The sequence below is a fragment of the Nicotiana tabacum genome, chromosome 17 (genome assembly GCF_000715075.1).
Source record: "Nicotiana tabacum cultivar K326 chromosome 17, ASM71507v2, whole genome shotgun sequence".
NCBI lineage: Eukaryota > Viridiplantae > Streptophyta > Magnoliopsida > Solanales > Solanaceae > Nicotiana > Nicotiana tabacum.
The window spans coordinates 2,086,331-2,158,419 of NC_134096.1; the positions used below are offsets into that span (position 1 = coordinate 2,086,331).

Consider the following 72,089-nt stretch of genomic DNA (forward strand, 5'->3'; position numbering starts at 1 on the left):
TCCCCGAACATGATCCCGGCCTAATTCCTTGGTATTTTACTCATACTTCAAAGCTCCAAATCACTTGAATTCATTCCATAACATCTACATAGCTCGGAATTACTCCTACAAGGTATAAAACACACAGTTAGTGCAAAACACAAGCGATTAAAGCTCAAACTCAACTAAAGTGCAGTAAATCGGAATGTAATAATTGACTAAAACATGAGATTATAGCCAACCATCATTCGTCATCTTCGACCGATGAACCTAAGTCTGCAAGAGCATCGGCCTCGATGTTCTGTTCTCGAGGTATATTTTGCAAGGTCCATTCCCTAAATTGATGTATAGTTATCTGTAGTTTATCCAAGTACCTCTGCATTCGGTCTTCTCGGACTTCAAAAGTCTCGTTAACTTGGTTTACCACGAGGAGGGAATCACACTTAGCCTCTATGACCTATGCTCCCAAGCTTCTAGCTAGTTCGAGACCTGCAATCATGGCCTCATACTCGGCCTCATTGTTAGTCAATTTTGTAGGTCTGATAGACTGTCTAACTACATTATTTGTGGGTGATTTTAGTACGATTCCTAATACGGACCCCTTCCGTTCTAAGCATCGTCCATAAAGAGGGTCCAGACTCCCGAAGATGTACCCGATTTAATCAATAGTTCTTTTTCAACCTCGGGTACGAGGGCCGATGTAAAGTCAGCCACGAAGTCCGCCAAGATTTAAGACTTGATGGCAGTTCGGGGTCGATACTCAATATCGTACCCACTGATTTTTACGGCCCATTTGGCCAATCGAACCGAAAGCTCGGGTTTGTGCAAAATATTTCGAAGAGGATAAGTTGTTACAACACATATTGGATGACATTGGAAATATGGTTCTAGTTTCCTAAAGGCGCTTATTAAAGCAAGCGCTAATTTTTCTGAGTGTGGATATCTAGTTTCGGCCTCACCTAAGGTCCGACTAACATAATAGACAGGGAATTGCGTACCTTGTTCTTCTCGAACCAGGACCCCACTTAACATTATCTCTAAGACTTCCAAGTACAGTAAAGTTGTTCATCCACTTTCGGGGTGTGAAGCAGCGGCGGGCTCGATAAATACCGCTTTAGTTCCTCCAAGGCCTGTTGGCATTCCGGAGTCCATGCAAAATTGCTCTTCTTCATAAGCAGCGAAAAGAATCGGTGACTCCTATCTGAGGATCTCGAAATGAATCGTCCTAGGGCAGCTATCCGGCCCGCCAGCCTCTACACAGCCTTTACATTATAGCTTTGATTTTATCGGGTTTGATCTCGATTCCCCAATTGGACACCATAAAACCAAGAAACTTGCCCGAGCCAACCCCAAATGCACACTTTTCGGGGTTGAGCTTCATATTGTACTTCCTCAGTATATCGAAAGTCTCATGCAAATGCTTTAAATAGTCCTCTGCTCGTAGGGACTTAATTAATATGTCATCAATATAAACTTCCATTAATTTTCCTATTTGTTCTTCGAATATTCGGTTTACTAGGTGTTGATAAGTTGCATCAGCATTTTTTAGACCGAATGGCATTATATTATAACAGTAGGTACCGTACTTAGTGATAAACGAGGTCTTTTGCTGAGCCTCCGATTTCATCTGTATCTGGTTGTACCCGGAGTAGGGATCGAGAAAACTGAGAGTCTCGTGGCCGGTCGTGGCATCGATCATACGTTCGATATTAGGCAAAGGAAAAGAATTCTTGGGGCATGCTTTATTCAGGTCTTTATAATCTACACATATTCTAAGTTTTTTTCCCTTCTTAGGGACTACCACTACGTTTGCTAACCATTAGGGATACTTTAATTCCCGAATGGATCCTATTTTGAGAAGTTTGGTTACCTCGTCCTTGATGAAGGCATGTTTGACCTCGGACTGGGGCTTTTGTTTTGCTTCACCGGGCGGAATTTAGGGTCCAGGCTCAGTTTGTGAGTGGTAATTTCTGGTGGAATCCCTGTCATATCGAGGTGGGACCAAGAAAATCAATCCATGTTAGCTTTAAGGAAATGAATAAGTTTTTTCCTGAGCTCGGGGGTTAGCCCCGTGCCCAGGTATACCTTTCGTTCGGGATGATGCTTGAACAGTGTGACTTTCTCCAGCTCTTCGACCGTTGATTTGGTGGCGTCGGAGTCATCGAGAATTATGAAGGATCGAGGGATCCAGTAGTCGTCATCCCCGTCGATCCCTTGTTTCTGCAATTGGGTCGAGGCTGGTGTCTGTGGTTGCTATTTGGCCTCCTGCTTTCCCTTCGAATCTGATCCCTTCGTTGATGAGAGTGTCGATACCGGTATCACTTCATCGACTGCAAACATATCCTTGGCGGCGAGTTGTTCCCCGTACACTGTTTTGACTCCCTCCGATGTCGGGAACTTCAGAACTTGGTGAAGGGTCGAGGGTATTGCCCTCATGTTATGGATCCAAGGCCTTCCGAGTAGGGTGTTGTACCTCATGTCACCCTCGATCATATGGAACTTTCTTTCTTGGATGGTCCCGGCCAAGTTTACTGGCAAAGTAATTTCATATTTGGTGGTTTTGCTTGCCATGTTGAAGCCGTTAAGTACTCGGGTTGCGAGCACAATTTGATCTTGTAGGCCGAGTTGTTCTACGACCCTCGATCGAATAATGTTGGTCGAGCTACCTCGATCAATCAAAACACGTTTAACTTGAATTTTATTCATAAGGACAGATATTACCAGTGCGTCGTTGTGGGGTTGTAAGATCCCCTCTGCGTCCTCGTCATTGAAATACAAGGTCCCTTCCGGTACGTAGTCTCGAGTCCGCCTTTCCTTCGTGATCAACACCTTGGTGCGTTTGAATGCGGGCCCCTGAGGAATATCGACTCCTCCAACAATCATGTGGATCACGTGCTGCGGCTCTTCTTGCTCATTCTGTCTATTTGAATCTCTGTTCTTGAAGTGGTTTTTAGCCTGATCGCTTAAGAATTCTTGAATATGCCCTTCGGTGAACAAACGGGCTACCTCTTCCCTCAGCTACCTGCAATCCTCTGCTCTATGACCACGGGTGTCATGATATTTGCACATTTGACTAAGATTTCTCTGGGCCGGATCAGTCTGTAGAGGTCGGGGCCACCTGGTGTCTTTGATGAGCCCAATGGCCGATACAATAGCTGATGCACCAACATTGAAGTTGTATTCCGATAGTCGTGGTGCTTCTTTGGGTTTGACATTTCTGTCGAAACCACTCTTACTCATGAGCCCTCAAGAGCTCTGTCCTCGATCATTTATTCTATCAATTCGAACGGGGTTGCGTCCAGGCTCATTGTTTCTCCAATCTCCACCATATGGCTGATATCGATCTTTGTTTGACCGTGGTTCCCGGTCAATATCCCTTTTAACTCTGTCGATGGTCATGTTTGGATAAACGGATCCGGAAGGAGCCCCCAACTAGACATTCTCAACCCTAATCTTTTACTGGTACCGATTATGCACATCGGCCTAGGTTACAGCTGGATATTCGATCAAGTTCTGCTTTAACTATTGTGAGGCTACCGAACTTCGTATGTTTAGGCCTAGAGTGAAAGCCTGAATAGCTCAATCGTCGGCGACCGAGGGCAGATCCATACGCTCCATTTGGAACCGAGATACGAACTCTCTGAGCATCTCGTTGTCTTTCTGTTTTACTTTGAAGAGGTCCGACTTTCTAGTCTCGACCTTTATCGCTCCAGCGTGTGCTTTAACGAAGGAATCTGCGAGCATGGCAAAAGAATCAATAGAGTTAGGTGGCAAATTATGGTACCATATCATCGCCCCCTTTGATAAAGTTTCTCCGAATTTCTTCAGTAGTACGAACTCAATCTCATCGTCCTATAGATCGTTCTCCTTTATTGCACATGTGTAAGAAGTGACATGCTCGTTGGGGTCGGTAGTTCCATTATACTTGGGAATTTTTGGCATGTGGAATTTCTTCGGAATGGGCTTAGGATCCGCGCTCGGGGGGGAGGGCTTTTGTACAAACTTCTTTGAATCCAAACCCTTCAAAATCGGTGGTGCCACCGGAATTTGATCAACTCGGGAGTTATATGTTTTCACTTTTTTGTCATTCGCTTCAATCTTCTTCTCCTCAGATTCAATTCTCTTTGTCAGCTCCTCGAACATTTTCAAGATAGCGCAGTCGGTCCCTGACTCATTCACATTTGACCTCCCCGGCACTGGTTTGGCCCTGTGAACAACTTTCTGTGATGGCTCGGGTTCGACCCTACTTGGTGCGTGATTCTGATTTTGAAGTTGTGCTATTGCAGCTTGTTGAGCCTGCAGCATTTCAAATATTATTCGAAGGTTGATTCCGCCCTCTTCGCCGCCCTATGCATTCTGACCGTCTGATCGAACGTCTCTACGGATGCTATTTTCGGGGTCGACGCCCAGATTTGCATTCAGGGCAACATGGGAACTGACGTCGATGGGGTCTGCATCTGGTATTCCCTCAAGGTCAATTGGAAGCACTTTGTTTCCTGGGGTGGCTATGTTGTCGTTTTCTCCATGAAAACCAAGGCCATTGTCGATGTCTGTGGGTATTGCTCGAGAGTTTGACATGCGGATCCTGGAATCAAAAACGCTTACAAGAACAAGTGTAAAGCAGTGTGTGTGTTATGAAAATTAGCACTAGGAAATCACTATTATCCTTAGCCACGGTGGGCGCCAAACTGTTTACCCTTAAAATCGGATAACAATTAAATTTGTAAGTGGTTTTAAGGATATGTGATTTCACTTGGCACAAACTGAGAAATATGAAAATTGAAGTTAGAAATTAACTGTAAAATAAAGCAAACCGATATATCATACAGCTTTGTTCCTTGAGCTAGGTTGCCCTCGCACCAACTAAGTGTATTATTGAAGAGTAAGAACTGAACTGTTGAATAAGAGAGCTTAAGAGAGAAAACGTAATATATTACTTTGTTATGCGTGAATCTGTGCTTACAAAATGATTGGAACCCCCTTTATATAGTAGAGGAGTTCTACATATGGTACAATTCTAAATACAGAAGAAAATCTCCTGATTGGCTAATCAACCGGTCTTGACTTGATACATGCCGAGATCTCCGCCATAATCCTCGCTCGGTCACGGATTCCTCGGCTTTCTGTTATTCGACTTAGCAGGCTTCCTTCGATCTCGCTAGATCTCTATCTTTCTCGGTCTCGACCTTAGCTGGTCTCGATCTCGATCGATCCCTGAATCACGAGCTAGGCAATATTTATTCATGTAACGATCCAATATAACTTGGGATTGAACCTCGGTCTGTCACCCCGGTCTCGATTAACCATACAAAATCGGGCAAGGCCGATTTTGACCATATACATTTATATATTGAAGTTAAAATTTCCAAAAACTTTAAGAACTAGGGTCAACCATAAAGGAATAGATGTGAATGTTGATATAAGGGGCAAAGGTACACTATCCGAAGAGGGGTATCTTTTATCTAAAAATTATACTGTGTATATAAATAAAAATATTAGGTTTTAAAAGTATATAACATATACTAAACACCCTTTGTTAGAAAAAAAATTCACTTTTTTTCTAATTTGAACACCTTGCAAAAATTTCTATCATCGCCACTGGTTGATATACATTATTTTTCAGCTGACATTTTCAAACTATGCTTCGCAATTAAGGGCATACACCTTTTTATTTGTCTTGGAGCCGTTTGTTTGGGCGAGGTGTAGTAAACCTATTGAATGCCGAGTCTTTCTCTGCAAGAACAGCCACATCTAGGGACCTATTACAGCACACACGCATGCATGATTTGAGTGAAAACACCCTGGTTTATTCCTTGCACTTTCCAAATTCAATGCATGCGTAATGTGAATGGGGACTCTATTGTTCTCATTCCAGCTCACTAATGGATGACGTGGCACCACACACGTAGTTTACCTTTTTGAGGCTGCTGTCATCGTGTTAGCTTCATGTTTCCTAATCAGGTCCTTAATTTAATCAATCTTGTCATCCTATTTCGGCTTGCTAATGTTTGTCTATAAAAAGTGAGAGCTTATAATCTTCGTTGTTGGGGCATTGAGATAAATTAAGGTAATAAGATCACATTCTGACCATTGCCTAATGAGTAATGAACGTTTCTTTTTCTCATATAATTGAACGAAACTTATCAAATTAATGATTCTCTGAAAATCTGGTTCAGGGAATGCCACGGATGCATAGACTTCTTTGTTTAATAATTAAAATTGGAATGGTGCCAATTTGCTGGTATGGAGTAAATTGGAAGAAATTTATGAAACGCGATGCTTTGTTATTGCCTCATCCAACAATGAATTTGAGTTTAATTGCCTCTGACCTAGTTCTTGTCATCATACGAAATTAGCATTCGCCTTCTATGAGTAAAACTTTATTCTCTTGTTAGAGGCGGACTCAGAATTTTAACGTGCGATAAAAGTATCATTTTTTTTATCAGTATCCCCTAAAGACTTTCAGTGTTCAGTATGCCTTTTTAGTCTTAGTCAAAATAGGTCATGGGCGCGTCGGAACGGTCGGTAGCTGCCTAATCTCATCCGAGAGTTTAATCTCTTTACTCCTTATTGTTTTTTTCAAAGAAAAAAAGCATGGTTCGGTTTCATAAGCAGTGACAATTGCCCTATGAAGACTCGCTTTTACTACGTCTCTGGTGGGTTCCCTTAACCAAACCACTACCTATCAGTCGTTGGCTCGTTCTTCAACAGGCACGTGGTCAGAACTCTGGCTGCTCCCACTGCTTGAGAGCTTATATTTTATCATAATTATTTTTAAGATATAGACACATACATATACAAAATTTTTATCGAAACTTACAGGTCAGTTATCCCTCATTGTTACAAACAGGTCTGCCTTTGCTCTAGTAGATTCTCATATGCTGAGATAGTCCAATTAATCTAGATGATAAGTGAATGATTTATGAGACTATCGATACCTTTTATTGAGTCAGTCAATTCTGTGGCTTTTATCTAGACTGTCAGATATATCATACTGATAATGTCGTCTTAACCGGTATACTATAATTGATTTTATATTGTGAAATTTTTTGTGTTTTAATTCAGAATGAAATAATGAGTTGTTAATTATGACATCCTCTATCAAGAACATGCATGCACGTGAAAAATGTTTTTAAGATGAGATGGTGGGCGCAAAGAAGACAAATACGACTAGTCTGGTTTATGCATATGCAAGTGCCCTAAATAGAACGAACGGTGTCGGAAGAGGTTATCGTGGCACAATATAGAGTCATAGAATTGAGGATAAGATAGTAAGGTATTGTCATCTCACTGTCTTTGGTTTGGGATCACAGGTGGTATCGAATATGAACGGGTCGAAAATAAATAATATAAAAATAGATAAATTATCTGACAACGAAAATACTTATATGTAATCTACAAAAATAATTTTGTATTAAAAGTTTTCAAAATTTCCGACCGATTTCAGTCGGAATATTTGAAATTATGATTTCTCGCCCAAGGCAATTGGGTTTTAATATAATAAAAATTATATATATTTAATTTACCAACTGAAATAAGTTATAATTAAATATTTCCGACCGAGTTCGGTCGGAAAAAATAATTAAAATATAAATTTAATAATATACCCGACCGAAGTCGGTCGGTTTTTGTCAACCTTTATATAAATAGCTTTTAAATAAATAATATTTAATACTTAATTGATATATATATATATATATACATATATGTACATAATATTTAATTGATTTAAGATCCTAAATTTTAATATTCAATATTTAATATCGAATATAGCTTATATATATATATATATACACTATACTGTATATACATATTATATCGAATGTAATATAGTATAGTATAGTATATATATATACTGCGTGTATAGTATATAAGTTATATTCGATATATATAATAAAGTGTAGTATAATATAATCTACAAAAATAATTTTTTATTATAATTTTTTAAAATTTCCGACCGATTTCGGTCGGAAATACAATTTTAAAATAATTAAAATATAAATTTAATGAAATTACCGACCGAAGTCGGCCGATTTTTGTCAACCTTTATATAAATAACTTTTAAATAAATAATATATATGTCATGACCCCAAATTCCCTCCGTAGGAGGTCGTGATGGCTCCTAGTCTCTAAGACTAGATAAGCCTATCAATGATCCCTATTTTCAACTATAAATACCCCATCATTCTTTCATTTTTTCTTACAAAATCATCAATCTATCACAATCTCTCTCTAATTTTCTTCTATAATTGCTACTATTGTTTACTTTATTGTTACTAAGTGTATAATATATAAGCTATATTCGATATATTTATATATAGCTTATATATTATAGATTTACAAAAAATATATTTTTATTAAAATGTCATCATAATTTTATTCACTTGAAATGATCTTTTATTGATTTATGGAATCCTTATTTAATACACTCTTTTTTCATAAATAAAAAAAACAAATAATAAAATGGCTAGATTAGTAAATAAATATTCATGGGAAGAGAAGTAGTGGGTTTTTCCATGGGAAAATAATTTTTTATTAAAAGTTTTCAAAAATTCTGACTGATTTCAGTCGGAAAATTTGAAATTATGCTCTTGTCCCACACCGGCTGAAAGATGTGAGCTTTTCCATCTTATAAGTTGAGTTTTGATGCCATAGAATCCAACAGCTATGGATTAACAAAAAATAAGCAAATATAGAAAGGGTTGTAATTAGTGCTTAGTAATAAGATTTAATATTCTATATTTAGAATTAGAATTCAATAAAATGATAATGATAGTAATATATAATAGTACTAATTAGTAATATAGTAATAAGATATAATATTGTGGGGCTATGATATCTCGAGCTGGGGCATATATATGCGATACAAAAAATATATATATAGAAGATTTTCTAAAATGAAAAATATATTTAAAATTCCGACCGAATTCGGTCGGTATTTGAAAAATAAAAAATAAAAAATTAATTAATACCGACCAACTTAGGTCGGTATTTGAAAAATAAATAAATAAAAAATTTAATTAATACCGACCGAAATACCGACCGATTTCGGTCTGTATTTGAAAAAAAATTAATTAATACCGACCGATTTCGATCAATATATGTAGTTTGGTTGTCAGTTAACGCGTTGAAAAAACCGACCGTTTTCGGTCGAAAAATTTTAGCGACCATCATTTTTTCGACTAATTAAAAGCGGTCGGAAATCGGTTGCTTTTTCTCAAATTCCGATCGATTTCGGTCGGTTTTCCTGGACGAAATTAGCCAGTTTTTTAGTAGTGTATGGATATTCATATTATCCATGGCTTCTTGAATATGATCGCTTTTGGGAGAATTCCTAGTCTCCCAAACATGAGGAATCCCTAATTTGAGGTTTTACAAATGTAAAAGTTAAACTCATTAGTTATCCATTGGTTATCTATTTTCTAAGTGGATAATATGGTTCTTATTCATATTTGACTCATTTTGATAACTATCCAATTCATTTTTTAATGGATGATATAGGTGGATAATTATTTTCTTGTAACCATTTTGCCACCCCTAGTCCTAATAATCCTTCTGTTTTCTTTTACCATTTGTATTTTTGCGCTTCCCTTGAAAAAGTATTAATTAATTGTTTATGTTATTAAATTATTCTTATTTAATGATACTCTGAAAATCTAAATTTAACTAAGAATGCTCCAACTATTTTGAAAAATGATTACTTAATAATAAGTGTAAAATTAAAGAGAAGTAATAAGGCATGACATGGTATATCTGCAGCTTGGCGAGGACATGACCCTAGATAGGAGGGTATAAAGATTAAGAATTAGAGTAGAGAATTAGTAGATAGTCGAGCGTATTTCTTTTCCTTATCAGTAGCATTAATATTATTCTCGTATTTGCTTGTAATTAGATTTCTATTACTACCAATTGTTTCTTTTGTTTCGATTATCTTATTATCTTGTTGTTGTTTTTGCATATTGTACTGCTTCTTTTCCATGGCTTCTCCATTATTGTATTTTTTTTCAACAATGTTGGGGGACTATGCTTTTCCTGAGCTGAGCTGTGAGTCTATCGAAAACAGTCTCTCTATCTATACAAGGTGGATGTAAAGTCTGCGTACACATTATCCTCCTCGAATCTCATTTATGAAATTTCATTGATTTTTTTTTGTTGTTGTTGTTTTTGTTGTTATTGTGAGGATAAAATTTAAGGGGTTTGATTTGCTAAAATAAACAAGTAAAGAAAAAATCTATTGTTAGTATATTGTACAAGTAATGAATGGATAAGAGGAAGCATATTGTCATGACCCGCCACATCATCATACCACGTAGGTGCCATTTGGCATATATTAATGTCATGTGGAAGCTTACATATGAAATAGGCTAAAACATGTGGGAAGGTTCTAGAGAAATATGGAGATTTCTCATGCAAGACCTTAGAACCCTATGGAATTACTAAGAAAGTCCTTAGAAGATTCTAGCTATGTAGAATATTCTAGAGAAGGGACTTACTTGTAAATAATAAGGGCCTTATGTAATAATTATTATTTACTCACTAGCCCCTATAAAACTAGTATATAAAGGGGGTTATCCATTAGTAACTTATCAAGGAAAATAATCAAGTTCTCTACGATAAAAAGCTTCCTTAAGAAAATTTCTCTTGTCTTTCTTATCTAACATTCCCTTAGCGATCTTGAGTGTAGTATGTTAGGCTGACTTGGCACAGCAAGATCGTGACCGAGTTGTGTAAGATCGTAAGCAAGTTGTCAAGTGTCGCACGTGCGCTTAGTTCAAGACTAAGGACGTGACAATGTGGTATCAGAGCAAAGGTTATGACTAAAGGAATGTTAGAAAGAATACAAGAGATTGCTAGAAGGAAGTTTTGTATGGAACCATGGTCGGAATTACCAAGGGCATAGTACTTGCAAAAGGGACCAATGTGAAGGTCCTAAGAGAAAGCAGTATGGCGGTGCACGGGATGCACGCGAGGTGGCAGACTTACTTTGGAGGTGGACAAGTACTTTGAGGTAGTCAAGGAGGATGACGAAGTTGCTAAGGTACGCAACGCCTCAATGTACTTGACCGAGGTTGCCGCGATATGGTGGCGTCGAAAGTGTACTGACATGGAGAAGGGTCTATGCAAGATTGAGACATAGGGAGAAGTTCAAGAAGGAGTTGAAGAAGCAATTCTACCCGGTGAATGTGGTGTATGAAGCTAGGCGGAAGCTAAGGGAGCTCCGACACATGGCCACAATTCGGGAGTATGTGCGCGAGTTCACTACCTTAATGTTGCAAATCCCGTCGTTGTCCAAGGATGATTCCCTCTTCTACTTCATGGATGGGTTGCAAAATTGGGTAAAGCAAGATCTAAGAAGACATCAAGTAGCCAACATGGACGAGGCCATAGGGGTAGCCAAGTCGCTCGTTGACTTCAAGATGGAGCTTGCCAAGTCCAAAGAAGGCAATGCCGAGAGAGGTAAGGCAGATCATGACAAAGACAACGGGAAAGGCATAGCCGAGGTATATAAGGGAAATGGCAAGGGGTCATCCCATAATGGAATGGGGTCCAAGCGAAACGGCAAGGGGCCGAAAAACGGTAGCGAGTACGTGCCTAAGGGAGGGTGCTACTTTTGTAAAGGATCACATCGGGCAAATGAATACTCATATTTGGGGAGGCTTGCAGCAATGATCGGGAACTTTGCTCAAGCACACAAGGGTGAGACAAGAGGGATCGCCTGTATTGGGAGGATGCGCTTGGAATCTAAGCCGAAAGTAGGGGATTCCAAAGCCTATATTGGCGCCAAGCAAATGGAGCATGGTGGTAGCAAAAAATGTTGGGCGGGCATAGTTGAAGAGGATGGCGCGTTATAAAGTGATGGCACGCTATCGGACTTAGACGAAGCACCAAGCGGAGGGGTCAAGTTTGCCAGTAAAGCTATGACCACGGAGGGCAGCCAAATAGGGAATGGAAGCATGTACCCGATGCTTGAGAAGCTGCTAGACTTGGTCAAGTCATGAGATTTAGGCCAAGAGCAAGGAGAGGCATCCGATGGGCGGAGGATCGAGGCCATCATTGCTAGCCGTCCAAAGTACAAACAGGGCAAGAAGAAAGGTGACAAGTACCTTGTGACATGGGAAGGCGAACCGCTCCATAGAGCATCAAGGCTAATGGACAAAGATCTCCGACGACACCAAGGCGAGGTGCGTGCGTACGTGTCGATGCTTTGTGCCGAGGGCGGCACAAAATTGAGTGGGGGATAGTGTCATGACCCGCCACATCATCATGCCTCGTAGGTGTCATTTGACATATATTAATGTCATGTGGAAGCTTATATATGAAATAGACTAGCACATGTGGGAAGGTTCTAAAGAAATATGGAGATTTCTCACAGAAGACCTTAGAACTCTATGGAATTGCTAGGAAAGTCCTTAGAAGATTCTAGCTATGTAGAATATTCTAGAGAAGGGACTTACTTGTAAATAATAAGGGCCTTGTGTAATAATTATTATTTACTCACTAACGCCTATGAAACTAGTATATAAAGGGGGTTATCCATTTGTAACTCATCAAAGAAAATAATCAAGTTCTCTACAATAAAAAGCTTCCTTTGGTAAATTTCTCTTGTCTTTCTTATCTAACATTCCCTTAGCGATCTTGAGTGTAGTATTTTAGGTTGACTTAGCACAGCAAGATCGTTACCGAGTTGTGCAAGATCGTAAGCAAGTTGTCAAGTGCCGCACGTGCGCTTAATTCAAGGACGTGACGGTATGCTATATGGGACAACACACGTTAATCCAATAGATAAGTGTATTATTGAAGTCCAAGAAAGTGATCGGAGACACAATTAATTTGTTAAGGTCAAAATACCTGATTAATTGTCCATACCATGCTCTCAGGCTCGACAATTAGAGGATTTAATGGATCATCAAATGACGTTTCAATATCCACATGTGCATGTGATTTATGAGGTATTAATTCACATGCAACAAATGGTTGTCCTCCTATATATATGCCACTGATTTAGCCACCTTACTTGACATTCCTATGAATATGCATGTGTTTCCAACTCAGATCATCGGACAAGAGAGGATTACTCAACTAGTAAACACCCTTCACCTCTAACCCTGAAATTGCACCATACAAATATGAAAGCAATGAATATGATACATATACTCAAATTTATCACGTAAGCATATCTGGTGTCACTTTAATAATTAGCGACTAAGGTTAAATTGCTTTGCTCGGTGTACCTCAGAGCTCAGACAACATTGGTCATTTTAGATGCAAACACTTTTGAATTGGTTCTCCCTTTTACCTTTCAGCTCTCCTGTCTTACTGAAAATTGGCAAACCCTTCTGTTTTTGGCTCCCCATGGACCAGAAATGCTGCACTTGTGCTTCATTCCAATCCAAACCCATACCATTCTTTTATTTGCTCTTTTTCTGTGATTCAGTGAGAGGCCAAGAGATGAAAAGAGAATAGTGGAAATTTTCTTTTCTACTGGAAAGATCGCACGCCATTCCCGAGTATTATTTTCAAAAGAGATCGTTCTAGCTCCAGTTGGAAGTTGGAATTTGAAAGTAGAATCGGACATTTCTCACCCAACAGAAGGAATATATATAATTTACACTGGAATTGAGATGTCAAATTCCCGGTCAAATGATACAGAAATAACTACAATGGCAACGGCTGTAAATTAGAAATTTGACCAAACCTTGTCGCGCCCAAGTGACTTCTATCATTGTGAAGAACAAGTACTTCCAGTGTGCCTGATTCTCTCAACCAGGCAGCTACCACCGCTCCCGTGGATATAAACCTTCCGATATTACACTTGGCTATCTGGAACGGTGCACCTATGCTTGTGAGCAGGCCCTCAATCGCTCGTTTCAGGGCGCCATCACCTGTAATCTTGCTATGCTTGCCCCAGCCAGTCAAAATGCTGCAAAGGACAGTTGAATATTTCATGTATATCACTCTTATAGTTTGTCCAACTCTGGAAAAATCTAAGAGCGTAAGAGGAAATACCTCAATATCTTTGGTAGCTCATGGCCTCCATACACAATAGACCTTATACTAAGCAACCATGCGTGGACCATTGCACATGCAGCCCCTGAAGACATCAAATGCAGATCCAAGCAAGAAGTGGACCATGTGTTTTCCCACACTTCCCGGCGTTTTCCTTCAAGCACAACCAGTTGAGCACCTTGTTTCTGTGAAAAAATTAAATTAGATCGGACACCAAATACCCAGAGTCAGTGGTAACTATTTCACGGTTAGAGAAAAAGATGATTCTATACAGTCATGACACAAGCTAGATATGATATCATTTCTGTGTGTGCTTGCTATATTATTTCAACTCCTTTTTCTTAAGGAAACTATATCTTTGGATGTGGAAAGAACCAGTTCGCACATAACCAGTTCGCACATAACCAGTTTCAATTAGGATTCACTTTTTTCCTTGTTCTTGCTCCTTGAAGAATTTCACAGTTAAATTCAAGAAGTGCAGGGGGACGCAGCAATTTACATGTGGTTCAGTAGTTCGAAGCATGAGTTTTGGAATGATGCGTTCTTTCGCAGCCATTTTCACTATTAGGCAAGGAAGGCCGTGCTGTTAAAGAAAACCACATAAGCCACAATCTCGTCATCTACAAAGAGAAATTTCACTCTCCCTTTTCTTCTCTTTATGGTCGTGATACTTTTCAGGGAGATCACTACCCTTTGTCTGACTGGGTTACTTTAAATCAATCTTTAGAGCACAGTTCCGAAAGTATAGTTCAAGGTGCCGATAATTCATCTTCAAAAATCATTCTATCTCTGTTTGCCGCCTCAAGCGAGCACTTTATGGCCTTAAACAAGCACCCAACCTATACAAAGGGCTATAGCTGTCCACTATAGGAGCTTTCTTCTAACAATCCCTTATTTGGTATGTCACGAAATCATGAAGCGAACTCGTTCTATTCAATATCTATATGGGGGAAAGAAGATCGAAAGCCATTGAGTAGTGAGACTTTCTTTTCCAGAGTAGTCATAGAAAGAGAATCGAGGGGTCTGCAGGCATGAGTGCTCAGGTACGCCGTCAGTCTAAATTCCTAGTAGTCTTTTTCAGTTGTATTTGAGAAATTTTACTCAATGTTTTCTGCTCTTTAACACTCCAGTTGTTATGTAGCTGCAGTTTTACCTGACCAAAATGCCACAACATGTCAGTCAAAGCATTGTAAAAGGCAGATGCAGTTGAAGAGTCCATCTGCTTCACTTCATTGAAAAGAGATAGAGCTTGTGTCCATACACCTTCCTGCTGACCCATGAGAAGTCCATGTGCCACCCCATAAACTTGATTATCAAATAGGCGAAGTTCTTCGAGTAAGAGCGAAGCTTCATCAAATGAACTGCACCGGCTGCAATTATATTTAAGTCACACATCATATCTACAAATCCATTCAGCTTTATGATAAACATTTGAATCAATCAACTACATTGGTATTCCACAAAGATGCTAAAGGTTTTTAAGTAGCAATTTGTTTTAGCACTCCTTGTGATTTTGGAGAGAATAAACTTTGTTTGAAAAAAAAAAACTTTGGCAACAATAAAAGAGCCTATCCATGTTCACACCCGCTGCATAATAACCTAGTTCGAAGCTAGCAACCAGAAGGAAAGGCTCATTAAAACAAAATAAAATGTTAACAAAAAATCATTGAAACGTCAAATAGTGCCAGATGAAGCCAGAGTTTTTCCACCCAATGAGCTGCCTTCTAAAGTTGAATTAGATAAACATTTATGTGATTAAGCGCAATTAAAATGTGGGCTTTAGCGATGAAACGTGCAATGAAGAAAAAACAAAAATAGAAATGTAATGGATGAAAATGTAAGTATGTAACTATAAACACAATCAACAATTATTTGGATCAAAGAATGAAAAAACTGTGATTAAGCTATATATATGTTGTTGTGCCTTAAAGACAAAACCCATTGGTGAAAGTGTGCACGCCTTAGCACCTTGACGCCCTCATTGAAGCGCCAATTAAGCGTAGGCGAAGCACAATCTGGGTTTCACACAATCTAGGTTTCACGGAGCTTCAGCGCTTAAGCGCCCTTTAAGCGAGTCTTTAACAGCACTGGATCATACTAGCACTCACATAATGAAAAGACAGTGCATTAAGGAAAGCACAATTCAATGTAAAGCATGGAACTAGTAAGAAAGAAAATTATACCTGCAAGCATTCAGGATTGCTGAAAATGTGACTACATTAGGCTTTATTTGTAATTCATGCATCTTATGGAAAACACCCAAAATACAGAGCAAGTCCTGTTTTTCACCATTAGTTTTCTTCCCGTTAGCTGTCTTTTGAGCAGTTAATTGCTCAAAAATCTTAATGATATTATCCTCTGCAGTGCATACCACCTTACTCTCAGGAACAATGGATACAATCTGTGTGACATTATCTGATCCACAATCATTGCTTGTTGATTCACCAAAAGCATTGATTATAGAATTGTATGTAACAACATTTGGTTGTATCCCTTCCTTGGTCATTTCATTGAGCAACAATGAAGAATACTCCACGAGGCCTTTCTTACACAAGGCATCAATAAGTTTGCTATAAAAAACGACATCTGCCTTCAGACCTTGGCGCTTAAACTCCTTATAGACCTCCACCGCGTCCTGATACAAACCTCCTTTCAAATACACACTGATCAACGTAGAGTACGTCAATAAGTTAGGTGAAAGATTTTCAGCTTTCATCTCCGCAAACAACTGCTTAACCTTAGCATACCTTCCCTGTTTGCCAAACCCATCCAGAAGAGCATTGTAAGTGACAACATCTTTCTTAATTCCCATACTCTCCATCTCCCTGCTAACACTAAGAGCCTCGTCAAACTTTCCCAAGCTAGCATATATAGCAAGTAAAGTATTGTAAGAAACCCTGTCCAACGTTATGCCTGCACACTTCATCTCATTAAACAAACTCAACGCTTTGTCTAATCTCCCCGCCTTTGCACACCCACGAATCACAGTACTGTAAGTAACTTGGTTGGGCAAGATATTCTTCGCGTGCATCTCAGACATAATATCAAAAGCAACATCTACCTGCCCCCCATTGCAAGCTACGTCCAAGAATGTATTATACGTGTATATATCCTGATCAATTCCTCTATAAACCATCTCATTAAACAAACCCCTCGCGGTCTCCCATAACCCCGCACCACTACAAACAGCCAGCAGCGAATTAAAGGTAATCCTATCAGGTTGCACCCCATTTCTCAGCATTTCATCAAAAATCTCCGACGCCCTCTTAAAATCAGCACCCCCTTTTCCACAAGCATCGATCAACGCATTATAAGTCACTAAATTAGGCTTCAAGCCGGAATCTTTCATGGTCTCAAAGACTCTAATCGCCTCGTTACAATACCCACTCTTTGCATAAGCGCCAATCAAGGCAGAATAAGCGTAAACAGTATTACCATAACCCTCATTCACAGCAGTTTCAAACACTTTTTCAGCTAACTCAACTTTACCTGATCTACCAAGTATACTAATCATTGAACTAGCTAATTTACCTTGCTCATTTCGCCTCCTTTCGCGACGAACAGCAAATTCGAAGCAACGCATAGCAGCTAACCACTCCCCTTTATTCCCCAGCTCCCTAAACAAAAACGTATAATCATCAGAACCCAATAGCTTTGACTCAAAAGTCAACAAAACCTGGTCCAAAACGGCGCCATTTTTGCTAGCTTCTGTAAGAGCCTGCTCAGCAAATGAGGAGTGGCGGCTGGTACCAGAAACCCTGGGCCGGTTAAAATGCATCTTGGAAACGAATCGGGTCGAACGGCGACCCGAAAAATCTGCTGAAAAATCTGATCTTGAGGAAGAAAGGGATAAAAAGGAAGAGTTTTGGGAAGGTGGGGGGTGGGTGGTGGCATGGCGAGGGTGCGTGGGTCGGTTTAAGGAGACTTTGTGGGGGTGGTTGCGGGGGTGAGGACTAGTAGGTTGGGGTGGGGGTGGTTGAAGAGGGGGGGTGGGGAAAGACATGGATCTTTGCTGATGAGCAAACTGGGTGGTATCATGTTGAGGTAGTGGGGTGGTGTATTGGGGGGCTAGGTGGGGGTGATTGAATTGAGGAGATTCTAGAGAGAGAAAATATATATATATATATATAGAGAGAGAGAGAGAGAGGGAGAGAGCTGAGGGATGAGTGTTGCTGTCGGATTTTCGGACAGTGTAATCTTACCACCTCGTTTCTCTCTCCTCTTACTCTGTTTTGTCCGCCGCTGCCGGCTGACCGTACGGCTTCTTTTCTAGCTGTAAGCTTACATGGCATCAACTCACCACATATATATATATGAATATAATAAAATAAGGAAATATTTGCGCTTTTAGTCCCTAAAATGTCAAATAAAGTGTAATATTTACCATTATAATTTCTGATTAAGCACATCTAATCTAACCTTCAATGAATTGATATATGCAGTTATGCACTTCTTATCCTTTCTGTATGCTTATCTTTAATAATTTAACGAATGATTAAATGTTGAACATTTAATTATCAATGTTTTATATCAAATTCATATAATTTCTCTATATTCAAGCTCAATATAAGTCTAGAAATAGTCTAAATATCACATATTTTTATGTAAAGGGATCAAAATTGCATTGTTCAATTAATAGAAGGTTAAAAGTTCATAGACAATTATTACGAGAATCAAAATCAAAATTTATTAATGAGCAACGGACCAAATATACAATTATCCTCGGATAAAAAAGATAATACAAGCAAAACAGGCTCGTTCTCCTTGTAAATTAGTAGGAGTACTTGTTAGGAAACCACCTGATGGCAAACTCAGTTAATTATTTTATTAATTAATATTTTAAAATTTTAGAAAGAAAAGTCAAACATTAATATGCTCCTTGGTCCTTTTCAAGTTACTGGTTCACACTTAAGAAAATGAGTTAACACATTTACATTTTAGTGTAAATTTACGCTTTCTTATTTTTTAAATTAAGTTTATTAACTACATATTGTACTATATAAAAATAAAATTCTTATAAATAGAAATTATTTTTAAAATCTAAGTAAAAAAAAGTTGTTTAACTACCCCGATCACAATAATACTAAAATAGTACTCAAAAGTCAAAAGTTCACATATACTCTTGTTCGACCATAAGAGAGTACAACAACAATAGTGGATTTTTGGGAAGTTAGTGTGTACGCAGATCATATTCCTACCCTGGGTTAGAGGTTATTTTCGGTATAATCTTACTAGTGGGGTCTGGGAGAGTAGTGTGTACGTAGATCGTACCCCTACCCTGGGGTAGAGAGACTGTTTTCGATAGACCTTTGACTCCCTCCCTCCAAGAACTTCCCACCTTGCTCTTGGGGTGACTCAAACTCACAACTTCTTGATTGGAAGTGGAAGGTGTTCACCACATAGCAGAGGAAAGCAAACTTTACAAGACTCGTGACGGGAGGGCTAACACAAGCATTAGAATAATTAGGAGATTTTCTCTTTTTAAACATTATTCTCATAAATGATAGCAATCTTTGTTTTACTTTTTTAGCACCTTCACTTTGGTAAGTACATTAACTAAGTAATTCTCTGGTACATCAATATACTTCTACTACATTTTCTTTTCCCTCTCTCTTCCATAGTTTTTTTTTCTGTTCCATAAATAATACTTACCCAAATATATCAAAGATTCTGAAAGAAGAATATCTCAAAAATAGGTCCCTCTTTAATGAGGTTGCACAATGGAAATTTTAGTATTTTATTATCTTTAAGTTTTAAACTTTTTTGTTGTATAATTTTATTTTTACTCAAAATATACCTTTAATATATTTCAAGTATGCTATATGTGTGATAACTTATAATGTAAATATTCCATCAATATGCCATATATATTTTTTCTGTTCCACAATAATACTTACCCAAATATATCAAAGATTCTGAGAGAAGAATATCTCAAAAATAAGTCCCGCTTTAATGAGGTTGCACAATGGGAATTTTAGTATTTTATTTTCTTTAACTTTTAAACTTTTTTGTTGTATAATTTTATTTTTACTTAAAATATATCTTTAATATAATTTAATAAATTTCAAGTATACTATATGTGTGATAATTTATAATGTAAATATTCCATCAATATGCCATATATATTTTTTATATGTATTTTATACCACATATATAAATTATATATATACACCATAATACATGTAAACAAACAAAATATACCATACATAATCTTTAAAGTTGTGTATTTTATACTTTATATGTACCACTATTATATAATTTATCACATATACCATTGTAATAGAAAATATATAAGAACCACTAGTCAAAGTTATAACATGTTAAAATAATATGTTATTATCCAAATTTAAACTCCAAAGAAGGAAACGAAAAGAAGAATTTTGCATATACAAAAAGAAAATAAGAAGAAAGGCATTAGAAAAGGGAAGACAAAAAATCTGAGGGAAAAAATAGGAACAATTGCTATAGTTTTGCAATGGGGTTGATTCTTGTCCGGCTGAATTATTTTAAATGTAATTAACTAATGTTGCTATCGTTTTGCAAATTTTCTTTAAATATTGCCTACTTATGTTTTTTCCCCTAGAATTAGACCCGTTAAATAGGTTGACCCAACCCGAACTCGTTGACTCTTGGCCCATGGGTCATTAATCGGGCTGGGCCGATTCAATTTCTTATAGTGGTTAATCCGGATTTGACCTATTAATCAAAATATGTTGACCTTGGACCATAACCCCGGCCCTAATGGGCCGAATCCAATTTAGTTAAAAACTAATAAATGGTAAAAATTTCAAACTTTGTACATATATACGAGCTTGAAATTACTACATGTCCCTTAAGCCAATTAGAATAAAAATAAAACAAAAATCATACTTTATTAACATTAAAACTTGAGAACTTTCTATAACTAATAGTCTTTAACACATGGAATTCAACTATTTCGACAAGACACATCATAGTGTATGGTACTATATTCGTCCGAGCCAATTGACCCATGGGTCAGCTACCGGTTCAGCCCTAGTTTATCAAAAAAAAATTACGTCACCAAAATTATTCAGACTAAAGAACCGAAAGAACATAAATTTGCCCTTTTTCTTTTGGTTTCATTTTTCCTCTCCTTCAATACACTTGCAATACACCAAAAAATAAAAGAAAAGAAAACAGGGACAGTTTGCTCTCTTTTTATTACTATTTCCAATTTTAGCAGGAAGAGAGAAAAGCAACATGGATTTGAATGTCGCTGTCCTAACTAGAACGAGATGAGTTAGTAGTTACAAAGGCTAAATGTGCATAGAATCACAAAAATGTAGTTACTGGAACTATCCAAAATTGGCAAGGTTAAATTGTCAAAATTTGCAGCACTAACAGCTAACAAGTGATCATCATCCGCCCTATCCGGCAACAATATTTCAAATTTAGACGTAGAAACGTCCCAAAAAAATTGAACTTAGCTACTTAAGCCTTCGTAAGCTCATTGTCAGTTTCTATCGTAGTAGACGTTGTTGTGAGGAGATCAATCGATCAAGAAATAAGAACTATCTCTGCTCTTAGATCATATCACCTACCTAAACATCAGAGCTATTGCGCTAAAACTCAACCTTCAAGTTCCTATATAATGGTATAAGTAAATCCTCAGTATGTTTTCTTTCTCACAATTGGTCTTTTCACATCTTTCTTAGTTGCAGCTGATACTGATGCAGACATTCCCATCATGGTTTGGTACAAATCCTTCAATCTGCAAGTAGAGTTACAAGGAAATAGACATTATTTTGTTTCATTTCCTGTGCACTAAAATGAAACTAGAAAGATAACAATAGATCATTAGACGAGAATGGAAGTTTCCCAGATACCTTGGCATGCCAATGAAAAGCGCAATCACAGAAACTCCAACAAACAGAGGGTATACAGGAGCCGGGGCTAATTCCTGGAATCGTGGAAGACAGACGATAAAAAGAATATTGATTTCCAGTAAGTCGCCAAAGCAAAAATACATTTGTCAGACAAAGTAAAAATACCTGTTTCTGGTGATTGAAATCGATTGTGTACTTGAGTGGGCCCACATGAATTTGGGTATGTTTCTCTAAATCAACCTCAATAACTTCTGATTCAAATCTGTGGGTACTTTTAGGCAGAGATGATCTCAGCTGCACAAGGTGCTTACCCTTCGGCAAGTCCTTCACCTGGAAAAAGTTTGAGAGAGGCAGTGGGAAGTTGTATTCAATCTTCAGCGGGTCAGAGGCAGACTTGATTTCCACCTGGAGATGTGAATTAAATTCTTTGATTTTATGCCCTTCAACATGGCCACTTAAAATGGTACTCGCTGGCTGTTCAAATACTATAAAATCCAATCCCTTATAATCCACAGCCCTAACCTGCAAATTATATGAAGTTCACACGTGCAAAATACGTCAAACAACTATGCCTTCCAATACAGACATTAGATAAAACTTGCTACTACAACTCGTATTTCTAACTATAACTAAACATGAAAGAAAAATGAAAATATTAAGTGTACCAACCTGAATGGTCATAGACTGAGGAGATGCACGCTCGATCATAGATCCGCCATTTGCAACTTTCTTTGCTACTTTGATCACATAAGTAGTGTCAGGTAGGAGTCCTCTCAATCGATAAAATCCTGTTGAATCTGTTACTGTCTCCTCATAAAAGCCTTTTGACTCCGCTCGAGCTTCTACTGAAACACCTTCTTTTGGTTGACCGGACAAGAGCGTAACTACTCCCATGGCACTGTAAAGAAGTCAAACCATCTGAATCCCAACATAAAATGGTGACGATATTGCAAATGACACGTCAAATATCTTTTCTTGCTTGTAGCTGCTCAAGAAGAATTTTCAGGGGTCTAAAGCTCTCCATATGTGTACTTAAATCTTATACACCATGTCTTACATATATCAATTTAATGGCAAAGGATACTAAGCAATGGTAGAAATTTTATTGAAGCTGGTCATACCTCACTTAGTTTGTCATATGATATTAGAGAAGTAGCAAAGAGTACCCAAAACAAATTCCCTTCATCAAAGAACTAGCAATAACAGTACAACTATGATACATGCCAAACCTTTCCCCATTTCTCCTTTTGTTGATTTTTTCTTGTTAGTTCTTCATTTGTCCTCAGTGCATCTCAAGCACGTCCACTCCATAGGTGGAGATTTTAGAACATTTTAAAGGATGGACAAATTGAAAATTGATACGGAGAAGATATGAATGACCAAATATTTACTACTATATTACGATGTCAAACAACCATTTATTAACGCTAATGCATAATGCTAATACTTCTCAGCGTTTATTAGATTAATTAGGTGAGTTCAAGTACACAGACGATCAAATGAAAACAAAATACAAACTTCTCATGTCATTGCATGTCCTGCCATATATTATTTACTAAATGTTTTTAAATTTCCTTTTTTCTCTTTTTTTTTAATAGCTAAGGAATCCCCGATGGCCAGTGAGGCATGGTTTGAAACTCGGTGGATAACAGGCCTGCTCCTCTACCCCTCTCAGCTTAAATACAAGCCTTCTGTCTGCTACGGGGTTCGAACCCGTGACATGCGCCTAACCCACACATCACGCCTTGAGCTCTTACCACTAGACCAAAGGCCTAGAGGCACAAAAACCTTCATATTTAAAGGTTATTGATTGGACGGAAGCATCCAAGTAGATTGGAACCCGCATGTTTCAAATAATCAAGATCTCACACAACTCACTAACATTAAAAGCTACGACATTTGTGCAACAGAACATTCCCTGTATATATACCTGTATGCAACGCGGGTTGCATGAAAGACAACTTCCCTTGACTCTCCAGAACCAAGTTCAATTGCCTCTGCTGGAGGGGAGAAAGCATATTCCTAGGCAAACATTAGCAATCATTCCCTCATTAGAGAAACTAATACAATTGTAATATGGATGTTGTAAACAATCAAACAGATCATGCTCCTGATAGTTATTGGGAAAAAAATCATCATTTAAGATAACCATACGAATTCACAGTTTGCTACAGGTTATAATACCATAATGACAATAATCACAGTATCAGAATTAAGCAAGGAAATTATTACTCAAATGCAGACTCATCAAAACGATCATGTTGGAAGATATACCAGCATCTATATCCAAAGACAATAATAGAAAAGCTGTTAGTTTAGAAATAAAGAGTAAATACCTTAAGCAAAGGTCGGAGATAGAAACTCCCTGGAAACAAGTCACCAAACACGAAAATCCCACCAACACCTGTTACCGTATTGTTCCTGTAACCATCTTCTCCACTTAATGATAAGAGAACTGATGGAAAAGGCTCGTTTGCATCTTCTCTAGAATATATACGCACTAAAATTTGGCCCAGTTTCTGACAAGAAAAGGAATGAGGTCCAACTTTCTTTACATGATAACCAGGCTGTAAATAAAAAAGGAAATGTTAGGCAGCTCCACTAGAAAGAGAAAAGAAAGTCCACACAACCTTAGTAGGCAAATAAGCTCCAAGAAGGAATAGCTGACAGCTTAAGTTTGAAAATGCAATCAAGGATAACCACAGCAACAAGAAAGAAAAAATTTGCCAGCAACTCTCCTGATATCCACCTGGTTCTTTTTTTATCAAGTAAAATTTTCATTAATGATAGGGCCAAAACAATCGTGCCCGTTTACAAGAAGTACACCAAAAAGATACTTGTAGTCTTATTTTGCCAATAATGCACATATATCAAAGACATCCATACCATCAGTACAAATGCACTGTATATCACTCAAAAACAAAAAAAATAACTCAAAAAGGGATGAAGAACCTATTAAACAAGCTGAAGATGCTATCGATCTACGATTCTACGCAGCCAAAGCATTATGAAGAAACAAGAATAACTCAGGCGGTTGGAGTGTAGTCAAGAGCATTCAAACCTTTGAAGCTTCAATGCTATAACTTATATCATCATATAGAGGCCCTGCAACAAACGAGCCATCTGTCCCTGTGGTAATTTCAAGTGCTAATTCATCTCGCTTGAGTGGAGCACTTTGGCTGTCTCCTGCAGCAATTATTTTGACCACGACATCATCGAGAGGGGGAGAAACTGATCCTTCTATATACATCCCAAGACGACCAGCAAAAGGAGGAATTGAAGATTGGCAGCCATCTTGCATCACGGCAACCTAGAGAAAGTGGGGAAAGACTTCAAAACTAAGAGTAGATACATAAAACTACTCTGATAAAAATTTGCAATTCCACATACATGCTGCTGTCTAGGATAAAATAATATCTTTTTTCCGCCATCATCCCTGCAACATGTAACAACAATTAGAAATGCATGAATAGCTAAATTATTTAGATACATAGCTAAACAAAAGCAGACTTGTAGTACAACAAAAATTATTTCCTCTCTTTTAAGGAATAAAATCAATCACAGGATTTAATCAATACATGAACCTCTATTTAGGCTAGGTCATATTCTTTGAAGTTCCTGATCAAAATAAGTATTTTCTTTTTTTTTTTTAAAAGAAAACCGAGAGACAGAGAGAACACGGAAAGGGAAAAAAAGACAGAGAGAGAGAGAGAGAGCACAAAAAGAATGAAATTTAAATGACTGAGAAGCATCAATAACGGACACATAATTCACACACCTCGCATCTCGAGGAACAAAAGTAAATTTCCCCCCCGCACTAGCCCACATGGAAAATTCATAGACTGCCGCACTCAATTGATCAACTCCATTAGGCACAAGTTTTGACGTTAGACCACCAACAACAGAACCTTCACTGTCCAAAACGCCCAGTGGTATGTTATCCGGCAAGCCCTCGATGCTACTAAATGAGCTTGACTCAACATGGATATGACCCTTCAAAAGATAGCTCTCCCCTTTCAAATAGATAGGCTATAAAAAACAAGAAAATAATGAGAACATGGAGATGATACCTGAAATCATAGAATAGAATAATTCAACCCCAAAAGAATCATACAGATAGGCTAGATGTGTCAATTATCACAGAGGAACTCCCAAATGAAATACATGAATTTGGAAAGCTCAGTTCATGCGCTCCTGGAGATTCTACACACACGTGTTGAGAACCCTTCTGCAATTCAAGAACCAGAAAAAGAAAATGAGCTTCTCGTGTTAGTTAAGAGATTTAACTTTTTGAGCTAGATTAAGCCAACCTTGATGTTCAAGTTCATTCTAGAACCATCCGGTTGAGTCAGCAAACCATCCACATCATGGCTTGAGATTATGTTGACCCAGAATCCTTTTTGAACAAAATCTACCCCTTTAACATCTTCAGTGCCAACTTCTAAATTGATAAAACTCTGCTCCCAGCACCATTTATCTTCTCCTGATGATATCGGATAATTGTTTTTTACCTGAAAATAAGAACATAATCATCAAATGGAACACCACAATGCATTGCCAACTAATTGAACAAAGAATAGATAGATGCAATATAGATTGTAGTTTTCAGCTAGACTACTTCTGGCTACAAGAATTTCTTTAAAAATGAATACAGTACATGCACTACTTAATGCAGAAATAGGCAAGAACTATCTCCTATTTACTCCTGCATAAGGTCAACGACATGCCTAGGCAGAGGAAAGGATCCCCTGAAATCCCTAAACAAGAGAAAGAAATGAACTTCCTTGTATATTGAATTCTACACAAAGCATTTTTCTTGGAGAAAGGGAAAGCACGAAAGAAAAGGTCATGGAAAAACGCAAGTGAAAAGAAAATTTCATTCCGTATACAACCGCCCCAAACAAATAAATAATATGTATATATCAAACTTCTGCCAGCTTTTTGTATGCTGCTAGCTAACACAGCAATAAAAATAAAAACATATACTCATGCGAAAAAAAGATCAGAGTGGAGAATGCATCGCTGCTGTCACAAAAATAATAAAGCCAGAGAACATCTTAGAGGACTACGAAGTGAATTTCCAACCAACGGACGCTATACAGGCAAAAAAACAGAGCTTAATTTAAAATAAAAGAAAAACACAAACCTTTAATCAACAGATATAGTTTTTCTTTTTTCTTTTTTCTTTTTTTTGCCAACGGGAAATGGGGAGGGGGGGTTTACAAGGTGGGGAATCGAACCTTCACCAAGAAGGTGAATATTGTGGTCGTCAACCAACTAGACTACTAAGATTCCCCACAAATATAGTTAGCTAATAACAAGGGGGATAAAAAGCACTGGAAAAGACATTTTGGCGATCTAAATAGAACGAAATGCAAAGGGTCCTAAAACAGGATGAAAAAAGGACGTAGAAGTGGATGTTACCTCGACCCTGTATTTGCCAGGGAGAATATTTGAGAAGAAAAACTCATTACTCTCATTTGCCAAACCAATTGTCTTCATACGTTTTCCATCCAAGCGCAGAAGAGTAAGAGAAACTGAAGAATCACATCTATCTTTACAAACAACAGAGCCATGTATACTAACTTGTGCCTTCAGAAAGAAAAAAAGAGTGATCAACAAGAATTTAACTTCCTCTTTTTTTCGGATAAGGTGATCAACGAGCATTTTATCTGAACTTAGATGGGCTGACTTTCTACTACCATATTCCACAACTTCGATATTTAGTTTGACACATCACGAAAAACTAGCATAACTCCAAAGCAGTCCTTAGTTGGATTTGAAATTCTTCTAACATAGCCCAAATACCTGATAAAATTTGATATCCAATAACGGGCTCCTAACTGAGACATCAATATGAGAAGGAGAAAACAGAAGCTCTGGAGCGTTCTCAAGTTTTGCTGGAATGGCAGATAAGCGATATTCACCAGGAGGAACCTGTGCCAAGTTGAGATAAAACCTTAATGTGTTTCAAACAGATAATTGTGAAAAACTTTCAAGTATCATTACATCTGAGGATGATGACAGAAACTTCATCGTAGAAAATTTATGTCAATCAGTTCTGAAAGGATGAGGGAATGCTAAAAGGTCTCAAAGATCCAATACTGAAAGAACCTTGGAGCTGTGATACTTTAACACCCAAAGTCCTATTCTGCTTCAACCTTGGTATCTTGTCGATTCAAGAGGGATCTTATACAAATGGGGTTTAGTTATATCTAGTGCGACTTTTCTCAAAAACAATTTTATGTGCTTGCTATTTGTAAAGTCAAGAGCGGGATATATACCTTTCACAAGACACTGAAGAAGTACCCTCCAACCAAACAAAAGAAAATGGGGAAAAAAGTACCCCCACCAGAACCCAAGTACTAAATATCTTACTCACAATCAGGACATAATGGGCACAAAAGCTTCAGAGTTCTGAGAGTGTACATATAATTTAACATGATAGACAATTTGAAGCAGGATGTAAAACTCAAGTTCGCTTAAACATGTCTTCGTAAACAAGCACCAATAATTGATGGTTTCTCATCGTGCACCCTCCCACACACTCGTGGAAATCAGAAAAAGTACGTTAAAAACCCTACAGATTATAACAGATATGATTCCGTTATACACTTGATTATCCTATTTCACTTAAAACAGCATCCTATAACTGCGACAGCAAGTATTCAAGAAGCAGAAAAAGTTAAAATATTCACCCTGACATACCTCAAAGCAAAAATGGCCACTCTCATCAGTAAGTTTCACTTGAGGTTTAACGTTTTGTGGGCCATGAGTCAGAGCTACCTGCATACACAACCATTTGCTGGAAGACTATGGAAATATCAAAAGAAACTGCACTAATTTTTTAATTTCTAACTATGAAATCAGAAAACTAACAACTGGAGATAGGTGTATGATATATTTTTAAGAAAGGAGATAGGTGTATGATATAGATTAGTTAAAAAAATTAAGAAAACTACTTTAAGCCACTAAAATATACCAACCTAATTCATTTCACATAAAATCTGCAGAATCGCGAGCAGTATCTCTTAAAAAGTAACTCACCACTAGTAAAGAAAAAGGTCATAGCACAAAGCAATATCCAACCAGCATAACATAGTAATTTCAGATTTTAACTATATTTCATGTGCAAAACAACACTATTGAAAAACATACCACTATTCTAGGAAAGCTGCAAATTTGATAGAAGAACAGAAGAGCAACACGATACCTTCGCCTTGAATTCAGAACTAACTGTTTGCACAACACCACATACATCATATGATGCAGCTTTGATGTCAGAGATTGAAGCCATATTAGGCAATACCTAACAATATAAGGATGGAGGGGACGGAACCACCAAAAGAGGAGGCGGTAAGTAACCATTTGGAATATAATGACCATATAACAAATCTTTTGCACTAAAAGGAGATAGATCGCTCAAATCATCATTGTAAATTTCTTAAACAGCGCAGTTGATAAACTTACCAAAAAGTCAACGAGCCGGTCAAATCTGTAGCGCACCTTCTTTGCTTCTATTGTGTATCGTTTAGACGTAACCTGGATTTTTAATTTTACCACAGACAACGTCAGGAAAGACTGATGCTAAAAAAAAAAACTGGTAGTATTCAAAACAACTTGCCAATCCTCCAATGTTCAGAACTTTGAAGCTAGAGCATAGCTCCAAACAGAATTACCTGGTCAAGCTTGTAATATCCTTCTTTGTCAGTGATAGATCTTTTCTGTCCATCAACTAAAATTTCTGCACCCTCAATTCCATTACCATCTCCATCAACCACACGACCCCCAACAGAAAATCCAGTGACCTATGAAAAATAAGATGCAACAATATTTTGACACATTCCTTTGCTCAAGGAATTACAGGGAGAAGCTGGCGTATCAATGATTCTAAAAGAACAAAGACCCCGGAACATGTGATAAAGCATCCACCCACTACCTTAGGTTTTCCATAAGAAACAATCAACGAAAAGATTGGAAAAGCTTACATTATGGCGCTAGAACAAGAAAATATGCACCATCTTGGTATGATAAACTAGTTTGGAGGAGTGAAGAAAACATGCAAAGATAGCTGGGTCCTTTAGCAAAGGATGTCATAAATTGGGAAGAGGGGAGGGGAGGGGGGGGGGGGGGGTTGCTTGAGTCCGCTCTTCAGTACAGTGATCAATAATTTACTGAAAGTAATCTCACTTTTATTCGCTGATTATACTTTTTATAGAAAAGAGTTGCAATAACTCAAACTTATATTCTGATTAGACAAATATGTAGCTTTTTTATATGAAAGAGAAATAAAAAGATGGATGCCCATAGCAACCAACTCATAATATCTTTTTATTTAGTCCTTGAAAGATCTGTATTGAGTTGTACCTGCATTAAAATCTTCTTCAGTTCAAAATTTTTTTTTTAAATATCCTATCACCAAAAGGATGTATGAGATTATAGAGTGCACGATGAACAATTTATCCAAGTGCGAACAACAGAATTTGTGTCTCTGAAATGGCAGTTGCAATTGAAAGAATTAAATACAAGCAGTCAACATGGTTCTAATACCTTGTTATTAAGACACTTCCTCACAAACAAAAGTAGCAGCAAACTGAAGCTTTAACATGCTTTCAGCAGATACTTAAACAAAAGGACAATTTTTAAATTCCCACATAACACAATAGAGGCCCATTTAAACCTTTGTAAGAACAAAACAAATTGCAATACTATACCTGAAACTTTTCTGGCACTATTACATGGTCATGCTGAACCGATATTGATATTGAAGAAGGTAAAACATCAAAAACTGTGTTTTCACCCTTGTAGAAGGGTAAAAGCTTGTAAACCCCTGCAATTAGTTCATTAGATCAACCATTATAATTGAGAAGAGGGGATGGAGGTGGGGATAAATGGTATCTTACCCAATCAAAAAAGGTAGATACTCGTGCCAAAACACAGCAAAAATGCAGAAGCACTATAATTTTCTTTCTTGCTTTCTTAGTTTTTCTTTATTAGTTTCTTCGCTTTACTTGATCAAACGGCACGAAAAAGTAATAGAGAAGAAGCATTATAAACTTTGTTTTCCGGCAACAATCAATAACAATGTCCTACTGAAAGACATGCAATATTCACCGGCTTTCAGTAATGATGTCCTACTGAAAGACATGCACTAATATTATGACCTCGCCAAACCCACTGCGCACACATCCACTAAAAGTCTCTTTGCCAACTACCGATGTGGAGGAATGTGAAGGACCAAAAAAGGGCAACCAATCATCACTTGCATAGACAAAATGAGTAAAGAGCTCAAGTTGAAAGAGCCACGGCTCAAAATGTCGAATGAAATGGAGAAACTGGTGGCAAAGAAGAGCCTATACACAACCCAATATTACCTAAACCCTTGTCATTTAGTTCTTGTGAATCAAAGGGAATAGGGTCGAAGGTACCGAAAGTGTGAGCATAAAGAGCCCTTTTCGACAACTTTGGAAAGGAGATCATCCGCATCCCCAGGGAAGGCCTTCAACTTGGTTGCTTGAATCTTACTTCAGCACTACCTTCCGATTTAGCAATTTTGCAGCAACCTTTTTTTTTTTTTTGAAGTAAAAATTTTGCGGCAACTTATAGCATCCCCAGTCACTTGCCTCTTGGATAACTTTATTTGTAACCAGATTTAGAAAGAAGAAAGGTGACATTGGTTAATGCAGCTACTAAAGGGGAATTGGTCTGAGAAAGGCATGTATATAGCGATTAGCGAGTATTAATTGGAAAGCCTAGTATAGAAGGTTAATTAATGTTATTTCTGTAAATAAAAATGGACACATACTTTTTCAGGTTTGCATTGTTCAGGAGAGATCACAATGGTCTACTGAGAGAGGAGATTAGCGAAGTTGATGCCAAAAATGTTGTGCAAGTCGTTATTAACAATAGTCTAATTTCTTTTGAGATGGATATTAACAATAGTCTAATTTTAAAGCTGGTCAAGTCCTAGAGGCACTATACCCAAGCCTATTGTGAACTCCTGCATGATTCGCAGAACCTCTATTTCAGAAAATTCGTGAGATTACTAATCTAGAGGAGAGTGAAATATTCTAGGGAAAAAATCTAAATTTACCCCTGAACTATGTAACCGTTACTAAAATGGGTCAGATTTACCCTTATTTCACGGAAAAGTATTAAGGACTGATTATCTTTAATTAGTCCGATAAGCATAGCTTTCTGCTGCGTGGATAAAACTTGGCCAAAATCCTTCGTCTTTGTCTCCCTATTACTCTCTCCCCCATCCGAAAAGAACCCAAAAAAAAAAGAGAAAAAAACTTATGGTGAATAACAATGAGGTAAGAGTTTTCAAACTTTCATCCCCATTCAAATCCAAACTTCTTTTTTCGTAGCCTTAAATTCTTACCACTCCCTTTAACACCTCTACTATTGCTAAATTTCTCCTTTCCCATTCAAAAAAATCGACCGAATCTAAAATATGCTTTGCTGCTGTTTGCACGAATCTGAAAAATAATCATGCTATAGTGTTACCGGAAATCGCCCCTAGAGACAGCTTTGGACAGTCAAAAGAACCGCACCTGGGCAAGTACCTCCCCTCCTAAAATTGGATTTTTTTATTGGAATAAAACTTTGGCTATGAGCCTATGAAAATGTGGATTTTGAGATGATGGGATGAAGAAAAAGGAAAACAGAACGGTGGGTTTGGTGAGTTGCAGAGTGATTAAATTAGATGACCGAATTCCACCATTTTCATAACCAAAAAATTGCAATCTCTGGTAAATTCTAGTTGGTTGAGTGCTAAATTGAAATCTACCATTATTAGAAGTTTGGATTTTATGTGAATTGGAATATGTATTTGGTTATGAAAATGGTGGAACGCATTAGCGGTCCGCTCTTAGGTGGAGTGTCTCGCACAACTGCTACTAGAGATTTATTGGCAAATCATTGTGGTCAACTAATATCCTCAGAGTGATAATCCAAAAATAGCCATAGCTAAACCCAAGAATCTCTCTCTCAAAACAGATTTAGGTGTGTACTCACTTCAATCTATAAAAGAGTTGCCTTATAAGAGGCTTAACCAAACAGGTAACCTAAAGCATTTTTTTAGATTCACATATCTTTCTGGACTATAATAAGGTACTTGCTCATTTGTGATTTAAATAGGGCACAATTTTGGAAAATTCAACTTAAAACAGAAATATCAGTTTCTAATAGCAAAACCTTTCATTACTAGAAAGTATCACTAGACTCACCTATAATTTTTGCGAATAATTCTAAAAACAATCCATTTTCTCAGTTCAGCAAGAGCGTGTATTCAAGTGGTACCAGAGTGGTTTGAATTTATTAGGGCACAGACCTCCGTATTTCCATTTGCACAAATAATTAAGATACCCTCCACTATCACTTTTTTCTTAATGAACTCGAATCAGCATTCAAAGGAAAACTTTATTGGGTTTCAGACAAATATAAATGTATTAAGTAGTAATCAACAAGTTATGGATGCACTAGAGAAAGAACCTTATCAAATCTTTTGCTGCGTTCCTATACTGTAAGACCTATAAGTGTAAGTTGAGTTTGATTTTTGGTTTATCAACATATAAATTGTTCTTCTACGATACAATTTCAGCTGTGTGTAGAACTTTTAATAGTTAGATTATTGATTTGTAAATAACTTGTATATATTTACAAAAGACGCCCTTTAGGATATGGAATCAAATAAAAATACAAATTTTCTGCAATGCTCATTTCTAATTTTATACTTATCAGCAGAACTTGGCTTTTATGATGCTTTTTGTGTAGAAAGTAGAAACTCATATTCTTTCAATAAATTGTTGATTATTTCCGTTTTGTACCACTTGATCGTCTACCTCAATGTTGGTTTTATCCTTGGTATGTGTGAGAAGGCACGAGAGAAAATACGTTATTGATATTGGATGAACAATGCAATACAAGAGGTCCTTATTTATAGCTATACTATACAAGGACATACTACTCCTCTACCAATGTGGGACAATACTACACTATATACATGCTGTAAACTAACAGTATGATTGAGATATCTGACAAAGTTAACTGATACCTTTTAAAGTTATGAGTTACGGATGCAATAAAAAGACCGGGAAATAAATGACATGCTCACACTTCTAGCCACCCTCCCTGACTACACTAGTGATGAGCAACAACCAGATAGCATGGTATGGGGAAGATCCAAAGATGGGAATTACACAGTGAAAGACAGCTACAACCTCAAGTGCTCTCAGAATGGTATGCTGGAAAATTGGCCTTGAAAACATGTCTGGAGGACTAGGCTACCACCTAAAGTCTCATGCTTTACTTGGATAGCACTTAATGAAGCAGCTCTCACACAGGATAATCTATGCAGAAGGAATATAGTCTTACCCAACAGATGCTACATGTGCCAACGGAATTTAGAATCTATAAACCATCTATTTTTGCATTGCCCAGTTGCAGCAGCCATCTGGAACTTTTTCCTCTCTATGTTTGGTCTGCAATGGGTCCGTCCCTCTATCTATTAAGGAAGCATAAAAAAATGGATTTTTTGGAGAGTTGACAAAGCCATCAAGAAGATCTGGAGAATGATTCCAGCAGCTATTTTTGGGGTTGTTTGGAATGAAAGGAATCACAGGTGTTGATGGGATCTCAACTCCAACCCATCCTCTGAAATCTATATGGCTCAGTTAATTTGTTCAGTTGGAACTTTCTCTCCCCTGTAAATAAAGTTGACAACTTTTGGATTTTGTTAGCTCCCTGATCTTAGCTTAGTCACTCATGTAATGGAGCTAACTAACTTTTGTACTCTTTTGCTATTAGCATCACCCTGATGCTCTTTAATGATATCATTTACATCAAAAAAACATCTTGATCTCTTCTTTTATCTTCATGTCTTATTTTTATTTGATTTTTAAGAACACAAACCTATGCACTTAAGACCTTCCGAAAATTCAAATAATGCTAGGAAATAACTTACACTTAGCAACTATATAATTACACACAGCTAAGTCAAAGAATTACATCAGCAGAAATGAAGAGTTTTACCACAAGGAAGGGATTTTAATGAGAAAATTCCATTAGCATCTGTCACACTGTGGCAAAGTGCTTCTTTCAGTCCTAGATCACCAGATGAATATTTAGAGCCCTTGGGGCAATCAACATTTGTGACATCATCCGAGTATAAATAGATATGAACTCCCAATATGGGATTTCCCTGCAATACAACTTTAACATTACAAAATATAAAAGAATCCCAACATACTATTAATTGGAATTAGAGAAGCTACTTTGGAGATTCACCTAATCATATTCTAATCCTTTTCGTGGACATGAGGTAGTAATTTCATAATTTTTTGGTATCACAAAATGGAACTAGGGAAACAAATAGGACATCAATTGATGGCTAATTCATGTTGATAAGACTAGTGCTATGTTTGTTGACTTTGCTTCATAGTTTGTGCACTTCTGTTTGAATAAAGAATGAATAAGAGGAAGTAGTAACACTATTAGATAACAGAAGGCAACATCAAAATAATAAAAGTAACATCCAAAAGAAAGGTAAGTCCTAAATCCATTTGCCTGTACATTTATATAGGTATATCTCATTGATGTAGCACCAGGCAACCAACAAAAGAAAAACTGAGTGATCCTCCCTTTTTTTCCCTTGACGTGTAAGAACCGTGTATCCATCTTAATCAATCAACTGACTAGTCATCTTGAGAAAGTGAAGCTTATCTTAGATTAATAGAACTTAGCCCGCAAGATTACCAGGTTTTAATTTCTTGGTCTCCATAAGCTCAGTCAAACTAGGAAAATTGAGGCTACTCCAACTTTCAAGAATTACTTTTGCTATGTATTAGCAAGAAGGTAATGGGAGGTATAAATCCAAGCGAGCTTTAAAGTCATTTTAAATCCTACAAAGCTACATTTACTAAAGAACAAGTTGGAAATACCCATCTCTCCCAAAATACATGTCTTTTAAAATATTTTCCCACTGCAGTAAAGGAGAAGTAACGGAAATGAAAAATTGCTTTCTTGCACCATGTTACGGGCTTAACTCAAGTAAGCAACGTGCGGACAGCCTGATAGCCTGTATGCTACTCATAGCTTTAGTCCTAACCAAGAAATAAGCACAAAGTCGTGCTTAAGCTAAGGCAATCACACAAACTCAAAGGCTGGAAAGATAATGAAATAAAAGGCACACAAAGATTGGGAGGCCATGGCCAATTTTCGGATTTACTTGATATACAAAGGGAATTGCAAAGTATATGAGATCTGCCTTCTAGCAAGGCCTATACATGTGTATATACTAAAAATATCCACCAGATTTGGTGGCAGTGGACCCGTCCAACTGTTGAGCACAACTTTCTGTTGGCATTAGGTGATCTCCATGATTAGCAGACTATGGGACTATGGTCCTACCCAGCTGTGCAACACTTGTTCCTGTTGTCAGAGAGTGGCCTTCATGATTGTCCTGGCAGGCTGTGGGACAGTGGCCTCCATGTGCAAAGATTCTTTGGTCTTTGGTAGCCAGGTTTGACTCGGCTTGTGGCCCCTTAGGCGGGAAAATCGGTAGAGAACTTGGCGGGGCCACAAGCCGAGTCAAACCTGTCTGCTAAAGACCAGAGAATCTTTGCACATGGAGGCCACTGTCCCACAGCCTGCCAGGACAATCATGAAGGCCACTCTCTGACAACAGGAACAAGTGTTGCACAGCTGGGTAGGACCATAGTCCCATAGTCTGCTAATCATGGAGATCACCTAATGCCAACAGAAAGTTGTGCTCAACAGTTGGACGGGTCCACTGCCACCAAATCTGGTGGATATTTTTAGTATATACACATGTATAGGCCTTGCTAGAAGGCAGATCTCATATACTTTGCAATTCCCTTTGCATATCAAGTAAATCCGAAAATTGGCCTTGGCCTCCCAATCTTTGTGTGCCTTTTAGTTCATTATCTTTCAAGCCTTTGATTTGTGTGATTGCCTTAGCTTAAGCACGACTTTGTGCTTATTTCTTGGTTAGGACTAAAGCTATGAGTAGCATACAGGCTATCAGGCTGTCCGCACGTTGCTTACTTGAGTTAAGCCCGTAACATGGTGCAAGAAAGCAATTTTTCATTTCCGTTACTTCTCCTTTACCTCATCATTCAAAAACCAATATCCAAGTAACTTATTTGAAATATAATGCGACCATTTTATGTTAATTTTGCATTCTGATACAGAGGTAGCCATACAATATCGTCTCATAAAGAAGTGTGGATTTCACTCGCACATCTCACATCTCACTAGAGGAAGAAATGACCCTTGGCTCTTGAGATCTCCACCTCCTTCCCGCATTTTCCGCACCTTAACTATGCGATGGAAGACATATGTAGGTGCAAATTCATTCGATGGTAACAAGTCCAATACCTCTAGTCACTTTTAGGCTTTTAGCAATGTCTTGTCTTGAATTGTATGTAAAGATGGTTCATAGTAAAATCACTACGAAATACAGATTACACAAAATTAAAAGGTACTGTAACAAGTCGCAGCAGCAAACCATAATATAAAACTTAAACCAGAGACAGAGATCGACTCATTACTAGAGAAACTCACCTGAGCAACCACAGATCCACGAATATCATAACCAGGGACAAAAAAGAAGTCTTCCACTATCCTATTTTCGAAACCCAACTCAATCTGCAATGAGAACAAACATGGTAGAAAAAAGTAATTATTCAATTATTGTTCCTTTTTTTTTTTATAGGTAAAAGAAAGAGACAAAATGACTGTTCCTTATTCCTAACTGATGTACAGAAATTTAGGAAGAAGATATGGTAAACAAAGTCTACGTGATTATACGGAAAGAAGAAATACTAATCCAAAGAACATGGGGGACTCAAAAGCACCTCGGCAGATCCTCTAACTTGAACATTCAAGTCGTGACGAGATGCACGTAATCTGTACTTCCCTGTAATGAAGATCAAGTGGTACAAAGTGAAAGAAAAGAAATAGGTACAAAGTGAGCTTTATAGCAGAATTATTGCATGTTAAGCACACATGAAAACTACCTATTCATAATCAAAAAAAAAACATCAGAATCATGTGGTTGCTCCATCTAACACATAGATTTGTATTTTTCTTTATTATAGATTTGTATTCCCATCCAAATATATGCATTATAAAATACAACCAAATAATTTTTTGGGTAACATTTACCTACCGGGAATAATGTTCGTGAAGGAGTATATTCCTCTGGGTGTTGATAACGCAGAAGACACAACATCACCTGCGGGAGATAAAAGCTCAACCTTCACGTTTGATGGGCCTCCATCTTTCAGAGAGCAACTTTCCCCACCGACATTTCCTACAATTCGTCCAGATACAGTAAACCTGCAGAAGCAGTGACTCAAGGAAATGATTCAAATGATAAAGCTAAGTAGGAAACAATATAAACATTGTAAAAGAGAAATGTTTCCCCTCCATTGTTCTTCGTTCATGGAACAAATGATTCAAAGACTTATTTCAATATTAAAAGAATAAGGACAAACCCCGTGAACCGAAAATTTATATCTTCATTGCCGTTGCAACCAGTATGATCAATTGCAACTGGTACCTACAGAAAGATCCTTCCTCAGTCAGATACACCAGCTCGGAAGAAGGAAAAAAGGGACTAATATTGAGCTGCTAGCAAATCAACAAAAAGTGCATATTAGCACATATTATCATCAGCATAAGATTGAAGACACTCACTTGTTCAGGATCCCACGACCATCCCTCCGGTCCATTGACTTTGATTAAGAAAGAACCCTGCAAAATGATTAAAATACAATGTGAGAAATTCTTTTATTTCCTCAGAAAACAAGAGAAGTCTGAGTACTGATGGCAAAGATCAGAAGCAGATAAAAATCAACACGACAGGCTGTGAATGGAAAACAAAATAGGTCTAAATTGGCTCATATATACTGAACCTTAAGCCCTCCCTAACTCCAGACTATGACATGCAAAAAGACTTTTGGACTTGCATGAATTAAAGGTGACAGGGAAAGAGGTGTCAATGGAAAAATTAAAGGGACAACTATGAAGAATCTTAACAGCACAAGAAGTGTGTTTGATGCAGAATCAAGAGTGAGAAAATTTACTGTAACGTGGACATTAACTAGCTGAATTATCTTAGGAAGGTTTTTATATGGTTCCAGACAGTGCCAAGTCTCAAGATCAACTTTATAAAGTATGAGATCATTCAGGTGAGTGAAGTGAACAATATTGAAAATCTACCACAGGTGCTCAATTGCATGGTTGGAACTTTTCCAACTACTTATCTTGGTGTATTATCAGGCGCTTCCAATAAGAACCAAGCAGTGTAGAGCCGGTGATTAAGAGAGTTGAGAAGAGGCTAGCAGGATGACCAAAAAGGGTAGATGTCGAAAGGGAGGATAAGAACACATGTTGAGCATCCTTACATAATTTATGTTGTTGCTTCACGTAACGGCCCGTGTCACAAGTAAACTGGAAAGGATGCAAAGGAACTTCTATGGGATTCAGCATCCACTTAGTCAACTGAGGACATTACAACTCCAGAGGAAGGAGGGTCTTGCGTTGAAAGATCTTCAAGTTTCCAACAAGCCCCATTAGACAAAGGGTTATAGAGATCCAAGATTGAAGAGCATACTCTATGGAGAGGAGGTGATATCAGAAAATTATGTATTACTGAAGGAGGATGGATGACAAAAAAATATCAAACTTCCCGTTGGATGTGCACTTTGGAGGAGCCACACCCATCAAGAGCCAAGCTCCCCGCGACCAAACCCCAGTAAATTTCTCCGGCAACCGAGCCCCCACGCGCCACCCACGCGCCTGACTTTCCGGCGAGTCACTGCCACGCGCCGGCGCGTGTGGCCTTTTCAGGCAACTTTTCAATTTTTTTCCTTCAGACAGCCTCTTCGCGAGGCTTTTCCGAGCCATCCCGTGCCAGTTTCACCAAATTCCGACGACTTTTTCTTTTTCCGGCCTTTAAACCCCAATTCCTTTTCTCTTTCCGACAGCAGTACGAGGAAACATTCCTCCATTCTGTCTCCGACCACTGTGAATACTGTTATTCCAACAATTGAGGTTTTTCCGGGACAGCCGCATTTAGAATATGATGGATTGTACAGAGAGAAGCTCTTATTTCTCTCTAGAATCCAGAAAACTAGAAAACATGTCGTTTATGAAAGCTGTCTCTTGGCCATCCCTAGAACTTGGAGGAAGATGCCATCAAAAGCTCGACGTAGGACAGGAGCCGCACTTCACGCTGTCCGAGGAGCACACTCTCAGACGCAAGGGTTTCTTGGAATCTAGTCTCATTGGGTCTTTCTCCAAATGGGTTGGTTCTCTGGAGGCTATTAGAAACTGGGCAGCAGAGGCATGGAACGTCAAGGATGGGCTGAAAATATCGCAATTGGGGGACACTCAATATCTCTTTCGTTTTGTTGACAAGTCTCAAGCTTCAGAAATTCTTGTAAGAGGAAACAGGTGGTTCGATGGGAACTTTTTAAATCTAGACAGATGGGTGGAGCATGATGGGTGTCTTGACCCTCGCTTCACTGGCGACACTTTGGTGGTCAACATGGTAGGTCTCCCGGTGCATCTTTGGTGTCTTGACCTATTCAAGAAGATAGGGGAAATCTGTGGGGGCTTTATTGATGTCACTTGCAGTTTACACGATCTCTCGCAAGTGAGGATTGTGGTGAGGAAAGGGGGCAGAATCCCTGTCTCCACTGTGGTGGAAGATGGCTACTTGAGTTATAGGGTTTGGCTGAGCCCTGAATTTCGCCCTATCTTTATGCAAGTGATAGCGGCGGAAGAAAAGGGAAGGTCAAACAGAAGAAAAGTGAGGGGAAATCAGTCTCTGAAGGGAGGGTTCACCGGATCACTGGATTAAGCCGAAATCAGACGTTAGATCTAGAAGAGACGGGAGGTTTGAAATTGGGGGAGGAAGACAAAATTATAACAGGAGAAGACGTGAATGGGTCAGTGATGCGGGCTGGAAAGGCAAAATGGGACGGTCCCCATCTACCTATCATAGGGCCGGACATGTTTTCAGCAAGTATAGGCCTGGGCCTCCTCACATGGGCTCAGCAACTTTCCCCAATTCCATTAGAATTGATCCTAAGGGGCCCAACTTATTTCAAGCTGCGCATGATAAGGCTCCTAAGCATATGGGAACATTGGTTCCTCCTTCCTCTGGCCATGGTGCTTCACACAGTGACACTCTTTCACCGAGCTCTAGTGACATGTGCCCCTCTACGATGGCCGCCGTTGCGGGGGCAGAACCGGCAAAGGATGGTGATGTTAATCCACGACCCCCTACCTCTGTCGGGCCCGATTCCATCAACCACTCAATTGCTCCTGGGCTTATTTGTGCTGAGGACACACTCAAAGTTTCTTCTTTTTCTGGGGAGATTGGTGAGCATGTCCCAATTGATGTTAGTGTCGGACCGGTATCTTCAGTTAATATGCCACCAAGGGTTCCATTCTCTCTTCCGCCACGCTACCCTACTGATGGTTCTGGACATTCCTATAGCAGCGGGGTGTTATTTTCAGAGGTTGTTGACCCCCCAGGAAATGGTGAGACCCTTTCAAATGTTAAAACTCCTAGTGCTAGCAATGCTATGGTCTTGTATTCCTCTGGTAGTAGCAAGGAAAGGGCACATGCAGAAGATGCCTGTCCAATTTCGTCAAGGACCGGAGGAGGGGATATGTCCTTTTGGATGGAGGACAAACTCACTTTGGGAAGTTTCTAGGTGTATCTGTTGCAGGGAAGGAAGATAGGGTGTTAGAACTGTTGAAGGAGATTGAGCAACAATCTCTTTACGATGGTGCAGGGAGAGACTTGGGTAAATTTGTTAAGAAAAATAACATAGGAGATGTAGTGATGTATCAGAGAAGGGGGCGAGTGTGTGACACAGAGAAAGGGACCTCGGCTAGGGGAGGTGGGGAAATGGGGGCTATTGTCGCTTATGGAAGTTAAGATCCTTTCATGGAATGTGAGGGGGATGAATGACCCAAACAAAAGGGCCATCATCAAAGTGGGAGTTAGGGAGTGGGGTGCCAACCTAGTTTGTTTTCAGGAGACCAAAATGGAAGTTTTGTCGGATGCGATCGTGAGAAGTGTCTGGGGAGGTAGCTGGGTGAAATATGACTGGGTTCCAGCAGCGGGAAGTGCGGGGGGCATCCTACTTATGTGGGATGATAGAAGCTTGGAGGTAAAGGAGATTAGGAAGGGAGCTTTCTCTTTGGCAGCTCTCGTCAAAGATAGAGTGAGTGGGGTGGAGTGGGGATTTGGGGAAGTGTATGGGCCGGTAGGGGAAGGGTCCAAGGTGTCTTTCTGGGAGGAACTGGCCAATATTTTGAGGGAATGGGACATTCCATGGGTTCTAGGGAGAGACTTTAACACTATTAGATTCTCGGAGGAGAGATTAGGGCGTAGTGTGTTTTCGAGGGCCATGGAGGAGTTTTCTGATTTCATCAATGATCACCTTCTCAGTGACCTTCCTCTGTCAGGGGAAAGGTTCACTTGGGCCAGAACGGAGGATTCCAACTCAAGGTCTAGAATTGATAGATTCCTGACATCTCCCTCATGGGATAAGCTGGTGCCGAATGCGCTGCAGATTCCTTTACCTAGGTTGACTTCAGATCATTTGCCTATTTTGCTAGATGGATGCAGAGGGAGAGGGGTGCGTGCTCCCTTCCGATTCGAAAACATGTGGTTGAAGGTGCCAGGTTTCAGTGACAAGGTGAAAGAATGGTGGACAAGCTATGGGGTATCAGGGACACCTTCATACCGCCTTTCGAAGAAACTCAAATTGCTCAAGGGAGATATTATTAGGTGGAATAAGGAGGTTTTTGGGAGGGTAGAGGTTAAAATGAGGGAGCTTATGCATGAATTGGGGGATTTAGAAAGAGGGGAAGGAGCGGGGGAGTTAGACGAATCTGAGAAAGAGCGATTGGGGGAGGTTAAGAGGGAAATAGTCGAGTTAGCAATAGCTCAGGAGACTAGTTGGCGGCAAAAATCGAGGGCGCTCTGGCTAAAGGAGGGGGATTCGAATACCAAGTTTTTTCATAGGGTGGCGGTCGCAAATCGAAGGAGAAACTTCATAGAGTCCTTAGTTGTGGATGGGGTGAGGATTGAGGGAGAGGAGGAAGTAAAAGGGGCGATAGTGGGGTTTTATGAGAACTTATATAAAGAAGTTAGTTGGAGGCCGACTTTAGGGGGAATAGAGTTCAACCATATAGGGGAGGGAGACAACGAGTGGCTAGAAAGGGCTTTCGAGGAGAAAGAGGTGCACGAGCCTGTGTCGTCTTGTGCTGGTGATAAGGCCCTGATGGTTTCTCCTTGGCTTTCTTTCAGCTCTTTTGGGACACCATCAAGGGGGAGTTGATGGAAGCCATTGAATACTTCCATGCGAATGGTGTTTTCGAGAGAAGTATCAATGCTTCCTTTATTACTATTGTGCCTAAGAAAGAAGGTACATCTTGTATCAGAGACTACAAGCCTATTAGTCTCGTGGGGAGCATTTACAAGATTATTTCTAAAGTGCTTTCCAACAGACTCAAGAAGGTTCTTGACATGACTGTTTCGTCCTCCCAGAATGCGTTTGTGGAAGGTAGGCAGATCCTGGATGCTGCCTTGGTGGCAAATGAACTTGTAGACTCCAAAAGGAAAAATAGAGAACCCGGCTTACTATGCAAGTTAGATCTTGAGAAAGCTTTCGACCATGTCAATTGGGAGTTCCTGGACTTCATTATGATGCGGATGGGGTTTGCGGAAAGATGGAGGGGATGGATAAAGTTCTGCATTTCCTCAGTAAGATTCTCTGTCCTGGTTAATGGTAGCCCGTGTGGTTTCTTTGGCAGCTCCAGGGGTCTTAGGCAAGGTGACCCCCTATCCTCCATGTTATTCATTCTAGTGATGGATGCTCTGAGCAAAATGATGGATCGTGCGGCGGGCGGAGGCTTCTTGAGAGGATTCTCAGCTCCGATTGGGGTGCTCAGTGCCCGAAGAGTCTCACATTTGCTTTTGGCGGATGACACACTGGTTTCTGTGATGCCGATATGGATCAGTTGACCTACCTGAAGCAGGTCGTGCAGTGGTTTCAGTTAGTATCAGGACTCAAAATCAACATCGGCAAGTGTGAGATTTTCCCGGTAGGTGAGGTTACTAATTTTGATGCCTTGTCTGGCATTCTCGGATGCAAAGTGGGCTCCCTCCCCACTACTTACCTGGGCCTCCCTTTGGGCGCTTCATATAAGGATACTACGATTTGGAATCCAGTGATCGAGCGGGTTGAAAAAAGATTAGCAGGGTGGCAGAAACGGTATTTGTCAAAAGGAGGTAAGGAAGTGCTTATCAAAAGCACTTTATCGAGTATGTCAACCTATTACTTATCCCTGTTGCAAGCACCGGTGAGCATCACAGAAAAACTGGAGCGACTTCAAAGGAACTTTCTATGGGATGCGGCGGATGGAATTAGAAAGTTTCATCTAGTGAATTGGCAAACAGTCACTTCCCCAAAGAAGTGGGGTGGGCTTGGAGTTAAAGATCTTAGGGTATTTAACAGAGCTTTAATGGGAAAGTGGCTGTGGAGATTCGTGGTAGAAGAGCATGCTCTATGGAGGGAGGTCATAGTAGAAAAGTATGATTCAACGGGAGGGGGTTGGAGGACCAAGGCGATCACAACACCTTTCGGGTGTGGCATGTGGAGGAGTATCATGAATAATTGGGAAGCATTCAGTGGCAACATCACTTACAGGGTGGGAGATGGAAGGAGAATCAGCTTTTGGAATCATAGGTGGTGTGGAGGGGATTCTTTGAGGGTCTCATTCCCCCACGTCTTCAGAGTATCAAACCAGAAGGAACTGATGGTCCAACAGATTCGCAAGGAGCATGAAGGGGGGTAGTATGGGACCTCTCATTCAGGAGGAACATGCAAGATTGGGAGATTCCGGAGCTTCAAGTTTTGATGGCACTGCTATACGGGCAAGACATGCTCCAGCCATCCTGCGACTCTTGGAGATGGGGCTTGCGTGGCGATGGTTTGTTCACCGTAAAGTCTTTTTACCAGAGTATGTTGGTGAGAGAGGAGACCACTTTCCCATACTCCTCGATCTGGATTCCTAGGGCGCCCACGAAAGTGTGCTTTTTTGCATGGCTAGCGGCAAGGGGAGTGATCTTGACTGCTGAAAATCTCCGAAAGAGGGGAATTACACTTGTTAGTTGGTGCTACATGTGTAAAAGCTCAGGAGAAGAAGTTGATCACCTTATGTTGCATTGCCCTGTGTCCTCAGCTTTGTGGAGGGCAATCCTGAATCTCTTTGGTGTTCAATGGGTGATGCCAAGCACGGTAAAGGAAATGTTATATAGCTGGGGCAGTTTTCGTAGAAGAAGAAAGCAAAAGGCGTGGAAATTTGCTCTGTTAGCTCTCATGTGGGTAGTATGGGGGGAGAGAAATAGGAGAGCTTTTGAGGAGATTGAGTCTCCTTTTTCACATCTTAAGAATAGTCTTTTATCTTTGATCGCTTTTTGGTGCACTCACTTAGCCCCTACTTGTATAGAAGATTGGGCGTCTTTTGTAGAGAATCATGTTCTGATGTAAATTCTCTACGTCTTTGGTATACTTTGTGTACACGGGAGTTCTCTCCCTTTTGATTAATACAATTTACCTTATCAAAAAAAAAAAAAAAACTATATTGGCAATATAACCCTCAGGGGATGGAAGTCGAATCAGCTTTTGGAGTAACGAGTGGTGTGGAAACTCACATTCCCAAACAGTTATAGTATCTCAAACCATAAGGAAATGACAACAATAGATTCGCAGTTTACAAGAGGGGGTGCTCATTTTTTGATCAAGTAATAAGATTTTTATAAAAATAATGGGCAAGAGAACGCACCTACATACAAGAAATAAACCAAAAAACTAGAAACCTTAGAAAAGGATATGTTTTTCTACAAATGACGCCCAATTTCTATACCTATAGGAACGTCGTGGGTGCAGCAAAAAGAAACAAGGGATAAGAGGCTACTCCTCAAGTGTACAAAATTCTTCTCTATTCCCTCAAAAACTCTCTTATTCATTAGGACATAATGGCTGGAAGGAACCTTCAAGATTGAGAAGTAACTGTATTCCAAGGTCGGGTTGAAATTCTTTACAAGCAGAGTACATCTTATATTAGACAAGACTCATGGAGGTGGAGGGTGGGAAGAGATGTATTGTTTTCAGTAAAGCTATATAATCATAAAGCTCTCGGTGAGGAAGGAGTCGAGTTTTCCACGCATATAGGTTTAGATTCCTAGAAGGCTAGGACACCAAGAAGGTGTGGTTTTTCTCTTAGTTGGCAGCTAGGGGGTTGAAAATTAGAGAAAAAGGCGGATAACATATATAAGCTGGTGCTTCATGTGCAAACGTTTAGGTGAAAGATGTAGGTCACCACCTATATTGTTGGTGGCAATTCACTGTGTTGCAAGATTTTGAGATGAATCGGGGTGCAATGGGCGCTGGCAATAGTGAAAGAGGCAATCTCCCTCTGGAAATTCAGAAAAAGGAAGAGAAGTTGAAGATCCTGGGATGTTACCCCACTAGCATTCATGTGGGTCCTGTGGAAGTAAGGAAATAGGAGAGTTTTCGATGGTATAAGACCGACAATGGAATAGCCTCACTCGTAGCTTTATTTTGGTGCGCCCTACATATAATTGGGTGTCGTTTGTAGATAATCATATTATCTTGTAGATTCTTTACTTTTTGGGATACTGCTTGTATACAGAAAATTTTTCCATTATTAATAAAATTATTTACCCTACCAAAAAAACAGAAGGAAGGCTATAACAGCATAGTAATTTCTTCACACAACGACAAATATTCATACAAAGATATATTTCCAATGGAAGGATCAGATTAACAACACGGAATACGAAGGGAAAGAGGGGATAATGGACGCAGTAGTTCAATTCCAGAAGCAACTTTGGAACTTTTTTAGAGCATCAGCTCCAACGAAAATTACTCAAAGGAGAGACCGTATGTGAGTTACACATTTTAAACACATCTGTTGACAAAGTAATTAAGTCAAACGGAAGTGTATCTTCTCTAACAACTTAAGTTTTAAATGACGCAGTCACACAATTCAGCATGGTACCATAGCAAGCGAAACCTTGGTTCAAATTTCACCACCACCCATTTATCAAAAACATTTACACATGCATGGCCTATGAAAAAGAGTCAAGTCCGCAAGTGAAGGGGGAAGTTGAAGACATAATTAAGCTAAATGAAAGTGTAGCCTCTCTAACGGGAGCTTTAAGTTAAAAAGCCATGTGTACTCCATCTTTAAAGTTAATGCAAGGCGCATCCAATCCATCTTCCACTAAAAAAGCCATGTGTACCCCATCTTTAAAGTTTATACGATCTATACAACACTTACATTGCCCATACAGCAAAAAATACTTTAATATCGTGGGTTAAAAAACTTATTCCTCGTGAGATCTCAGTGCCTTGTGTACATTAAATATTTTTAGCCCAGCATGTTTGGCTATTGGCTATTTAGCTGTCTTGCAGCGGAAACAAACCTTCTAATTTGAAGGCGGTTAAAGTACACCATAATCCTCAAAGCACCAAATGACATATAAGCTTGTTGACTTATCAAGAAAGACGGAAAAAACATAAGCTTGTCGAAGAAAACGTGCAACTCAGTACCATCTAGAAGACGTACCTTATCATACACTGGAATGAAGTAATAGCCATTAGGTGCACAATGTGTTCTTTCCTTCACCAAGCCATCCAATGTGCGAAGCTCAACCTGCATTAGAAAAACATGTCAATGGAAACTCTAGTGTGTTATCCTTACGGATTTAATTAAAAGCACTGTAATGCATAAATTCGCGATGGCTGACTGAGAAATATTAGGCATAGTGGCATACTACAGCACCTGTCAACAGGAACAGGGTATATAAATAACTCTTCAACACCATTAATTTGAGAAGATGAATTGGAAAACGCCAACCCCAATCAGCATGCATAAAATGCCACCCTTTTTAAGCTACGGCTGCAAGGCATAGGCCCTGGAGCACGGGGCTAATATCCTATGGAATTTTTTATTTTCATATATAAGCAAAAAGTAGCATATAATAAAGCCAAACAATGGTGAAATAAAAACAACACTTGATCTTTTAAGGAAAGGACAGTGGGTTAACGGTCGAGAGTTCATGATTTATGCTTACCAAAAAAAAGAGGACAAACTTATGGTTTACGATGATAAAAATTGACCTCTTTCTCCCTTCACCAATAATTTTTTAGTATATGAGTAATAAATAAATCATCATTAGGAGATATTATATAAATTTCCAACTTTATTTAACTTTTATATGTTTTAACGTTAAACAGAAAACATATGATAAATGCTCAAGCTCCTAGGTTTAGTTTCAGCGATAGCATAATAGAACTCCAACTTTCCCCGAAAGCACCCTACCTCAAGGAATGGCAACTTGAAAGGAGATAGCACTCCTTATAATATGAAAAACAACACAGAGCTAGTCCAAAGTTAATGTGCATTTGACTGATACTAACCATAAGGTGAAAGAATTAAATAAAGGAGAACAATTATGGATTATCATATTTTCAATAGTTGCCCCTTACAATGATATTAGAATAATCTAATTTCGGATCGCTTGACTTCCTTGACTTGATCAGTTCCGAACTCGCCTGCAGAAAAAGAAAAAGAAAAAAAAAACCAGATCAGTGACACACTCTTCACCTACTAAAATCAATTGACATTAAAAAAGTAATCAAAAAAATTACTCAGAATCTCTAAACCTAAGATTTTTCAATCTCCGATTTGAAATCAACATTAAACCCTTCCCAAAAAGTAGCTCAACAGGCCTCAAAGACTGAATATTTTGTGACAAAATCAAAACTTTAGCAGATGAATAATGAAGTAGTAAGAGAAAAAATCACCTCAACAAATCCGCCACATCCTTGAATTGAATCAGCAGTGGCAGTGGATGCAACATAGAGAAAAATCAATATGACATATTGATAGTAGGTGGATGCCATTGCCGGCACAAACAGATCTCGCTCTGCTCAGTTCAGCTGTTCTCTCTGCTGTGATGCGCAAGGGTTGTGGTCGACCTTAGAGGTAGGGCCAGAAGGGAGAAACTAGATATAAAGAGCAATATCTTTTTTATGGGTACGGTGAGAGAGTGATCAAATAAATTTGTTCATCAAAGTTAGAGCAGATATAGTATTGTAGCAAGATTGAAAATAGAATCTCTAATTTTTCTTTTTTTTATTTTTATAGAAATTGGAGTACTTGTATTATTTTTAATTTAAAATAGTCATTTTGTAGTGTTTGGATAAAGTAAAAAATAATTTTAAGTATTTATTTTTAAGCTAAAATGATAAAAATAAGTCAAAAGCTAAAATTACTAACTTATGATTTTTGTTTTAAAAGTCATTTAAAATAAACTCACCCCAACCGGACTCAAAGACGTCATATTACGTGACATTGAGATGAGCATTTTAATTACCAAGCTCAGCTAATGTATTGTCCGAAAGCAGTCTAGATTGTTACTTTTGGAAAAACAATTCCTACCATCATTTTTTACTAGAATTGGAAATCTTTGGTTAATAATATAGGAGATATACATTGTTTGACTATAATTTATGGTTGCTTGTTTCATACGCAATGATTCATTACTTACTTTTCATTTTTACGCCTTTCAAAACCTCAAAATCGCAATCCAGTTAGAATGAAATTGCGTTTTATCGTTGCCAATAATTTTTCGATAATAAGAGCATGGACCACTTATAAGTTATAACCGACTAACTTGGAAATTGCCTTTACCCTTTCAAACCAGAGATTTGACAAGAGAATTGCCAATTTAATTTTCAAGATAGATTTTAGTTTTGTGTTTTCTCCACATGAAAGACTTAGATTCTTTTGTAGAAATATAGGTAGAAATTATTTTCTTGCTTTGGTAATAGAGAGCTACCATTTGTATTTTGGACAATGTCAAACGGAAAAGAGGTCTACCTCTCTTGTAGGATAAAAATGGTGTGTTAATATCCCGAAGAATGCTAAGCATTTATGGTTATATTCCTCATAATTTAACACTCTTAAACTATGTGCTCATACCAGTATTTTAAAAAGTATTTTCTAGGCGAGTCATAGGGCGAGGCGCACCAAAAATGTCCTGAGGTGATGGTGTGGGGTGATGTGTGGCTATAATTCCATAGTTTAGCACATTATTCGCCTTACATTTTATATGATTTAATGATAAATTATACTTTATTTGCGCGTAACGGAGTCTATTTTATGTGTAGGTGAATTGGAGATAAAAGTAGAGCAAAAGGAATAATTAAAGTCTAAAACGTGCTCGAAAATAGTTGAAAAGAAGAAAGAAAGAAGTGAGCAACCGACAAATAAAAAGCTGGCGAAGTCAGGCCTTAGATCAGGCTGGGCGAGCCCTTTAGCTCGCGTGGGAGTTGGCGGAGCCAGGCTCGGGGCAAGCTCAAGCAAGCGTTATACCTCGCGACATCAGGCCTGGAGCGAGCTTAAGCTGGTGTTATGCCTCGCGAGGCCAGGTCTGAGGCACGCACATTCCGAGCTTTAAAGACTTATTTCGTCTCCTGGTTTGACTAGGACTTGGCCTACGTGTTTAGGACTCTTGGCAACCAGAGGCAAGGAAAGCTCGTGGAACAAGCGTTAGAAGCTACACTCATCGATTTCTACATCCTTTTATCCTTACTTTGTAATTTAATTATGCAAAATATTTTGGATATTGTTACTATGAGTATGAGTAGCTAAACTCCTAATATAAGGTTTTGATGGAACCTATTGAATGATGATTTTCTTGTTACGTTAATATAGATTTGCCGTAGTATTTTCTCTATTTGTTTAACTATAATATTATTGTGGTTGATTGAAGGGCCCTCAATTGGTTGTGCCTATTTAGTATGTATTACTCGGGAGAGAGTGCATATTTAGGTAGTTGTCGAACAACATCACTCCTAATGTATATGAAGGATCAATACAAAGGGTTTAAAGGTGGGATTAGGGATAACGAAATCTTGGTGTGATCCAAGTGAGCCGTACTTAATGCCAGCTAGCGTAATTCGGGAGAATATGTATAGTAAATTGTGATAATTAATCGGGAGAGAGTTACGACAGTCAGAGTGCTCGTGATCTATAGAGAAGACTTAGGCAAATTTATAGAAAATATAGCGGAAAAGATTCCGACAATAGGAAAAATCAGAACCTTAGATCATTCCAATTATTGTCTACAACCCGTTAGTAGTTAGTTATTAATTGTGGCATTTTCATTACGTAATATTTAGTTAGTAAACATCCAAATTGTTACTTAAATATTTCTAAAGATTGGTTATGTGAGTTCGTGCGAGTCTAGTAGCTGTGTTTGATAGGTTAATTCCCTGTGGGATTCGACTCCAGATCGATTAGCCGGAATATATTTGCAACGACCGCTTAGTCCTTTTTATAAGGCATAGTTGAGCGTGATCAAATTTTGGCGCCATTACCGGGGAGTTAACGGTGTTATTAATTGCAGCTACAAGAAGTGCTAGAATTCTTAGTGTAGTCAATTTTCTCCATTTTAAACCAAATACATTGAAATTTTAACATTTGTAGTCATGGGTGTTACAGGTGCATGCCTAGGGACTCCTCGAGAACTGGTGAATTGCTCGAAGCATTATCAGATCCTGAGAAAGTTTTCAATACACTAAATCGTGCAAACAAGAAAGGCAAACATCAACAAAACTCGACAGACCAAATCGAACCAGACATGGATGACGGAATAGAAAATCCGATCAACAACAGAAACAATGCGAATGAACCAAGGGTTTGGTGCCTCTTGTACCAAAAGCAACATTATATGATTGGGCACAACCCACCGCCGACAATCTGGCAACCGCAATTGTAGTCCCTCAGATACAAGCGAAATAATTTCAAATCACAAACAACATGCTACATTTGTTGCAGAATAAGGGACTGTTCTTAGGGTCATACATTGAAGATCCTCAGCAACATCTGAAGAATTTCCTGTCGATATGTGTCACGCAAAGGCAACCTAATGTGACACCGGAAGCAATAAAGTTGTTGTTGTTTCCATTCTCGGTGACAGGAGAAGCTCAGACTTGGCTTAATTTACTCCCCATAAATTCTATCACTACTTGGGAAGAATTAGTCAAGCAATTTTTGAACAAGTTCTACCCACCTAATAAAACTGCCAAACAAATTAATGATATATTGAGCTTCAGGCAGAGACCGGCAGAATCATTACAAGAAACGTGGGAGAGGTTCAAGGGTATGCTGGTTAAGTGTCGACATCATGGCATTCCAGATCAGATGTTGGGGCAGAGGTTCTATATGGGACTGGCAAACGGCTTAAAGGCCAATGCTGATGCTTCAGCAGGTGGAACATTTTTTTAGCAAAACATTCAGAGAATGCAGGATGGATGACAAGAGACTCTATGATCACTCATGTAGTTCACTCAGTGACTTTGGACCCAAACAACTCCATAGCTGAAAATATGGCCACTCTAATGACGCAAATGAGTATACTCACCAAAAAGATCGATGAATCGGGCCAAAAGCAACATGTACACATAGTTGACGCAACTAATGGGGACTTATGTACACCATACATTAACCATCTTTATGTATGCTCGTGGAGTGCAGAAGGTGACAACCAGCACTATCAGGAAGATATGAACTATGTAGCCAACTATGGGGGACAAAGACAAGGTGATCAGAATTGGGGACAATAGAATCAACAATATAGACCAGCACAACAACAATACAATAACAGCAACAATTCTGGAGCTATGCGACCACAGGGTCAAGTGGTGCCTTACCAAAGGCAACATGGTTACAACCAGTAAAATCAACAGCTGGCTTATCAACAACCTCAACAATAACAGATTGTGAGACAAGATGATGGGTTTGCTGAACTCAAGGGAATGCTGGACAACAATAACAGAATGCTGCAACAACTGATTGGGTCCACTGTAAAAATGCAAGAGAGAGTGGACTCACATGAATCAGCGATAAAAGGTATTGAGATTCAATTAGGACAGATTTCTATGGCTCTAAACAATCGTCCCCAAGGGACGTTACCTGCATACACACAAGTCAATCCAAAAGATCAGGGGCCGAAACAGCTTATGGAAGTGAGTCTAGGAAATAGTAGTGACCTAGATTTGGAGCAAGAGATTGCTCGTGAAAGCCGACCTACTGTAACACTTATGTCAGTATCCACTGAGATAGATGATTTAACAGGGTTAACTGAGGTCACGGTACAACATGCACAAGAGAGCACAAACAAAGAAAAAGAGGTTGCGAAGGAGATTGAGCTAGCACAAGAAACGACAGTAGAAGCAGTGCCTGAGCAAGATAAAACTCAAATCACACGAAAGAAGCGACCTCCAGCACCATTCCCGCAGAGATTGGCCAAATATCAGAAGGACGAGCAATATAAGAAATTCATGGAGATGTTGAAACAAATACAGGTGAACATTCCACTGATTGATGCGTTGCGGGAGATGTTTGGGTATGCCAAAATGATATAAGATTTAATGTCTCGCAAATTTGACTTCCAATACTTGTCCACTGTTACATTGACACAGACTTGTAGTGCAGTCGTGATGAGACTCATAACTGAGAAGTTGTCAGACCCAGGGAGTTTCACAATCCCATGCACGATAGGCAACTATTCTTTTGCTAAAGCATTGTGTGATTTGGGGGCAAGCATAAACTTGATGCCCTTGGCTATCTACAAAAGGTTAGGCATTGGAAGAGCTAGACCCGCATCCATATTACTACAGTTAGCCGACCGGACAGTGAAGAGGCCCTCTGGTATCCTTGATTATGTATTAGTACAGGTTGGGAAGTTCCCAGCAGATTTTGTCATTCTAGACTGCCGGGTTGACGAGGAGATTCCCATAATTTTGGGAAGACAATTCGTGGCCACTGGGAGTGATCTAATTGACTGTGAATCTGGAGAGCTCAAAATGAGACTAAATGAAAAAGAAATAACATTCAACGTGCAGAAATCTATGCGGCGACCAAGTGAATTTGCTAACTGCTCTCTAATAGAAGCCGTGGATGTAATTATGGAGAAGGAAGATGAGACCTTGAACGCTAAAGACCCTCTAACAGCCTGTCTCATGAACTTAGATGAAGTAAATGGAGAGGATTTGGCGGAGTGGGTGCTGGCCCTTGACGGCCAAGGGTTTTGGAAAAGAGAGTTCAAATTTGAGCCTTTCCACTTAGAAGAAAGAAAAATTCCTCCAGCTAAGCCATCGATAGAAGAGCCACCAAAGTTAGAACTGAAGCCGCTACCACCTCACCTCAGGTATGCTTTCTTGGGACCTAACTCAACTTTACCTGTTATTATCTCATCTGGTTTGTTAGATGTGCAGAAAGAACAACTTTTGCAGGTATTGAGTGAGTGCAAAACTGCAATTGATTGGACCATTGCAGACATTAAGGGTATCAACCCGACCTTCTCTATACATAAGATTCTACTGGAAGATGGCCACAAACCTTCCAGAGAACATCAAAGAAGACGGAACCCCAATATGAAGGAAGTTATGAAAAATGAGGTAATAAAGTGGGTAGATGCGGGGGTCATTTTCCCCATCTCCGACAGCAACTGGATCAACCCAGTCCAATGTGTGCCTAAGAAAGGTGGGATGACTATAGTGCAAAACGAGAACAATGAGTTGATATCAACAAGAACAGTCACGGGAAGTCTCACTTTTGCTTTCTGGATGGATACTCGGGGTATAATCAAATCTTCACTGCCCTAGAAGATAGAGAGAGAAAACATCATTCACTTGTCCACATAGCGTCTACGCCTTCCGAAGGATGTTGTTCGGCCTATGCAATGCACCCGCCACATTTCAAAGGTGCATGATGACCATCTTCACTGATATAGTAGAGGACATCATTTGAGGTCTTTATGGATAATTTCTTGGTGGTGGGAGACTCATTCGATGATTGCCTAAGGAATTTGAAAAGAGTGCTGAAAAGATGTGTCGAGACTAATCTGGTGCTCGATTGGGAAAAGTGCCAATTCATGGTACATGAAGGTATAGTCTTGGGGCACCTAGTGTCGAGTAAGGGCATTGAGGTAAATCGTGCAAAGGTTGATGTGATCGGAAAGCTTCAACCACCCATTCCGTCAAAGCAATAAGAAGTTTCCTTGGCCACGACGGGTTCTATAGACGGTTTATAAAAGATTTTTCCAAAATTGCTAACCCCTTGTGTAGATTGCTTGAAAAAGATCACCCTTTTGTGTTTTCTGATGACTGCAGGGTAGGCTTTGAGGAATTGAAGAATAGGCTGGTGACATCACCTATCATAGTTGCATCTGACTAGGATCAACAATTTGAGCTGATGTGAGACGCAAACGACTATGCTGTGGGAGCAGTGCTTGGGCAGCGCAAAGATAAAGTCACGCATCCAATATATTACGCAAGTAGAACTTTGAGTGGCGCCCAACTCAATTACACAGTGACCGAGAAGGAGATGCTAGCAGTGGTGTTCGCATTTGACAAATTCAGGTCCTACCTGATAGGCTCGAAGGTAGTTGTTTATACTGACCATGCTGCTCTCAGGTACCTAATTGATAAGAAGGAGTCAAAGTCGTGCCTAATTCGATGGGTGCTACTGCTGCAAGAATTTGACTTGGAAATCCGTGACCAAAAGAGAACGGAGAACCAAGTGGCTGATCACATGTCTAGACTGGAAGGAGCCAAAAAGAAGGTTGATGGGGAAGAGATTGTGGAGACTTTCCCGGATGAACAACTACTAGCCACGACTCTTGAGGTAGCGCCATGGTATGCAGACATTGCAAACTACCTGGCAAGCGGTATTGTTCCCTATGACCTTTCCCTATTCAAAAGAAAAAGTTCTTTCGTGACTGTCACATGTATTATTGGGATGAGCTGTGAGGACCCATAAAAGTTTTAACCAAAAACTCGGGGTTTCATGGTGCCAAGATAGATTCCTGCGTTACTATAGTAGAAATTCTTCGTGACGAGCTTGTGAGCCGCGGTTCGGACTTTTTGGACTAAACAGTACCCTACGGACTCAGAGAAAATTGTTTCGCAGAAGAAAGCATTTCTGCGGCCCATTATGCGGTCGCATAATCACTCTGCGAACCGTATAATGGCCGCAGAGTGAAGTAGTAAGTTTGGCCAATTTGAGGATAGTTTTGCGGACCGTATATCGGTCGCATAATTTCCTCTTGGGTTTCTGCAGAGGGAGTTCTGCGATGCATTATGCGACCGCAGAACAAGTATGCGGACCGCATACTGGTCGCATACCAAAGCCAAAAGTTTAGGCCCCTGAGGGCCATTTCTGCGGTCACTTTGCGGACCACATAACCATTATGCGGTCGCATATGCGACCACAGGCCTGTGTCGGGGCACCATTTTTCTTAATTTAAAATCCGACTCTCATTCCGTTAAAATACCCTTTAGGTCTATTTTGGGCTCATTTTTCTGATATTTCTACAGTGCGAGAGAGAAGGTTCAAGAGGGAGGGCCTAAGTTTTCATCAAATTGATCTTCAATCATCACTTGAAGCTTTGTAAATATTCAAGTAGAGCACCAAATTCTTCATCCAAAAGGGTAAGACTTCATCACCCCAGCTCTTAATTTCAAACATAGCTATAATGGGGTACTAGTGTGATACTTCATGGGTATAAGGGTGGTTTATCTTGCATGCATGTATGATAAAGAGTGTGGGAAAAGTGAGCTAGAACCAAGAACGTTTTCCTAATTCTAGGTTCAATTTGTATATTGCAAAAATAAATTGAGGTTGCTAAGGGTTCCGGATAATTGTAGAGTCTAAAGAAGCACAATTGAGGTATGTATGGCTAACTCTCTTCTTCTTAGAATCGTAGTCCTGGTGTCCGAATAATTGGGTGTAAGTTCTAACTTGATCATACTAGAATTGTTTGCCTTAGCATGTTGGATTGAAAGATCTATGTTCCATAATTCTTTTAGATGGTTATCATGTCATCATGCTATTTGAGAACGTAATTATGTTGTTTCCAAGCTCCTTCCCTTATGTGTGCAATGCCTTATGTGATGGTACTTATCGATATGAATGATGATTTTATTTGACCGGATAAAAAGGGAAAAGACTTGAATTGTAAAATGTTCCCAAGGGCCAAGAACTACTTAATAAAGGAGGTTGTTTGTGCCATGTAATAAAAGATGGGAAAGAAATATGAATTGAGTGAACAATTGAAAGAGGTTATGTCTCAAGTGAGATGGCTTAGCCGATCGGGCCGAGATCGGACTCCATGTTGTACACATGGTGGCATTTGTGTTAGAATTATTAATTTACATAGTGGAAATGGATATGTCTCACTTGAGATGGCTTAGCAGGTCGGGCCGAGACTGGACTCCGTGTAAAAACACGGTGGCATTGTGAGTTGTGGCTTTGGCACTAAAGATTAATAATCTAAAAAGATGGAAAGATTGAATTGGAAACTATGTGACCCTTACTTGGTGTTTTATTTGTATTTCTATGAAGCTCTTATTGATTATTATGACTGCATTCTCTTTGTTTCACTGTTCATTCTACTAAGATTGGTGTTTGCCTTACATACTAGTACTATTCGACAGTACTAACGTCCCCTTTGCCGGGGGCTCTACATCTTTGAATTGATGTAGGTGGTTCCATCGCAAATAGTGCCGATCGCAAATAGTGGTGCTCTCTTTCTCTCCTCCACATCAATCTTGGTGAGCCCCATTTATCCCCAGGGGTCATGTAGTCCTTCTTTTGTATAAGTTTTCATATTTTGAGGTATAACCGGGGTCTTGTTGCCGGCATTGTCATGTTGCTCTTTTGTACTCTTAGAGGCTCCGTAGACATTTATGTGGGTCATGTATATATGTTGGGGTGGTCGTTGGATCGAGTTGTATTTTGGGAACTCAACTATGGCATAATGTTTATAAGGAAAAATGAACTAGCAACGTTTATATATTTATATAATTGATCTCCCCCATGTTTTACAAATGGTGATGCGATCCCTTTTTGGATTATGAATGAGTCGGGTAGGAAAGGTTTAATAGGCTTGCTCGACCGAGTTCACTCGGTTGAGTACCGGTCGCGCTCCTCAAGGTTGGGGCGTGACAAACTTGGTATCAGAGCCTAAGGCTTTAAAGTGTCCTCGGATGTCTCGGAGCCGCGTCTAGTAGAGCCCTTCTTATCGGTGTGTTGTCGACCACATCTATAATTAGGGGGATACTTGGACATTTAGGAATAATACCCTTCATTATTGTTCTATATCTTGCGATAAAGCGGGATGTGAGGTTGTTCTCCTCTAACTCGTGCATTGTTCTAACTTTCAGTAAATGGCACCTAAGAAGAAAGCGAGAATTGGCCAAGAAGCCAATGCCACATCAGGAGTGGTTGTTGATCCCCTTCTTGATAATGCGGGTGAGGGTAATCCCCTTACTATCATACTGCCTCATTCGTCTACTCCAGAACAGACTACCCCAGTTCCTACACCCGCGGAGGGTGCCACAATCCCTCCCGCCAATATACATGTTCCACCTCCAGCCCCAGCTCCAGTACCCAGTTTTTCTGATGTGGGTCTTAGAGGAGCTATTCAGATGTTGACTCAGTTAGTAGCTTCCCATGCTCAAAGGTCAAATGTTGCACCCACTTCATTTAGCTTGCAAGGAGATTCTTTCGATTCCAGGGTAAACAGGTTCCTTCAGTTAGACCCTCTAGTGTTCATAGGTACTGATCCCGAGGCAGACCCTCAAGATTTCATTGATGAGATACATAAGACTCTCCTAGTTATGCGTGCTACTGAGACATAGGGAGTAGAGTTGGCCTCCTATCATTTGAAAGGGGTGGCATATTCCTGGTTTGAGATGTGGGAGGATTTCCGTGAGGAGGGGAGCCCTCCGGCGAGATGGAGTGAGTTCGCGGATGCCTTCATAGACCATATCTTGCCTGCCGAGACTAAGGCAGCCCATGATGTGGAGTTTGAGACCCTTAAACAGGGTAGTAGGAATGTGTGGGAGTATCACATGGAGTTCGTGCGCCTGTCGAAGTATGTTGTTCATATGATGCCGACTATGGAGTCAAGAGTGTGTCGATTTGTGCAGGGCATTAGCCCTTTGGTTATTAATGAGGCTGCCACAACTGCTCTAAATTCTGACATGAACTATGGAAGGATGGTGGCATTTGCTCAAGCTGCGGAGGCTCGAAAGTTAAAGCCCAGGATGGAACGGGAAAGTAGTAGTAGGGCCCGATCATCAGGCAACCTTGAGGATTCATTCGGAGGTGGGAGATCAGCTTTTCGGGGAGGATCATCCGGGCCAACCCAGTCTTATGCTTAGTCTTCAGCTAGTGCCCCGCTATCAAGGCACGGTCAACAGCAAGGGACTCGCTTTATGCCCGGTCAGGGGAGCAAGGGGTTCCACCATCAAGGCCGATTAGGAGGGAGATTCCAGCAGCAGCAAAGGGTCCCATGCCCTAAGTATGTGAGGATACATTCGGGAGTCTACTACCTGGACATGCTAGTATGTTATGGATACGGAATGCGATGCCATATTCAGAGGGAGTGTCGTGTATCCCGTCAGGGTACAGGCAGGGGCACAACTTAGTCACCCAGTCCTACAGTTGCCACATCTTCAGCACACCCTCCAACTCGAGGCTCTTCAGCACCCGCAGGGCGTGGTACATCCAGGGGTGGTGCACAGAGTTCAGGAGGACCCAACCGATTCTATGCTATGAGTGGTCGATAGAGTGCAGAGACTTCCCCAGATGTCGTCACAGGTATATTGACCGTTCAATCTCATGATGTGTATGCCCTTATTGATCCTCGATCTTATTTGTCCTATGTTACTCCTTATGTTGCTACGAGCTTCGGGATAGAACCGGAACAGCTTCATGAGCCATTCTCTGTATCTACCCCAATTGGCGAGTCTATTATGTCCGTACAAACTTATAGGGATTGTGTTGTCACGGTGCGTGGTCGGGATACCATGGCCGATCTTATTGAACTAGGGATGATTGATTTTGATGTAATAATGTGAATGGATTGGCTATATTCATGTTTTGCCAAACTTGACTGTCAGACCAGAATTATGAGGCTTGAGTTTCCTAACGAGCCAACTGTTGAGTGGGAGGGGAATAATGTTATGCCAAAATGCAGGTTTATTTCTTATCTTAAGGCCACAAAGATGATCAGGAAGGGGTATATTTATCATTTTATCCAAGTGACGGACACCACTGCTGAGGTGCCTACCCTTGAATCTGTACCAATTGTGAATGACTTCCTCGATGTCTTTCCGAATTAGCTCCCTGGAATACCTTCAGACAGGGAGATTGATTTTGGGATTGATATGAGGCCAGGCACGCAGCCTATATCCATTATACCTTATAGAATGGCGCCAGAAGAATTAAAAGAGCTAAAGGAATAACTTAGGGATTTGCTAGAGAAATGTTTCATCTGACCGAGTACGTCGCCTTAGGGCGCACCGGTTCTCTTTGTCAGAAAGAAAGATGGATCGTTGCGGATGTGTATTGATTACCGGCAACTCAACAAAGTCACAATAAAAAACAAATACCCATTGCCTAGAATAGATGATTTGTCTGACCAATTACAAGGTGCTAAGTTCTACTCCAAAATTGATTTGCGGGTACTATCAATTGAAGGTAAGGGAGTAGGATATTCCGAAAATAGCTTTCAGAACCCGGTATGTGCACTTTGAATTTTTGGTAATGTCTTTCGGGCTAACAAATGCCCCGGCAGCTTTCATGGATCTTATGAATCGAGTCTTCAGGCCGTTTCTTGACTCTTTTGTGATAGTATTCATTAACGACATCCTTGTATATTCACGAAGTCGAGAGGATCACGCCGACTACCTCAGGGCAGTTCTACAGACTCTTCATCACCACCACTTGTATTCAAAGTTCTCGGAATGTGAATTTTGGATTGAATCTGTTATATTCCTAGGTCATGTCGTCTCCGGAGAAAGAATTAAGGTTGATCCTCAAAAGATTGCAGCGGTGAATGATTGGCCTAGACCTACTACTCCAACAGAGATTCGCAGTTTCTTGGGTTTGGCCAGGTATTATAGGAGGTTCATGGAGGGGTTCTCCACTCTTGCCTCTCCATTGACTAAATTGACGCAGAAGGCGGCTAAGTTCCAGTGGTCCAATGCTTGTGAAAGGAGCTTTCAGGAATTGAAATCAAGATTGACTTCGGCACCGGTATTGACCCTGTCAGAGGGTACTGAGGGGTTTGTGATGTATTGCGATGCTTTGGGTGTGTATTAATGCAACATGGTAAGGTTATAGCATATGCTTCAAGGCAACTTAAGAATCATGAAAAGAACTATCCAACTCATGACTTAGAGCTTGCGGCGGTGGTTTTTGCATTAAAAATTTGGCGTCATTATTTGTATGGAGTCCATGTAGATGTATTCACGGACCACAAAAGTCTTCAATACATTTTCAAGCAGAAGGAATTGAACTTAAGGCAGAGAAGGTGGCTTGAGTTGCTCAAAGATTATGACATCGACATTTTGTATCATCCGGGGAAAGCTAATGTGGTGGCGGATGCTCTTAGTCGGAAATCTATGGGTAGTTTGGCTCACTTGGAGGCATGTCAAAGGCCCTTGGCCCGGGAGGTTCACCAGTTGGCTAGTTTGGGAGTTCGTCTTACAGACTCTAGTGAAGGGGGAGTGATTGTGCGGAATAGGGCAGAATCATCGCTTGTGACGGAGGTCAAGGAGAAGCAATACAGTGATCCAGTGTTGGTGCAGCTGAAGAAAGGGATTCATAAACATAAGACTACGGCTTTTTCTCTTGGCATGGATGACGGTACATTACGGTACCAAGGACGACTATGTGTTCCAAATATAGATGGTCTTCGGGAAAGAATCATGGCAGAAGCTCATACTTCTAGATATTCTGTGCACCCAGGCTCTACAAAGATGTATCATGATCTCAAGGAAGTTTACTGGTGGAATGACATGAAGAGGGGTGTGGCAGACTTTGTGGCAAAGTGTTCAAATTGTCAACAAGTGAAGGCCGAGCATCAAAGGCCCGGTGGGTTAGCACAGAATATGGAAATTCCAATGTGGAAATGGGAAATGATCAATATGGATTTTGTGGTAGGGTTGTCGCGCACTCCGCGTAAGTTTGACTCAATTTGGGTGATCGTGGATCGACTCACGAAATCAGCACACTTCTTACTAGTTAAATCCACCGACACTGCGGAACAACATGCTCAATTGTATATCAAGGAAATAGTCAGGCTTCATGGAAATCCAGTTTCCATCATTTCCGATCGAGGGGCCCAATTCACAGCTAATTTCTAGAAGAAATTTCAGCAAGGTTTGGGTACGCAGGTAAATCTTAGCACGACTTTCCATCCACAGACTGACTGGCAAGCAGAGCGGACTATTCAGACGCTTGAGGGCATGTTGCGTGCATGTGTACTTGACTTCAAGGGTAGCTGGGATGATCATTTGCCGCTCATAAAATTATCTTATAACAACAGTTTTCATGCCAATATTTAGATGGCGCCGTTTGAGGCCTTGTATGGTAGAAGATGTAGGTCACCGATTGGGTGGTTCGAGGTTGGAGAAGCTAAATTAATAGGACCAGACCTTATGCATCAGGCTATGGAAAATGTTAAGATCATAAAAGAGCGGTTGAAAACTGCTCAGAGTCATCAAAAATCCTACTCAGATGTTCGTCGCAGAGACTTAGAGTTCAAAGAAGATGATTGGTTGTTCTTGAAGGTATCTCCCATGAAGGGGATCATGCGGTTTGGAAAGAAAGGGAAATTAAGTCCAAGGTATGTCGGGCCGTATAGAATCATTCAAAGGATAGGTCAGGTGGCGTACAAGCTTGAACTACCACCTGAGATGTCATTAGTACACCCGGTATACCACATGTCCATGTTGATGAAGGTAGTTGGAGATCCGATGAGACCATCGAGGTTAGTGAAGAATTGTCATATGAAGAAATTCTGGTTGCTATTCTTGATAGGCAGGTCCGAAAGTTGAGAAACAAAGAAATTGTATCCGTGAAGGTGTTATGGCGAAACCAATAAGTCGAAGAAGCTACTTGGGAAGCCGAAAATGAACTAAAAGAAAAGTACCCTCATTTGTTTTGAATAGCCATGTAATAGTTCTATGAAGTTGTTTCCCCTAAAGTTTGTATCACTTGTTCGGCTAATATAAAGACACTCCTTTCTAGCTATATGTCCCCCATGAGGCTTCGGTTGGGCGTTATTTTACATTTTGTTGTGTCATTTAATTCTATATATGCTGCTAAGGTGTGTTTCAGGGGCTCTCTGACAGGTGGATAGGCCCAAATACAAAGGAAACTCTGGCAAAATTTTTAGGAAGTTAGGCAAATTTGGGGCTGATGGTATGTGGCATAACTGAAACTGTGTTAAGTGAACCTTGATCCTCATTTGAGGACGAATGATCTTAAGTGGGGGAGGATGTGAGAACCCGTAAAAATTTTAACCAAAAACTCAGGGTTTCGTGGTGCCAAGATAGATTCTTGCGTTACTATAGTAGAAATTCTTCGCGGCGAGCTTGCGAGCCTCGGTTCGGACCTTTTGGACTAAGCAGTACCCTACGGACTCTGAGGAAAATGTTTCGCAGAAGAAAGCATTTCTGCGGCCCATTATGCGGCCGCATAATCACTCTGCGGACCGCATAATGGCCGCAGAGTGAAGCAGTAAGTTTGGCCAATTTGAGGTCAGTTTTGCGGTCAATTATGCGACCGCATAATCGATATACGGACCGCATATATGTCGCATAATTTCCTCTTGGGTTTTTCTGGAGGGAGTTCTGCGGTGCATTATGTGACCGCAGAACAAGTATACAGACCGCATACTGGTCGCATACCTTAGCCAAAAGTTTAGGCCCCTGAGGGCCATTTTTGCGGTCACTTTGCGGAGCGCATAACCATTATGCGGTCGCATATGCGACTGCAGACCTGTGTCGGGTCACCATTTTTCTTAATTTAAAATCCGACCCCCATTCCGTTAAAATACCCCTTAGGTCTATTTTGAGCTCATTTTTCTGATATTTCTACAGTGCGAGAGAGAGGGTTCAAGAGGGAGGGCCTAAGTTTTCATCAAATTGATCTTCAATTATCACTTGAAGCTTTGGAAATATTCAAGTAGAGCACCAAATTCTTCATCCAAAAGGGTAAGACTTCATCACCCCCGCTCTTAATTTCAAACATAGCTATAATGGGGTATTAATAAGATGGTCCATCGGTGTGAGGGTTGTTTATCTAGCATGCATGTGATAAAGAGTGTGGGAAAAATAAAAACAGTGAACTAGAACCATGAAAGCTTTCCTAATTTTGGGTTCAATTTGTATATTGCTAAAATAGATTGAGGTTGCTAAGGGTTCCGAAAAATTGTAGAGTCTAAAGAAGCGCAATTGAGGCATGTTAGCTAAACTTTCTCTCTTGGAATTGAATTCTATTATGTTTCTGTAAGTTTTAAAGTGTGTGTTACGTATTAAAAGGTTATGGCTTTGAGTGTGTTGGATTGAAAGATCCATGTTCCCTAATTATTTTAGATGGTTACCATGTCATCATGCTATTTGAGAACGTAATTATGTTATTTCCAAGCTCATTCCCTTATGTGTGCAATGCCTTATGTGATGGTACTTATCGACATGAATGATGATATTATTTGAACGGATAAAAAAGGAAAAGACTTGAATTGTAAAATGTTCTCAAGTGCCAAGAACTACTTAATAAATGAGGTTGTTTGTGCAATAAAACGAAAGATGGGAAAGAAATATGAGTTGAGTGAACAATTGAAAGAGGTTGTATCTCAAGTGAGATGGCTTAGCCGATCGGGCCGAGATCGGACGCCATGCTGTACACATGGTGGCATTTGTGTTGGAATTATTGATTACATGGTGGAAATGGATATGTCTCACTTGAGATGGCTTAGCCGGTCGGGCCGAGACTAGACTCCGTGAAAAAATACGGTGGCATTGTGTGTTGTGGCTTTGGCACTAAAGATTATTAATCTAAAAAGATGGAAAGATTGAATTGGAAACTATGTGACCCTTACTTGGTGTTTTCTTTGTATTTCTATGAAGCTCTTATTGATTATTATGACTGTCTTCTCTTTGTTTCACTGTTCATTCTACTAAGATTGGTGTTTGCCTTACACACTAGTACTATTCGACAGTACTAACGTCCCTTTTTCCGGGAGCGCTACATCTTTGAATGGATGTAGGTGGTTCCATCGCAGATAATGCCGATCGCCGATAGTGGTGCTCTCTTTCTCTCCTCACAGTAGTCTTGGTGAGCCCCATTTATCCCCAGGGGTCATGTAGTCCTTCTTTTGTATACATTTTTATATTTTGAGGTATAGCCGGGGCCTTGTTGCCGGCATTGTCATGTTGCTCTTTTGTACTCTTAGAGGCTCCATAGATGTTTATGTGGGTCATGTATGTATGTTGGGGTGGTCGTTGGATTGAGTTGTATTTTGGGAACTCAACTATGGCATAATGTATATAAGGAAAAATGAACTAGTAACGGTTATATATTTATATAACTAATCTCCCCCCTGTTTTACAAATGGTGATGCGATCTCTTTTTGGATTATGAATGAGTAGGGCAGGAAAGGTTTAATAGGCTTGCTCGACTGGGTTCACTCGGTTGAGCGACGGTCGTGCTCCCCGAGGTTGGGCGTTACATGAGCCTTATCTATTCCGGATTTGTGTTGATACCATTATCCGCAGATGTATCCTTGAGATAGACCAATCTTCTATTTTGTAGGCTTGTCACGCGTAACCATATGGTGGCCATTTCGGGGGAGCAAGGACAACTGCGAAAGTTTTGGAGTCGGGCTTCTACTGGCCGACATTGTTCAAAGATGCACACTTATGGGTGAAGGGTTGTGAAGAATGCCAATGAACCGGGAATATTTCCCGCTGACATGAGATGCCTATGAACCCAATTCAGGAGGTAGAAGTGTTTGATGTATGGGGAATCGATTTCATGGGGCCTTTCGTAGCTGTGGACTACGTGTCAAAAGGGGTGGAGGCGGCAACTCTCCCTACAAATGATGCAAAGGGGGTAATTGGTTTTTTGAGAACGAATATATTCACTCGATTTGGCACTCCTAGGGCAATAATCAGTGACGGAGGCACTCATTTCTGTAATCGAGCCTTCGCAAAGATGTTAGAAAAGTATGATGTACACCAAAAGGTTGCCACCCCATATCATCCACAAATGAGTGGGCAAGTGGAAGTTGCGAACAGAGAGATAAAGAGCATTTTGACAAAGACTGTGAACGCTACAATAACGGATTGGGCGAGAAAGTTAGATGATGCACTCTAGGCATATCGTACCTCTTTCAAAACTCCGATTGGCATGTCGCCATATAAATTGGTGTTTGGGAAGACGTGTCACTTACCAGTGGAGTTGGAGTATGGAGCTGTATGGGCATTGAGGCAGCTGAATCTCGATATAGAAGCTGCGGGTACAAGTAGAATCACAGAGTTGCACGAGCTTGATGAGTTTCGCTATCACGCTTTTGAGAGCACAAGACTATACAAGGAGAGAATGAAGATGATGCATGATAAAAATATTCTTAAGCAGAGTTTTAAACCCGGAGATATGGTATTGCTATACAATTCAAGATTAAGGTTATTTCCGGGCAAATTAAAGTCAAGAGGGTCAGGACCATTTCGTGTGGTAGAGATTCACCCCAATGGTGCCGTAAAGATTGCTGCGGAAAATGACTCGCACGTTTAGAGTCAATTGACACAAGTTAAAACATTATTTGGGCATGGATGATGCGAAAGTAGTGTCGGTGACTCATCTGCTCGAGCCACCAAGGTTGAGCGAGCCTTAAGTACAATTACATGCGTCGTGCCGCGACGTTAAATTAGGCACTTCATGGGAGGCAATCCATTATAATACTGTATTCGTTAGGCCGTGCCATTAACTAAGGCGCTCGTTGGGAGGCAACTCAATTCGTAGTTGATTTTTAGTGTAGTTATAATTTTTTTTTCAATTTTAGGTACTAACATGTTTGCAGGTAATTTTAGCAAGTCGTACAGTGCACTGCGCGTTGCCTGGTCCACATCGAGCTGGGCCAAGAGTTAGGTCTCACGTCGCCTGATGTAAAGCTCGCATGGGAGCTCACCTCGCAAGGGGTAAGTTGAGGTGTATCTGGTGTTGGAGCTTGCCTCGCGAGGGGTAATGCAAGGTGTATCTAGCGTTGGAGCTCGCCTCGTGAGGGATAAGGCGAAGCAGCGACCTCGAGTCGCCAGGTAAGTAAAAATCTCGGTTTATTTTAATCCCCGTTCCTTTATTTCTTTTAACCCCCTCCCTTAAAACCCAACCTAAAGCCCAAAACCTCACTACACACATACGCTCAAAACTTCACTGCCCAAAGATTCACTGCTCACACACTCACGCAAGAAGAAAACTGCAAAGCCCCCTCCCTCACAAACACATTGAATTCAAGCAAACTCCTGTTATTTCTTTCACTTGCACAAGCAATTCACAAGCAAATCTTTCCTCTTAAAGCTTCTAAGGTATGATTCTTATATCTTTCCTTTTCAATTTCGAGTTGGGTAAAGGTATACAATTAGACACGAAATTTGGGGGTTATTCTTCATTGTAGTATTATATTTGTGTGTTCCAACCCCATGGGAATGGTGTTGTTATTGTGTGAACAAGTGGTAGTAAGAAACTCCCAAGCCGATTTGGGAGGGTGAGACAATCCCTCACCTCTACAAGAACTCCCATGGCACTAGTGCATGCTAAATGTTTGTTATAATGCCTCAATGGCATTCCTTGTCCCCATTGGAGCCCGAGTCTCCGGGATTAATAGACTAGTGTTATGTAGTCGTGCACCACGATAAAATCTTAAGTGTGGGGTGGCTCACTGGTAGCCCGATGCTTCGAAATTGGAGGAAGCACCCATGTGTTGTTTTATTGATTTTCATGTTAAGAAAATATGAGGTGAAGTCAGAGTAACCTTAGAAATTTGGGCAAGACCATGTGTGTCATATTGTAATGCAGTTTTAACTGATTAATGATTACTTGTGTATGAACGAATATGCCTCCGAGAAAATACACCGACAAAGGAAATGTTACTTCCACTGCTCCGACTGGCAAATGCGACCTCCGCACCTCCACCAAAGTAGAGAAAAGAGGGAGAAGCTACCTCTAGTCAAGGTGAAGGAGCACAAGTTGTGGCAGCTGTAGCGGCCATGCGTCCACAACCCCAAGGCCAATGGGAGTTTGGCATCAGAAGCATATCCCCACATACTAAGGATTGGTACATGCATTGTAGGCCTAAACATGTACATCCAGAAGCCGCTATCCATGAGCGCCAACTGCAAGCAAAGTACCAGGCTATTTGGAGGGGCATCTATGATTTGGGGTTGAGCTATGTCTTCAAGAACACAGGGGATATTAATCTCAATCTAGTGCTGGAATTCTATGCAGGGTTTGATCCACAGGATACCGAACAACTGGTGCCGATTCGTGGACGGTTGATAAACTTTTCAGCCACAGCCATATGTAACTTTTTAGGTGCTCAGGATGTTACTGTGGAGCCATTGGACTACTTCATTCGCCGTCCTACATATAGAGAGATGAGACACACGTTATGTGGTGTCAATTCTATGACAGCGTGGATCCGTGATAAGAAAACAAATCGGCACAGTAAGTTCCCCAAAAAGAAGATGAGGGCGGAGGCTCAAGTTTGGTTGAAACTGATTAATGCACGGCTCCTACCTTGTAATCATGACACGCTCATTAGCCGTGAGAGGACGTGTGTGCTATATTTCCTCATGACGGGTCAGAGGGTAAATATGGGTCATTTGATTCGCTACCAGATGTCTCTAGTAAGAACCAGTAAGAAGATTGATCGAGTGCCTTTTGCAAATATGTTGACTCAGTTCTTAAGACATGAAGAGGCTGAGGAGGATCCAACGTTCGACCACATCATTGATCAGCCCCTACGACAAACAAACATTACTAGCATCCGGGTAAAGGAAGAGACTGACATGCCATCATTGACATGTGTCGAGCGCAATGTTCGTGATAATAGTTTTATGGCCCATCTATATAGGATGATGGATTTGCATCTGCGGATAGGGGGACGGCCGATCACTATAGCGAAGAGGGACATATTGGATGAGCGGTTCCCGCTCAACACTCATGCTCAGCAACTGGTTGGGATGTGTGATGGATACAGACTCTGAGATGATGAGAATGTCAACACACCTGAGTAGTCCGAGGCCGAGCCAGAGCAGTCAGATGATGAGGATGATGATGATGATGAGGAGGAGTAAGCACAAGATGAATAGTGGGCATCCTTATAGGATGAGGGCGACGATGTAGCATGACCAGGGAGTTTTTCCTTATACCCTACTTATTTTTCTTGTTTTGTCATTTTGTGCATGCACTGAGGGCAATGTATGATATAAGTGTGGGGTGGGGACTTGTAAATATTAGTTTTGCTTAGTTATTTGTTTTTTTAGTAAGTGTCGTCTTTGTTCTAGTTGATTGTTTTAGTTAATTTTTTTAGTTATTTGTTTTTAGTTATTTGTTGTTAGTTAGAAGAAAAAAAAATAGAAAAATTGGACTCTTCCCGACGATGGATCTTCTAGACAATTTTCTCGAGGGAAGTAAGTCTAAAGAAAAACAAACGAAAAAGATTTTCTTGTATGTAGTATAGTAATTTCCCCTTGGTTTTTCTTTGGGTCGCTGTTCTTTTCCAAGGGCTTTTAGTTGAACCGAGTGTAGTTAGTTTTAATTTTTAGGAGTAGGAACCACGAGGCTATGCATTTAATTGCAGCAATATCTCTTAGCTTTGTTATGCCTTGAGAATAGTTAGTACTATGGTTGTGACGCTTAGGCTCGATTTTTGACTCTAGTATAAGTACCTTAAATCATAGATTCTTAATTTTGCTTAACTGCTTTGACTGGAGTGTCATGGTAAAACCAATCCTGAGTGAATTATGTGCCATGTTTGTGTGAGGTTTTGTATGTATTCTGTGCATTGCATTTGATGTCTAGAACTTGCCCCGTGTGTGTGCAAAGCGAAAAAGTAGTCTTATTTAGTCTAGGAAGTGATATAGACGTTTCTTTGTTAAGCCAGATATATATAGTTTACCCACCTAAATGTTATATATCGTTGTTAACCCATTTGAGCCTATAATCTTGTTTCTTTGGTAACCATATTACAAGTCGTACCCCTTTGTTTTAATAGACCATATAATTGAACCTTGTCACCTCTCATGAGCACTTGAATTGTGATAAATTATGAAAAAGTTAAAGTGTGGAGTGGTGGGTTGACTTTTGAGTGGAACAATTGAAATAAAGAGAAAGGTGCACTTTTTGAAAAAAAAAGAGAGAGAGAAATGATAATAGTGCATTGTATGAAAAATAATTCTTGATGATGGTGGCTATTGATATACTTGTGCTTAAAGAAGTACGAGGTAATATAATTTGAAGTGAAGGTGGAGTGTTGGGTTTGACATAAGTATGAGCTGTTGTATTAAAGTATATGTATTAAAGTGCTTAAGGGAGGTGTAGTCACTCATGTCCAAATGTATCCTACCCGACCCACAACCTACATTACAACCAATGGAAGTCCTACTTGATCTTAGACTGAATAAACTCGATTAGTAGAGTATTACACTACGGGCAAACATTTGTGGCATATGAATGTTATTTACGAGAGCGAGTGAATTTTTCCTACTTTAGTTCCTACGTTCTTAAAATTCATTGTGTGTGGAACTAAGCTCTTTGACTGGGTGATGGCACGTGATTCATAAGGGAAATGTAATGTCGTTGACCTCCATGTTAGAGTAAGTAAGTGAATTGTGAATAAGGCATGGTATTTGTGAGTCAAATCTTGAGGTGAGGATGTTACACCTTTGGGATTAGATTATTTTAAATATTCTTGATGTAATGAGTTAAGAAAATTGTTTAGAAATGTTGTGTCTATAAGTGTAGTTTGATTGCTCGAGGACGAGTAATGTTTAAGTGTAGGGTATTGATGTATGGCTATAATTCCATAGTTTAGCACATTATTCGCCTTGCATTTTATATGTGTAGGTGAATTGGAGATGAAAGTAGAGCAAAAGAAATAATTAAAGTCTAAAGCGTGCTCGAAAACAGTTGAAAAGAAGAATGAAAAAAGTGAGCAGCCGACAAATAAAAAACTGGCGAAGCCAAGCCTAGAACAGGCTGGGCGAGCCCTTTAGCTCGCGTGGGAGCTGGCGATGCCAGGCCTGGGGCGAGCTCAAGTAGGCATTATACCTCGCGACGCCAGGCCTGGGGCGAGCTTAAGCTGGCGTTATGCCTTGCGAGGCGAGGTCTGAGGCACGCACATTCCGAGCTTTGAAGAATTATTTCGTCTCCTAGTTTGACTAGGACTTGGCCTACACGTTTATGTCTTTTTTTACACATATAAATAGACCTAAAACACCACTTTTGGGGACTCTTGGCAACCAGAGGCAAGGATAGCTTGTGGAACAACCGTTGGGAGCTAGACTCATCGATTTCTACATCCCTTTATCCTTACTTTGTAATTTAATTATGCAAAATATTTTGGATATTGTTACTATGAGTATGAGTAGCTAAACTCCTAATCTAAGGTTTTGATGGAACCTATTGAAGGTTGATTTTCTTGCTACGTTAATATATATTTGCCATAGTATTTTCTCTATTTGTTTAACTACAATATTATTGTGGTTGATTGAAGGGCCCTCAATTGGCTGTGCCTATTTAGTATGTATTACTCGGGAGAGAGTGCATATTTAGGTAGTTGTTGAACAACATCACTTCTAACATATATGAGGGATCACTACGAAGGGTTTAAAGGTGGGATTAGGGATAACGAAATCTTGGTGCGATCCAGTGAGCCGTACTTAATGCCAGCTAGCGTAATTTGGGAGAATATATCTAGTAAATTATGGTAATTACTCGGGAGAGAGTTACGACAGTCAGAGTGCTCATGATCGATAGAGAAGACTTAGTCAAATTTATAGAAAACGTAGCGGAAAAGATTCTGACAATAGGGGAAATCACAAATGTAGTTCATTCCAATTCTTGTCTACAACCCGTTAGTAGTTAGTTATTAATTGTGACATTTTCATTACGTAATATTTAGTTAGTAAACATCCAAATTGTTACTTAAATATTTCTGAAGATTGATTGCGTGAGTTC

General features: G+C 39.8%; 3 protein-coding genes and 1 non-coding gene across 4 annotated transcripts; 1 reads left to right on the forward strand and 3 right to left on the reverse strand.

Moving 5' to 3' along the window:
* Positions 1-13,554: 13,554 nt before the first annotated feature.
* On the reverse strand, positions 13,555-18,275 carry LOC107801966 (pentatricopeptide repeat-containing protein GUN1, chloroplastic-like). Its single transcript, XM_075233859.1, has 4 exons — positions 16,170-18,275; positions 15,140-15,356; positions 13,987-14,171; positions 13,555-13,900 (listed from the first exon to the last, which is right to left on the reverse strand). The coding sequence occupies exons 1-4, from the start codon at positions 17,987-17,989 to the stop codon at positions 13,636-13,638; spliced, it is 2,487 nt and encodes an 828-aa protein (XP_075089960.1). The 5' UTR covers positions 17,990-18,275; the 3' UTR covers positions 13,555-13,635.
* Positions 18,276-21,276: 3,001 nt separating this feature from the next.
* LOC107801965 (uncharacterized) lies at positions 21,277-49,042 on the reverse strand. Its single transcript, XM_075233862.1, has 27 exons — positions 48,788-49,042; positions 48,470-48,535; positions 47,547-47,633; positions 38,559-38,615; positions 38,357-38,421; positions 38,029-38,198; positions 37,715-37,776; positions 37,422-37,505; positions 34,869-35,037; positions 30,548-30,663; positions 29,513-29,641; positions 29,304-29,375; positions 29,047-29,142; positions 28,542-28,619; positions 27,642-27,770; positions 27,258-27,425; positions 26,144-26,344; positions 25,948-26,061; positions 25,612-25,862; positions 25,224-25,269; positions 24,895-25,143; positions 24,170-24,400; positions 23,764-23,855; positions 22,503-22,731; positions 21,999-22,355; positions 21,834-21,907; positions 21,277-21,718 (listed from the first exon to the last, which is right to left on the reverse strand). The coding sequence occupies exons 1-27, from the start codon at positions 48,884-48,886 to the stop codon at positions 21,616-21,618; spliced, it is 3,594 nt and encodes a 1,197-aa protein (XP_075089963.1). The 5' UTR covers positions 48,887-49,042; the 3' UTR covers positions 21,277-21,615.
* Positions 49,043-52,076: 3,034 nt separating this feature from the next.
* Positions 52,077-52,183, reverse strand: LOC142172216 (small nucleolar RNA R71). Its single transcript, XR_012701591.1, has one exon. It is a non-coding gene; the product is annotated as a small nucleolar RNA R71 (small nucleolar RNA).
* A 13,648-nt stretch (positions 52,184-65,831) lies between these two features.
* LOC142171466 (uncharacterized) lies at positions 65,832-66,230 on the forward strand. Its single transcript, XM_075233824.1, has one exon. The coding sequence runs from the start codon at positions 65,832-65,834 to the stop codon at positions 66,228-66,230; it is 399 nt and encodes a 132-aa protein (XP_075089925.1).
* Positions 66,231-72,089: the final 5,859 nt, after the last annotated feature.

What these genes read in the sequence shown, in the direction of transcription:
- LOC107801966 (XM_075233859.1), bottom strand. Translation starts at nt 17,989, where the DNA reads ATGTCTTTCCCCACCCCCCCTCTTCAACCACCCCCACCCCAACCTACT. An exon ending in GCAATCCTGAATGCTTGCAG is followed by an intron (nt 15,357 to 16,169) that starts GTATAATTTTCT and finishes ATATAATTGCAG; the next exon opens with CCGGTGCAGTTCATTTGATG. An exon ending in GAGCTACCAAAGATATTGAG is followed by an intron (nt 13,901 to 13,986) that starts GTATTTCCTCTT and finishes TGTCCTTTGCAG; the next exon opens with CATTTTGACTGGCTGGGGCA.
- LOC142171466 (XM_075233824.1), top strand. Translation starts at nt 65,832, where the DNA reads ATGCCTATGAACCCAATTCAGGAGGTAGAAGTGTTTGATGTATGGGGA.
- LOC107801965 (XM_075233862.1), bottom strand. Translation starts at nt 48,886, where the DNA reads ATGGCATCCACCTACTATCAATATGTCATATTGATTTTTCTCTATGTT. An exon ending in GGTCGTGGGATCCTGAACAA is followed by an intron (nt 38,422 to 38,558) that starts GTGAGTGTCTTC and finishes ATCTTTCTGTAG; the next exon opens with GTACCAGTTGCAATTGATCA. An exon ending in GATATTACAAGCTTGACCAG is followed by an intron (nt 29,376 to 29,512) that starts GTAATTCTGTTT and finishes TTAAAAATCCAG; the next exon opens with GTTACGTCTAAACGATACAC.